The following is a 67,408-nucleotide window of genomic DNA, read 5'->3' on the forward strand; positions in this document are numbered from 1 at the left end:
TTCAGCATTTCCTCCCAATCTGTAACTGGTCTCAGTCTGTCCTTTTAGTAACAAAAGAAGTGGAGTGGCTTCCAAGGGGAGAGCAGGAGGAGCCCACAGAATGTGCATCTCATTGACAGGATTCCCCGTTAATACATCAGGGAGGTGGGGGGGGGACCCCAATTTCAGGGTTGTCTGTTTTCATCCATCTTCGCCTATCACATGGCAAGTTATCTTTACACTCTGCAGTTTGATGCTGCCGCCCCTTGCCGCCGCCTCTTTGGATTTTTATCCCGACCCCTTGTTAACAGAACGTAAATATGTATAAATTTTGAAGGAACTGAGCTAACACACTTGAGTACCTTCTGTGTATATGATTTTAATGAGAAATAAAGCTGATTACTGGCATTAGAACGACGTTTAAGGATATATCGGTCTGTACAGTTCAACCTAATACGTGACCACATTGCCCTGCTTAGTAAAACCGCAATCCACTTATTGTAGGCTTAATTCTGTGGCATTGGTGTTTTGGAGGCTGCCGTTGGGAAGCTGGGTCCCTGCCATGGTGCCAGAGGCATATCCACCCCAATGTAGTAATCTGGCCCTCTTCTGCACCGTGGCCACCTATTGTTGTTTGCTGATACTCCTGGTCTTGTGCAGTTGATGGTGTGTTTTTTCCTTTCCATTCTCTTCTTTTGGTAAGAACTCTGCATCAATCCAGCTTAATTTCCTGCCTTATTGTATAGGAAGGCTGGGCTCTATTGCACATTTTTATGCTTTTTATGAAAGGGTTGTTCTCACCTGGACTGTCATGAGTCTTTTGCTCTTTAGATTTTGAACGACATGGTGGCATTTGACACTACAGTTGAACAGGCTTCACGTGCTCCTGCTAAATTCTTCCTTCCTGCTGTGGTTGCAAGGATCTTTTCTGAAAGAACTAGCGCGAACCCTTTGTTTATATGCAGACCTGACTTTCTACTGTGGTTGGAGCCATGTCATGTAAACAATCTTTACTCTGTACTGTACTCTCCCTGGCAACATGGCCTTTATTTTTATAAAGAGGAAGATCAATGGGTAGTTGAGCATGACTGAGGCGAGATGAGCATGTTTGAACATTTTGACTGCAATGTTTCAAATACAACAGTTTAGAAATCCCTGTAAGACACTAAGCAAGGCTGTGTTCCAATATGTAAACAAAGGGTGATAACCAGCATATTGTACAGTCAATGTTAAATAAAAGCCAAAACTGGAATGTGCAAATGATTAGTGTTTGGGTAACTTGTGCACTGTCCCTTGATGTTTTTCCGGTTTTTTTTTTTAATCTGGTTACGTTCTTGCCCCCTCCCAAGTTTCTTAAAATAGATGAGTATAACATTTTTTTGCTAAAATGAATTACACCAGGTGGGGGATTTTTGCCCAGGGACCATGACCTGTTGATACAACTAAGTTTGGGCAAAGGCAATCACTTCCTGCAGCTTGTTGGTGATGCAATACCCCCCCTTACATTTCCCCAGACGAAACTTACAGTAGGTCTTTGTTTCTGTGACAGGACTTATTTGGGCTGCTGTACTCATTTAATGTAACAATGCTATTATCTAAATATTTGTAAATAAAGTACCTGTATCTAGATAAGTGACAGTAGTCATTCTTTGAAGACTTCTGCTGAAGTGGGTGTGAGCTGTCATTTTGAGGTTGTCACTGAAGTACCTACTAGACTTCAGCTTTGATTGGGATTATGTTTACAAGACTCCCTTCTGGAACTTGACAGCAAGTGTGTACAAAAGCAAAAAAAAAAGTTGGTGAGCAGTTCTGCTCTTTGGTAATGACAAACCAGGGTTTCTTTCACTTTCAATTTGCAGATTGCTTTCTTGGACAGGCAATATTCTGCCGAATAAACAGCTGCTGGATTATGGCTTGAGCTACAGGAGCTCTCTACCTACACAAGTTGGCCAGATGTCAAAAGCGCTAATTGGTATTTATCCATCCATGGCTATTTCGGTCTTTCAGAACACCATCCATGTTACTAACCTACTTGATTTTGTCTTCAGGTTTAATACAGAATTGATAAGCTGTATCTTAAGTTTCTAGAAGGCAAATTTGCATAGTCCTGCAGACCATGTAGAAGAATGACCAAGCTTGGAGCTTCTTGTTTGGCAATTTTTTATTAAGAAAATATGTTATCCAAATATTTTTCCAAACAGTTGTAAAAATATAAAATCCTGAACTTTTACTCAACTGAAAAAGGTACAACTAAGGCTGTAATGTTTTCAAGTGCTTCAGTAGAGTCCTTCAAACTTCCCACTCAAATATCAGGAATTGAAAAAAAAATCCACAATTACATCCTCAATGGAGTATGCATAAGGAAAATGGTATGTGAAAGATGTCCCAAAGGAATGTCCATGCAAGCAAATGAGGTGGCAGTCTTCAGTTATTTTGCGCCCATATCTTAGGCACCAGCCAGTACATCACTGCTTTCCTGCAATTAAAAAAAAATCACACATTGCCACAAACTCTTCCAACTTCACAGCAAAATTAGTGGCAAGTAATAGATCAATTGTATCCGATTTCTTTGCTCCCCGTGCAAATGCTTTTCATTATTCATATCCTTGGCTCTTGGGGGATATATTGGGAGAGGCGGCCCCACGGATATGATGGTCCCAGACCATTTAGGGCTTTAAAGGTAGGTACCGAAACCTTGAACATGATCCAGTACTCAACTCAGAGCCAGTGCAGCTGGTGGAGCACTGGTTGTATATGCGCTCTCTATGGGGTCCCTGTAAGGAACTGTGCCACCACATTCTGGACCAGTTGTAGTTTCCGCACAACCTCAAGGGCAGCACTACATAGAGTGAGTTACAGTAAACAAAAATCCAGAGCCCTTCTTTTTTTGAAACAAGGTCTAAAGAGATTCCACATAATGGGTAAATATTTCATAGGTAAGTATACTTTATCAATTTGAAAGAAAAGGAGGCTCCCATTGCACTAAAAGACTGTTGGGGCTTGCTTACGACAGGAAGAACTGAGTTGTTCAAGTGTCCATCTTTAAGCCTATCTTTGGCTAGATAGCTGCTACTGTACATACAGGGACTGAAAAGCTTAATTCACTAGTGCCCATAGGCCATTAACTTGAGTTTTACTGTGGGATTGTGGCCTTTATGTTAAAGGTAGGGTCTGGATGGCCCAGGCTAGCCTGATCTCGTCAGATCTCAGAAGCTAAGCAGGGTCAGCCCTGGTTAGTATTTGGATGGGAGACCACCATGAAAACCCCAAAAAGGGGTCACCGTAAGTCAGCTGAGACTTGAAGGCACTTTACTCGTGCGCACAGACACGGACTTAGTGTGGCCTCTTCTTCCAGCTACCAGTGGGTGGAGCTGTTTAAATGAGGGCTTTTCAAGTTCTTGTCTCTTGACCAAAGGAAACCTACACTGCCAATACATATGCACCTACCTGCTTTGCTGAGATTAAGCCGTGTACTGACGCCTGTTCGGAGATTGCGCAGAAACAGAAGTTGGAGGCGTAGAAAAGGATCTAGTGGACTAGAGAAGAAGCTGCTTAAGTCAAAAGTAACTTATCTTTCAGGGCTAAGGTGATAGAATTCCTTACACAGTTTTTATTTTATTGGTTAGAGAAGCAGGCTGCGATTTAATAAGTTTTTTTAAAAGGTATTCCAAATCCTTGAGGACAAAATGAATAAGCCAGAGCACTGCTATTGTGAATAAATGTATCACTCAGACAGTGCTTCCCTATCCCCACCCTTTTTCATGCTGAGACTGAGCTCATGCTCCTGATTTTTGAAACAGCCACCAACCAAATTATTAAGATCTCCCTAGAAACAGACTTGGTACATACAATCTCTTATTCTGAGGGATTCAAAGATGCTTTTTGCCCTCTCTCTTTAGGAAGATGTGCTAGAAAGAGTGAAAATAACTGCAGAAAAGGGACCTCATCAGCTGAAGTCTCCCTAAGTGCAATACTGTGTAAAACGGGGGTTCAGCACTACAAATGTCAGACCCTCAAGCAAACTGCAACTTTGCGGATGCAAAGTCTGTGAGCCCTGGAACACAAAAGGATGCATGTTTCCTAAATACAGGGCTCCTCTATACACATTCAAAGTCTCGAGCCTGTGTACCCTTCTCAAGTGCTGCGGCTACCTCCCTGATCTGGCTTGGTTCAGATCTCATTATTCAGGAAGTACTGAATCCTACAGCCATCACTAGGGTGGGTGATGCCTGGGCAGGGAGAACTTGTATAGCAGAACATACTGCATCCTTTGCAGGATCCTTGTCAGTGAGCACCGGATCTCCCTGGCCAGTGGACTTGCCCTGTCCCCCCAGGGAAGGACCACCATGCTGGTGACTCCACCCATTTAGACTAAAGCCTGCTCCAATTTACATAACCCTTTCTCTTTTTCTGGGAAGCAGAAAATCAGAGTTTAAAAACTTACTCTCCTGCAGTTGGGAAGGTTAAAAATGAGATGCACACACACAATCCTCGTGTGAGCCAAAGGTGTGACCTGCCTCGGGTCCCGGGAGACAGGCAAGTATATAAATATTTTACATAAAGCAACCTTGGAGGGGCGGGGAAGCGTCTATGGCTAAGGTCAAATAACTTCAGGTTAAATGCAAAATGGAGATGTTAGTAAAATATGCTTGAGAAGAACCAACACTTGTATCATTCAGTGCTCTGAGAATCTGTTTTATACTTCAGCAAAAAATTATGCCCAGGAGGATTGATGGCAGACTCTTGAGTGCAGGCAAGCAAAAAACTACTGAAAGCATACCTGATTCCTTGGGAGGTTCAGATCTTCATGAAGTGAGGCTGTTAATCCCGAGGAGTTCAAGGACGGAAAAAGAGAGTCTGTCGAACTGCTGCCAACCAGCTCATCCAGTGCATTCACTTGCCTCTTCAGACTATGGAGAGTGCCCTCTGCCTGTTGCTTTCCTTTAATTAACACCGCCACTTGCTTAGACATGCACTGCCAAAGCTGAGCCTTAAGAAAAACAGCGGGTCAATAGTCACATCTGAATTTATTAGAAGACTTTTGGTCGATAGCTGAGGCTGTTTGCAGAGCCTCAGATTTTCTGAGACGAGGAACGACGAAACACATTTCATAGACATGCTTACTTCGCACAAGGCCATTTGTTCCTAATATTCAGGGAATTTCCAAGGACCAGAGGAATGGAAAAGGCCCAAAGATGTGGGCTATTGGGACAGGGGTCCAGCAAGCAAATCCTCTTCCCTGTCTCAAGGTTTGGGGTCATGTGCAACATTTAGCCTAGAAGCATGCCTTTAAAAATTAAAGCATGGAGTTTTAGCTGAATTATGCACCAGACTGTAAGCGTTGAGCTTGAAAGTCACCTTGGGGACAACTCCCAATTTCATAGTTTGATGTGATGGACCCTCTTCCCCCACCGATAACCTCCCTAAAAGGGAATGCCCCTGGATCTCACTGATCTGTACTATCAGGTGGACATGAACCCTGTGGCCTCAGAATGTTCTTCCATCCTGACAGCAGCTTGGCTAGGCTGGTAAGACATTCTGTTAGTACCTTCAGCCGATCTTCGTGGTGCTGCAGTTGTTCCCGGCGTGCTTTTCCTCGCCCCTGTTCATCCTTTAGGGAAAACAAAAACAGACTGTGGTGCAGCTTGTTGGTAGAAGCACTTTACATGTCTCCTTTCCCCCGCCCCCCTCAGTTACAGTAAATGCAGAGAGGATTGGCTGACAACAGACTGAGATGGATCTCCAGGTGGTATCAGTCAGCGTAGAAATGAGTATAAAATATCAGCAGAGCTGTGAATATTCTTTAACTACTCAACTCTAGAACAAAATCCTGCTTTGTAACTTCCAGCATATCCCCGTGGCTCACATTTTTTTAAAATGCAAAATCCCAGACCTCAAGATTTCAGATTAAAAACTAGAACCCTGAGCAGCATAATCATAGAGGTGCTAATGGGAGTTGGGGTTAGATTTCCTTGCACTCAGTGTCAGGAAGCCTTCCTGTATGATCAAGGTTGTGCGTCAGACACTAATAAGATGCACTAATACAGGAAGAGTGACTCTTGCCGGTTGCATTTGCACACAGCATTACTGTCTAAGGCAGCACTGGTTTTTGCATTGATTTCAGTAGGGTTTTATTTACCATGATGTGGACTTTGGACATGTCCAGTCTTTCGTCAAAGCATAGCACTCTTGTCTCGTTAGCTCCAAATGGATAGTTTTCCTTCAGACATTCTAATTCACTCTGCAGTCTCCCCTGTGCATCAAAGGTTGCCTCCAGATCCTCTAACGCCTCTGAAGGGGACTGGCTCAGGTCCTTCAAACCGTTCCTCATTTTGTCCTTCACTTCCTGTTTCAACGTCTTCACTGCCCCCTTGAGCTCTTTTTGCTGTTTCTCCAGCTCCTCTTGGGTTTTCATCTAAGCAACATCACATGGATGCAAGAGAGGCATTTCAGGCAAGATGCACCCACAGCTAATCTGCACAACTAAGATCCAGTCAAGACGCTCGGGCTGCCTCTGGTAGGCTGGACTGGGAGCAGTGGAGAACGTCTCTTGGGATCAGTGTGGGGGGAGGAAGAGGAGGGGAAAAACACACACACTGCACTGTGGCTTTTCCTGGAAGTTTAGGATCAATGTGCCAGATGGCTGAAATGCTAAGGAATGTACCTAAGCACAAACACTGGAAAGGATCTGGGGAGGGGGAGGCTACCCTGTTTTGTACCCCATCCTGCAGCTCCAGGTTGCTACCTGTGACTTGAGCTGCACGTACTCCTCCTGGATCTGGCCAAGGTCACTCATCAGCCGTTTTGCGCGCTGGTGGTTGTCCTGCGCCACTTGCTCGATGGAGGCAACGTCTTTCTGCAAACAGCTGTTCTCGTGTTTTTGCTCCTAAAATCGAGACGGGGGGAGTGGGAAAAACATGAACCGCTTTGCCTTTTGTTTTGATGAACAAACAATGCACCTCTGAAACAATTAGACCCAACATCGTAATTACTCTTCAGGTAATGCTCGGATATAGTTCAGCCCAAGGCAAATGAGGTCAGCCCTTGTGCATGTGGTGGGGAGCTAGGGTAGTGGCTTTGGAGATGGAGTTGCGACCAAGGGACTCCTGAGTTAAAAGACTGAGATCCACTCCCCCTCACTAGCAGTCTTTAAGCAGACTGGAGACGGGACAAGCACTTGTCAGTGATGCTCTAGGCTGATCCTGCATTAAGCTGGGGGTTGGACTAGATGGCCTGTGTGGCCCCTTCCAACTTTATGAGTCTTATGATTTAACTCGCTATGGAATGTCTGATAGACCGGCACCCCTCATCCTCAGGGCCCCCACCCCATGATCGTTATCGCCTAGTGAACTGTGTTACAAAACCTCTTGTCATCACGAGTCACAGGTGGCAAGACATTTTATGAATATAAAACTCCAGGATCAAACGGACCAAATATAAACTCACAGCCTGGAAGTATGAATTCCACCATGATTCAACTGCCCCCTCTTGAATGCATTTGGGGCAGAGCGCTCTTTCCATCAGGAAATACACAGCAACGTACCTGAAGAGCTTTCTCAAGCTGGGCCCGTTGTGTCTTGATGGCTTCCCTCAGGCCTGCTATCTGCTTGTCAGCTTTTCTCCTCTCTGCTTGGATCTGACCTTGGAGCACGACCTGCTCGGCCTTTGAGAGATCCAGCTCCCTTTGGAGGCATAAAACCTCAGCCACCTTTTCTTGCAGCATCAGTTCTTTTTCAGAAAGCTGATGTCCTGGAACCACAAGATTTAAACAGCCTTCATCATTAGCAAAGTCACAGATATATGCCCAATTTCAGTGTATTGCCTATGTTTATTTATTATTTACAGCTTTTGCCAGAACATAGTATAAAACTACAATCTTAAAAAGGATTTGCGTATTGCCTATGTCTGCATTCTGCCCAAGAAGCTCATAGGAGCAATTTGGCTTCAACAGCCCAGTGAGAGAAATTAAGGCCACCTGCTGGGATGCCCAGCTCAGCATAGATTTGGAGCTGGGATTCCCACAGAATACGACGATGAGTTTAGTTAGCTAGTTAGAGAATGGCATTCTAAAAATGGAATTGACTACCCTGAACAGATCTTAGCAAAAATGCCTAAAAACAGATCAACAGCTGCAGCCTTCAAAATAACCTACGGGTTTTTCTGACAGTTTCTTCAAGGGCTGCGCACCAGGACTCTTCCTCTTGAAGCTTCTGGACCCGTTCCTCTGCCTCCTGGACCTTGGCCACTGCTTGCTGCAGCTGGTACTGGTGGTCTGCCAGCTCTTGTTCCAATAGCTGCTTCTGATCCTTCAGTTTAGCTGTGCACTCTTCCAGTTTATTTTCTTCATGCCATGTATCTTCCCTGAGGTTCTGAAGGATCTAGCTCAAGACAACAGGTCAAGAGTTATTTTTGGTTGAGGAAGGCCAACTGAATGGGTGGCAGGATTTGTTTCTATATATTACAAAGGATTCAGGCCTAAAAGATTGTTTTGTCTCATGCTAGAGCTTGATACATTTATACAGAGAATCTTGATTTCAATAGTTGGAGCTAACTTGGGGTTCCCCAAGACCTTGGTATTCTCCTCCTTCACTAGAGTGTGCCATACCTGGAGACAGATGTGGAGTGGGTTTGTCTAGTGGGTTTGTCTAGTAGGTGAAGAAAGCCCTTGTACAGGGAGATGGTGTGGGTAACTTTGCCTCCCATTCAAGGGAGATAGGAAAGAACTTTCCCTCACACCGGTAGTGCTCGTGAATGTGGCAAGAAAGGGTGATTTTCAAATTGTCAAACTGCCATACAAGCTATCTCAAAAGGGGCACTAATAGCAGGTATTTAAAGAAACAGAGTTTAAGGCAACAAAACATTTAACAGGGTGAAAATTCAATGGAAGGGCAGAGATTCTACAGGGTTAAGTTACCAACATCAACCTTATCTATCTCAGGACTGAAAAAGACATTTGCCCAAGAAATACTGGAGCGTTGAGACTTGCTGTCAGACAAGACCAGGAGCAGAACAGTGATCTGATGGAAGATTAAGGTGGCCTCTCGGCCCTCTGTTCTGTCCTTTGGTGGTTCTTTCAAAATATGGACACCTTTACAACAGCAGAGTGGATGATGCTATTGTACCGCTTCTTGTTGGGCCCGTTCCAGCTCTTGCTCTTCAATTTCCTTGCAAAGCTTACGCAGCCGGTTCTCTCTTTCCCCTTGTGCTTCTTGGCATTCCTTGCACTTCCTTGAATATTCCCTGATATTTTCCTCCAGGGCTGCTTGTTCTCGAAGTGCTTCCTCTTTCTGCTTTGCAGTGTTTTTCACCTCCTGCCCATTTCAGAGCAAAGTATACAGAGTTACTTAGGTAGAAGAAACTTCTTTTCTAAACCATAATGCAGTTCTACTTGCTGACTGAAATGCCTAAAGTGATGCTAACGGGCACATTTCAAATATTACATATTCTTCATCGGGACAAACTTTTTATTCGCTAGATTAGGAGTTTCTTCTTGTTTTAAGAGGGAAAGGGAAAGAAATGACCCGTCTAAATAAAAAAGAACCCATATCTTGCCTTTGAAGAAGAGCATTTAATACTCGAAACATGGCAGGCAAGATTATTTGGAGTGCTATGGTAAACAAATGGAACTGCTCTGTTAAGCACCTTTTGGAGAGATGCCTCATTGCTGTCTATAAATGGCGTATTGAAAGAAGTGGTTTTCTCTTGAAAGCAGGCATACATATTCTTTTTAGAGGAGAGGGTTTTTTTTAGTGCTCAACAGTACCAGCTGTGCAGGTTCTCAGCTGAAATGGTGGGACCTGAGTGAGGAAGATTTGCCTGTGGAGGTTGTCACTGGCCAAGCAGCTCTGACATCAAGAACTCCTTCCCTCCCTCCAACCCTAGTGCAGTTTTACAGCTTTCTTTTTAGAAGAATGGTCCCCCCCCCCATTTTATAAAAGACCAATATTGGAGCAAAACTGGGGAGAGGGGCGATCAAGCATCTGACCTCCTATGAATGCTGGGGACACCTGAAGTGGCCTGGGGTGTTAGACGGGCAGAAGAACCCGGTCACAGTTTCTACACGCCCTTTAGCAAAAAATATGCTGCTCGATCCCAGTGGGATTTACGCACAAGCATTTCCGAATGGGATCAGGATGGATTTTAGACAGGCAATAACTCCATCTTTCCTAGAGGCTTCAGTTGTTTCAGTGAAGTCTTTCGATTTCCTGTCAATGATATCTAAAATACAGAACAGATAAACAAACCTTACTTGTTCTAATTGCTGAAAGTGCTGTCTGGAATCATTCAGTTCATTCTTCAGTGTATTCAGTTCCTCCTTTTTTTCTGAAGAAAACACATTTCACAGCTGGTTACAAGACTATCAAGAAGAGTGTGAACATACTAATATGAACTTAGTTTAAAAAGACTACCCTCGTAGACACCCTGACCTGGATGGCCCAGGCTAGCCTGATCTAGTCAGATCTCAGAAGCTAAGCAGGGTCAGCCCTGGTTAGTATTTGGATGGGAGACCACCGAGGAACACCAGGGTTGCTGTGCAGAGGAAGGCACTGGCAAACCACCAGTTGAGTCTCTTGCCATGAAAACCCCCAAAAGGGGTCTCCATAAGTCGGCTGCGACTTGACGGCACTTTACACACACACACATAGACTAGGTATTATATTTGCCGTAGGCTGTAGGCCTAAGCAAACAGACAAAAAACCCAAAAAGACTACGCAGGTATTTGGAAAGCTACTTGGTACCATGAAAATGTTTCTGCAGGTCCGCAATGTCTTCATTTAGGGATTTTTTCTGGTTTTGTAGCTGGTTAATTTCTAGCTGCACTTTTTGGATCTCTGAGTCCATATTCTCTATGCTGGCGAGGGCTGCTTTACTGCTGTCTTCAGTAGCAGCTAAAGATCTGTGAAACAGAACACACATACATTTGTTTTGAATTGTCCTTCGTTTGCCAAGATCAATTAAAAAACAAAACAAAACAATAATTAGAGCTTAAAGCACACTGATCATTCCAGTTGTTAGGCAAGACTTCGTAATCTAATGATGAAAAAATCCTTCTGGGAGCTGCAGTGATAAGCTGTAAAAAGTAAGAACATAAGAAAGGCCATGCTGGATCAGACCAAAGTCCATCAAGTCCAGCCCACAAACAAAGACGACTGCAGCAGCATTACCCTGCCTGTATTCCACAAGAGCCTAATATAACAGGCATGCTCCTCTGATCCTGGAGAGAATAGGCATGCACTATATCATATCATATCAAAATGCACTAAAGCAGGGGACAGCCAACTCTGGTATTCTATCTGCTGCTTAGGGCCACAACTGCCCACTGCCACCAAGGGAAACCTTGCTTGAGCTCAGCCCTACTTGAGTGCCTCAGAGGTGTTCCTTCAGAGCTGGCAAAGTATTACTAACTTACTGGATTGTTCACCTTCCTGCTATATGTGCAAGACACACAAGCAGAATTGTCTGACATTTGTATGAAGTGTCTCACTCCTTTTCTCTGTTTGCAGCAGTGCATACAAAAAACCCCCAAAAGATGTAATACACACCCCACACCCAAGGAGAAATTAAACAGATTACTGCAGATTGTGCTAATCGCTACACGATATGCTCTTGGGCTCCTTGCAACAACCTTCAGGCATCAGAAGACTCCGTGATGGTATACAGCAATTTGATGACTGATAATTCATAGAATCAGAGTTGGAAGGGACCACCAGGGTCATCTAGTCCAACCCCCTGCACAATGCAGGAAATTCACAACTACCTCCCACACACACTCCCAGTGACCCCTACTCCATGCCCAGAAGATGGCCAAGGTGCCCTCCCTCTCATGATCTGCCTAAGATCACAGAATCAGCATTGCTGACAGATGGCCATCTACCCTCTGCTTAAAAACCTCCAGGGAAGGACAGCTCACCACCTCCCGAGGAAGCCTGTTCTGAGGAACCGCTCTGTTAGAAAATTCTTTTTAATGTCTAGATGGAAACTCTTTTGATTTAATTTCAACCCGTTGTTCTGGTCCGACCTTCTGGGGCAACAGAAAACAACTTGGCACCATCTTCTATATGACAGCCCTTCAAGTACTTGAAGAGGTTTATCATATCCCCTCTCAGTCTTCTCTTCAGGCTAAACATACCCAGCTCCTTCAACCTTTCTTCATGTCTTGCACTCTGTAATGTTTCCATTCGGTTAAGACGCTTAGGGCTGTTTAGCTTGGAAAGAAGGCGGCTGAGGGGAGACATGATAGAGGTCTATAAAATTATGCATGGTTTGGAGAGAGTGGACAGGGAGAAGTTTTTCTCCCTTTCCCGTAATACTAGAACACGGGGTCATCTGCTAAAGCTGGAGGGTGAGAGATTCAAAACAGATAAAAGGAAGTATTTTTTCACACAATGCATAGTTAAATTGTGGAACTCCCTGCCCCAGGATGTGGTGATGGCTGCCAGCTTGGAGGGCTTTAAGAGGGGAGTGGACATATTCATGGAAGAGAGGGGTATTCATGGGTGTTAGTTAGAATGGATACTAGTCATGCTGCATACCTATTCTCTCTAGTATCAGAGGAGCATGCCTATTATTTTGGGTGCGGTGGAACACAGGCAGGATGGTGCTGCTGAACTCGTCTTGTTAGTGGCTTCCTGGAGGCACCTGGTTGGCTACTGTGTGAACAGACTGCTGGACTTGATGGGCCTTGGTCTGATCCAGCAGGACCTTTCTTATGTTCTTATGTTCATAGGACTTGGTCTCCAGATCCCTCACCATCTTTGTTGCCCTCCTCTGGACATGTTCCAGCTTGTATACATCCTTCTTAAATTGAGGTGCCCCAAACTGAACACAATACTCTACGTCTAACCAGAGAAGAGTAAAATGTACTCTTATTTTAAATGGACTATAATGGCCCCACAAAACCCCAAAGAGTTTCCTTCTTATAAAAGGCAGCTCCAAAACTCAAAACAGGGCTCTCCAAAAGAGGGTCTCTCCACAGCACTGCGGTGGACTCTCGTGCAGCAAGAGAAACCTCTCTCCGTAACTGACCTTCCTCACCTTTTTGTTTGTGACAACTTCTGCTGCACACCCTGACAGTCGTCTTCTAGCTGCTGTCTCTCGCTGCTCAGTGCCTTGATGCTGCTCTGCAGAGCGTGGCGCTGAGAGTTCAGCTGCTCGGCTTCTCGCTGGGCCCTCTTGAGCAGCTGCCGCTGGTGTTCGGCTTCCCCTCGCTGCTGCTGGGATGCTCGCTGCAGAGTCTCCAGCTCCAGTTTCTCCTGGCATGAAACACAAAGGAAACGAGGTCCCGGGTTTTGCTTCTGTAATGTTTTCATTTTATTTCTGTAATGTTTCCATTTTATTTCTGTAATGTTTCCATTTGACAGGCTTGCCACCTGCCCAGTTATGACAGCTGTACACTTTGGCCTCTTTTACTGAATGGTGTGCCCCTTTGACAATGGCCATAAGCCTGCACTGTATCTCCCACTGGCAGCATGTAGAGGTATTGATGAACGGCCCTTCCTGAGGCTTTTGAATACAGTCCAGGGTTTTTTGAATTTTAAAAGGATTTTAAAAAATAAATACAGCACCACACATTTCCCTCCAAGAACCATTGCACTTTCTAAGCAGCCATTTTGTAATTGAGAAAAACAGTACCTGCCTTCCAGATAGCACATTCATTGCCATTTCAAGGCCATTTCACACACCGCATAGAGGCAAAGCTGAATTTTCCACTGCGACTCAGACAGTTTCAGCCAGTCATGGTTCTCCAACAACTGAACTTGTATGATACTTAGGTATATCCCAACCACATTTTCAGGTATACCCTTAAAACGTCTTCTAAATGCAATATGGTAAGGAATGCAGTTCTACAAATGTGACAGGTACCTACTACAGCAAACTAGTGACTACAGCAACTGGTGTTATTAGATGGCACACCTTGCTGAAATTACATAGATTTGGAAGCTTTTGTCGCAACTGACGCCACCCACAGCAAGAGGCAGATACGCCCAGTCTCCCAGGACAAGACACGCCAGGTTGCCTTTGAACTGTAAAGCGGCCCTGGCTTCAGTGCTTACCTCCAGGACGGCAACTTGCATCTTTTCCAGTTCGTTAATTTTTTGACCATGCTGGAGCTTTACACCCTCCAGTTCTCCATTTTCAAGTTGCAACATTTCCAGAATGTGCTTCAGTTCTAAAAATGGGTAAGCACAAGCAAAGACTCATTAAGTTCCAAGCATGATGATAACATTTATAGCAAGGCTGGGAAAGAATCCCTGCCAAAGCGCACGGAAGTTATTCCGGTAACATTAGACAATGGTCTAACTCCACATGAAGTAGCTTTATTTGCCACTTTCCCATTCTGGACTAAGACAACTTTAGGGATATTACTTTGTATTCAGATTTACATCCTTAACTGCAATGCTTGTGTCAGGCTAATCTGCATTCACTAGAGCCTAGCAGTGAGAAAGATCCTGCCTAGGTCTCCCAGCACCAGTCAGGGGTGGGGCTGGAGGGTGGGATTGATTCTCCTACCAAAACCTTAGCTGTGCGCAACTAGCTAAAGAATGCTAGAGAAGAAATTGCTATAGAATACTCCATTCCCCTGCTCAATCAAATGGAATCTCTCGGTTGGATTCTACTGCTTTTTCCCCAGGTGCAAGAGGGAAGAGGGGAAATCTCACCTGATTCCTTTCCTCCCCCGGCTTTTTGTCATGATCCCTAGAACAGCCTTTTCAGGAGTCAAAGGGACACCTTCCTTCCATATACACCAGTGGGAAAGCTGGCAGATATGACCCTCTCTGGTTAACAATGCCCGAATCACGAGCGCACGTGTCACCCAGGATGTGATCACAACCTTCTCTGAGACTCCATGCATTCTCACGCAAAACTGGTCCCAGGAATCTGTCTATGGCAGTTAGGAATAAAAGACTGGGGGTGGGAGACTGTGTTTATTGTTAAGCTTTAACTGCTACTATTAAGTGAATTGTGGCTTTTAGATATTATATCCTACTGTTATGTTTAGTGTTTTTTGAGAACTGCTTCGCTGTTACAACTACTGACAGGCAGTATATAAATATCGTAGCTAAATAAACAAAGAAGTCATAACAACAGATGGTTAAATAATGATAAGCATATGATAACAATATTGTTGCCCACCAGGTCCGTCTCCCCACCCTCTACAGATATCAACACAATGATTGACTCCATTTACCCATATTTACTCAAAAGGAAGACGATCTTGAAAGTAAGAGGACCCCCTGAAAAATGTTATGCACAATTTTAAAAACTATTATTAGTGTACATAACTAGCTTGAGGGTGAATGTAAGACAACCCCCTTTTTGTGTTTTTTTTGGATGGCACATCTGTGAAGAAACCTAGTCTTGCGCGTTTGAGTAAATACTATGTATATTCCAATGGAAAGCTTCTCCTCCCTTTCTCTCATGCACACGCACTCACAGTAATCAAAGCACATTTAAACAATGTTTATTTTCATTTCCAGGTTACAATCTATCCCTTCTCAAGATCAATATTATTACAAAAAGATGGTTCTAACATCTCATCTGATAGGCAAAGAAGGCTCTGGCTTATGCTACAATAAGTCCATTAGTTTTGAAGTTATTTTGGTCGTGGAAGACTAACAGTCCCCTCCCTCAAAATCCCCTTGGTTGTTACTCATTACTGCAATTACATAATTTATCATCTATTTTTGTGGCCAGTGAGGGTATATTGTGAAGCTCAAACAAAAACAATATTTTTTTCACAGCCAAACCTGTCTTGTGCTTTGTTATCAGTCCCAGGATATCCTGCAGCTTCTCTTCCTCTTTTCGGACATTCTGCGTGACAAGGGACAGCTGGGTTCTTTTCTCACTGAGCTGGGCAGTGAGTTCTCCTTTCTGAACGCTCAGCTCTTCTAAGAGAGATTTCACTTCCTGGACAAAAGAACCAGCATTGCCATGCGTAAAGTAGCATTACTGTCTGTACACAAATAATTAATTACATATATTTTTAAACTGTTGATTTTCCGTCCTCTCACTGTTCACTTCCCCTGCTCCCAATTCCCATTTAAGTTGGGACAGCATCAATTAGGACTTTATGGACAAACTCCTGGCATTAAGGCTATGAGATAATTTAAATTGTAACCCCTGAATCCTTATCAATGCACTCCAAATGCTTCATAAGTAAGCACGTCAAAACATTAGGTGCGCGAGCACACACACAACACGAACAACCACAAATGTTTGGAAAACCTTTATTTGCCACCGCTTTTCAGCCACGTCGGCCTCGCCGTCCCTGAGAGCTTCTGTGAGGTCAGTGTTTTTCTGGGCACTGCTTTCTTGGAGGAGGTGCAGCTCTTCCTTTTTTTGGCCAAGCAGTCTGTCCAAGATCAGCAGCTCTTGATGTTGAGCTGAAGTCTGCAAACATTGGGCAAAAGAAAAGAGAGAGAAAGCCAACTGTATCCACCGTGGCCCTTACACGCCGGGGCAGCCCCTTGCTGCTTGGCCCCCGGGATGACTGGAATGATGGACAGTGAAGGGAGCGATGAGTCTGAACCGGCAATTTCCAGTTCAAAGTCAGCATCAACTACAACATCGGGATCTGCGTTTCAGGGAAGGATGAAGCTGAGTCAGACATTCCTCGAAACAAACTGTGCTTACCTCATCCTTCAACCTCTCCAGCTCACTTTTCTTGCTCTGTAGAATCTTTTCTGCTTCTTTAAGTATCTGAAGATGATGGTCTTCATTGCCTTCTGCAACTTGTATATCTGCCTGCAGCTTCTGAAGACTAGAAAAGCGCAGTAGGATTAAAATAATTTCTGAGAAGGTGCACGCGACACTGTAATCCTGTGCAGCTCAACTAAATAGCTGAGTGAGCCAGTAACATACCCTTAGCTGCCTCACCAGTACAGCGGATTAGAATCTGAACTGGTAGTTGCCAATACGAAGGTGGATTCAGCCATGAACTCTGTAGGGGGGTGTGGCCAGTCCGTTACTGTTTCTGCCACAGACTGTTCTCTGAGATATGGGGATAACACTATATCTCAGAGCCAGCATGGTGTAGTGGTTAAGAGCAGTGGTTTGGAGCGGCGGAGTCTGATCTGGAGAACCAGATTTGATTCCCCACTCCTCCACATGAGCCGCGGAGGCTAATCTGGTGAACTGGGTTGGTTTCCTCACTCCTACACACGAAGCCAGGAGCCCAGTGGCGCAGAGTGTTAAGCTGCAGTACTGCAGTCAAAAGCTCTGCTCACGACCTGAATTCAATCCCGACGGAAGTCGGTTTCAGGTAGCCGGCTCAAGGTTGACTCAGCCTTCCATCCTTCCGAGGTCAGTCAAATGAGTACCCAGCTTGCTGGGGGTTAAGGGAAGATGACTGGGGAAGGCACTGGCAAACCACCCCGCAAACAAAGTCTGCCTAGAAAACGTCGGGATGTGACGTCTCCCCATGGGTCAGGAATGACCCGGTGCTTGCACAGGGGACCTTTACCTTTACACACGAAGCCAGCTGGGTGACCTTGAGCAAGTCATGCTCTCTCAGCCTCACCTACCTCACAGGGTGTCTGTTGCGGGGAGGGGAAGGTGATTGTAAGCCGGCTTGATTCTGTCTTACGTGGTAGAGAAAGTCGGCATATAAAAACCAACTCTTCTTCTTCTTGTCTTGTGGGGCTATTGTAAGGATTCTTAGAGTGCATTCCTGAGGTGGGGCAAAGCCCCATAGATGCTGGTGTGACCCCGCACTGGTGTAAGTGCCCATTTAACCTAGGATAACAGGCACTTATGCCGTCCCGGGTGGAACACCCACCGGTGCCTGGGCGCCCGATGGGGTGTGGGCCTCCACCGCTGTGCTGGGACCTAAATCTTGGAAGAGGAAGGCTGAGCCGGCATCGAGGAGGCCTTCCCAGGGCAATCCAAGGGGCAGAGCCAGTGTGGTGTAGTGGTTAAGAGCAATGGTTTGGAGAAGTGGACTTTGATCTGGAGAACCGGGTTAGTTTCCCCACTCCTAAACATGAAGCCAGCTGGGTGACCTTGGGCTAGTCACAGTTCTATTAAGAGTTCTCTCAGCCCCACCTATCTCACAGAGTGTCTGTTGTGGGGAAGGGAAGGTGTTTGTAAGCCGGTTTGATTCTTCCTTAAGTGGTAGAGAAAGTTGGCATATAAAAACCAACTCTTCTTCTTCGTCAGTTTTAGCCCCTTTTGCCCCAGGAACGACAGCGGGGTACTTTTTTCGGTGGGCCAGCCTCGCTGTTTGCTATGGGGCATTTCCCCCTTTTATAGTTAAAAAAAGGCTTTTCTTTTCTCCGCAGCAGCCGGGAAGCCTCTGAGGGGGCAGGGTGGCTGCGCTGCTCCTGGTCGCCGTGGATCCAAACACCCCTCCCCCCCATGAATGGGCTGCCCATGTATTTGAAAATATTCTAAAAGGGGATCTAAGTAGTATCTTCATCCACTGGGAAGGAAGGGAAGTTTGCATGCTCCTGTGGCTGTCCCCCAACTTGTGCACTGCCTGATCTTCCAGTCATGGATGCTACGCACATATGGCCAGTGGCCGCTGAGATCAGCACAAAAAGAGAGGAAGGGAAGAGGCTAGACAAAATAAGATCTGATGGGGTGCCAGCTGAAGGTTGTATGTAGTTCTTTACTCTGCAACAAGAAACGCTTCTTTATAGCACCAAATATGAATAAGGAGAAGTCAGGGAGAAGTCATCTTGATGGATGCCCCCCAAATGCAGAAACCTTTCAGCAGTAACAGAGGTATTCATTTGTGAGTCCTTAGATATGTCTGCTCAGGCATTGTGCAAATTAGCTCATATCAATCTAAACTGTTTTTCATCCACCAAGACTTCCATCAGCTGCCTTAATTAACTTGCCTTTCAGTCAATATTTCGATCTTCTGGCTCAGCGACTGGAATTCAGAATCCTTTGCTGACACGACTTCGTTGATCTCCTTCAAGATACCTTCTTGTTCCATCTTGTGGTGCTCTAAGTCCTTTGTATCTGCTTGAAGCAACCTGAAAGGAATTCATGAAGGCCTTTTAAGTGCTGCTTGCTTGAAGGAAGGGCCGTGCTGATGTTCTGACTTTCCTTTTTTTTAATAATCTAAGCCTACCACCAGTTGGCTTCACCAGTTGTACCCCTTTCTCTTTCTGGACACAGGTGCAGGTTAGGAGAGGTGAGACAGAGGAAGCAGTCAGAAAACACACACACATGCAAGGCAGAATCTTTTCCTTCACTGCCTTTCTTACAATTCATATCCCACCTCATCCTAGGAGGTCCAATGGTGGGTAAGAACATGTCCCTATTGTAGCCCAAACACGCACTCAGAGCAAATTACTGCACATATAATGAAAAACAAAAACACTACACAAAAGCAATAAACATTGAATAGCAAAACCACCAAGGCAGCAGCACCAATACTATAGCAACTACAGCAAAAACAAACATGCCACCCTTAAAAGACTCACAATAAAAATGGATCACGTAAAGTAACCTGTGGTTGGGGAAAGAAAGGATCAGGAGGGGGCACTGACTTGTAGTAATGTTGATCTCAAACAAAAACGAAAGAAAAAACCACATACACTTAATTCCACCAAGCACAGGAGACGGGGTGCCCCCCTCCCTCTTGACCAAGCAAAAAGCTAGTAGGTCCTCACTATATATGTCCAAACAATGTGATTTAGCACAGCCCTGGCGTACCTTAGTTGCTGATTTGCCTTTACAAGCTTCACTGCCATCTCCTGAGCCCGTCGCTCAAGCTCCTCGGCTTCTTTTTCAGTCCGAGTCAGATGCTGTTTGGCGCGGTTGTATTTCTTAATTGTGTCTTTGGTCTAGAATGTTAAAAATAAATATCTTCCAGCATTCTGATAAGATAGGAATTCCTACCCCTTACACTATTAGAACAGGTGGCTTTTGTCTCTTTATATATAGTTACATAGCACTTGCTTTGTCTCAGATACATTGTTTGCGTGGAGGAGAGAGACAGTTTTGGATGAAGCAGCATTACACAGGAGAAAAATTCATAGAACAAATCCATTTCTGTCACACTTGAACAACTTTGCACTGTCCAGTGTTTAAGGATAATTACCAGCCTTTGCTTCCAGATACAAAGTAGCAATGGGGAGTCATTCCAGTAGCTGGAGATGCATGGAAATATGTTACCGTATATACTCGCGTATAAGCCGAGTTTTTCAGCCCAAAAAAAGGGCTGAAAAAAGCCAACTCGGCTTATACGCGGGTCAATACGGTGGGGTAGGGGAGGGGGGAGGAGGGAAGAGGGAAACTTACCACTGCAGCCATCCTTCGCTGCCGGCCGGCTCGCCTTCCCGTGGCCTGGGAGCGACCAGCGGGGCCTGCCTGGGAGCAGGCAGGCCTCGCGGCCGCCCCCCCACACCCCCCGCCGCCTCCGCTGCCCCCCCCCCGCCGCCGGCCCACTCGCCTGGGAGCGGCCAGCGGGGCCTGCCTGCTCCCAGGCAGGCCTCGCCACCGCCCCCGCCGCCTCCCCGCTCGCCTTCCTGCGGCCTGGGAGCGGCTAGCGGGGCCTGCCTGGGAGCAGGCAGGCCTCGCCGCCGCCCCCCCCCCCCCGCCGCCGGCCCGCTCGCCTGGGAGCGGCCAGCGGGGCCTGCCTGCTCCCAGGCAGGCCTCGCCGCCGCCCCCCCCCGCCCCCGCCCCCACCGGCCCGCTCGCCTGGGAGCGGCCAGCGGGGCCTGCCTGCTCCCAGGCAGGCCTCGCCGCCGCCCCCGCCCCCCCCCCCCGCCGCCGCAGGCCCGCTCGCCTGGGAGCGGCCAGCGGGGCCTGCCTGCTCCCAGGCAGGCCTCGCCACCGCCCCCCCCCCGCCGCCGCCGGCCCGCTCGCCTGGGAGCAGCCTGGGAGCGGCCAGCAGGGCCTACCTGGGAGGCTGCCGGGCCCGTGCCGCTTTCCGCCGCCCGGAGCGGCCTGGGGGCGGCCTCCAGCGGCTGCAGGAAAGCCGCCCCCACCGGGCCCGCCGCCAGGAGCCGGTCAGGTAAGCCTGCGGGGGGGGGGGGGAGTTATAAGCCGACCCTCGGCTTATACGCGGGTGCCTAATTTTTCCCCATTTTTGGGGAGAAATTAGGCACCTCGGCTTATACGCGGGTCGGCTTATACACGGGTATATACGGTATGTGAACAATTCATTCCTGTGTTTTATTTTTATGATCACCTGTTGAACTGCAGCCCTCAAATACAGTAGTCTAATCACAGATATCCACATCTCTACAATCATGGCAATAAAGTTAGGCTGCACTCATAAGATCATGTAGCGCAATCTGATTTTACTTTAGTAACAAAAAATTCCACCAGATAACACCCCCAAAAGGGACCCCACAAAAGGCATTAGGGATCAGCCACAGTGTGGCATTGCGTCAACCAGTGAATCCACATGGGGTGGAGAAGAGCTGTGGAAGTGATGTGTGGATGCTGGAAGCCTTGCTAAAGGGATGGCAAATGTACAGAGTTGGTAGAATGTATGGTATTGAGGAATGTACTGAAAATTAAAAAGAGAACCTTCCCTCTTTAGGCTTGCCAGATCCAATATGGAACAGGGTTCCTGCACCTTGAATGGATGCAACCCAGGAAGGATTTTTTTGGTAGGCACCACTTTTCCTGTAACAAGCTTGCAGTGGAAAATAAGCTGCCCCATCAGAATTCTCTTTGATATGCACCCACTAAAACCACAGGAGTTCTGTCCCACAGTGGACTTATTTACATTATTTATAGTCTGCCTTTCTCACTGAGACTAAAGGTGCATTACACAATATAAGTGTAAGGTGCTTACAGGTTGGAGATTCTACGGGGCCTTCTATGTAACTCTGAGTTTCTAAGATTTTGTTTAAAAAAAAAGAAAGAAAATTACTTTTCCTCGAGTGTTTTCAAGTTCATTTTCTGCTTCAGCAAGAAGTCTGTCTGCCTCCCTAAGTTCAGCCCGCCGCTTTAGAAGAGTTTTTTCTATGCATTCGATTTCATCTGCGATGTCTTCCTGATGCTGGAGAGATTTCTCCAACTCCATCTCTGTAATGAGGCTGTTCACGTGCCCGTCAATGAAGTCCCTGAAAACACAGAATTATAAAAAGTCAATGTAAGAATATATATGGGGTCAAGGAGTAACTAGTAGGCAAGGCAAAAAAAAAAAAAAAAGGTTTCTCTGTGCAGCAAAGGGAGTGGGCCTGGCCAGAGGGTGGCCTTGAAATATTTTCTCCAGAACATTTTTGCATGGGAGAAGGAAAGGGGGGGGGGGGGAGGAGGCAGAAGAACAACCAAAGATCTCCTAGATCCTGAAAGCAATGCAGTAAGGGTGCCATGCAACTGTGAGCTGAGCACATAGAGAGCCATGTGTGAAGCTGGATGATGATGAACTGTACTATTTATTTATGTATTTATTATTCAAATACATTTAAATAATACTAGTAATATAAATTATTTATTTTTAAAAAAATATATATAGCAAAATTCTCAGCTTAACGGCTTCTGAAGTGCCTTTAACAAATAAATACATTCAATCAACAAAAATCACACCCTACTTATTAAAAGAAAACCAGCATTTTTTTATTTTTATTTTTAAAGGGCCATGTGGAACAGATCTCAAAAAGAGAGTTTAATACGGTCCAAGACCAGCATAAAAACATACCGAACAGATCTCAGGAAAATACCTGGGCGAACAAAAAGGTCTTCACCTAGCTCCTAAAACTGGAGAGGCTGGGGGTTAGGAATTCTGGAGGCCAGGTGCCAAATGCAGAAAAGGTCTTTTCACCAGGAACTTTATCTCTAATAGTGGGAGTATGTGAAAAATTGCCTCTGCAGAAAACCTTAACTAATGAGAAGTGCATATGAGAGCTTTATATACCATGGTCCTACATAGTTTAGGTCTTTAAAAGAAAATGGCCTATCATATAAATTATGACAGAAAGTGAACAGGCAGCCAGCATAGCTCTTTCAACATTCACAAGATGCATTCCTTGCCCCTGGATGTTGGACCAACAGAAGTTTATGAACAGTCTGTATTGGATTACTGGCCTCTGATGGCTCTAAGTTTGTATCCACACAATATTTGCCTAAGTACTTGGGGCAAAAAAGAAAAAAAATCTTAAAGAGATTCACTAAGATGTAACAAAACATCCTTACTTGCGTTTACTTCGTTTCTGGGCTGTCCTATGCAGCTCTACTACTTCATGCCTCAGCTCTTCTCGTTCATTCAAGAGGTCTTCAATATCCTGGTACAATTCTTCCCTGTCTTGATTACGGTCACCATCAAGCCTCTGAAACCTTAACTGATCCAGTGTATATTTTAGTCTTGAGATTTCATTCTCCTGCAGCAGATAAACTGTACCATTAGAAAATACTCTTACAAGAACATTTTACAGGATAGATATATTTCAAACATGGTCACCCCCTGTTGCAGTGAAGGGGAATTCTGACATTGAGGCCTGAGCCATACCCAGAATGCTATGCATGAACCAAAGTAGTCAGAAGCAGCAATACACTCTTGAACCTTATAACACATCTTAGTTCTGTAACAACATTCTTGCATGAAAACAACATCTGGATACAGTTAACTTTCCCTCTCTACAGTAATAGTACTGCCCAGAGGTCAACTTGACATGTCTGCCTTTGGCCAACCAATTGTGCCACTGGGGAAATATGGATACTCCTGGTTTCGCTCTGAGGTTTTGTAACAATAGAATGTTGTTTAAGTATGTCTATATAATGCTAAATTGCCTACTACTGAGTTGAGAGAGACTCCAGTGACAACCCCCAGGTCATCACCGCCTCTCTCCCATTTGCAAATGTATTTCCTTCTATCTGCCCTTCTATTGTTTGATATTAAACTTTAAAAAATTAATTCCAAAGTATCTCTGAGTCTATTTCTTAAAATCCAGCTCATTAAACCTGGAGTTCCCCCACAGCAGCAAGCACAAAAACATCTGAAGAGAAGACACATCTAAAAAAATATGGTGGCACACAGCAGACACACACTGGAGCTACACTACTTATTGTGTGTTTACAGATATTTGCCTCATCCGCAGCTGATGCAACATACACTATATGCAATGGGAAAACACTACTTCTAATAATGTACAGAATGCTTTTATATATATGAATTTCCATGTTTCCTAACTGTAAGAGCTCCAAACAGAGATGTTAACTTACTACGTATGTTGTATTTTGTATATTTGGGTTCCTTAGTTTTTGCCTTCAGAGTCCTGGCAAACATACACTGCTAAAATTAGTTAGAATCGAGTCCAGTATCACCTTAGAGGCCAGCAAAAAATTTTGGGTATAAGCTTTTGAGAGTCAAAGCTCCTGGCAGAAAATATTTTCACATTTAAATTTTCCAGCCAAGAACATGCACTGCAGAGTTGTATATATCTAATTTAAATGAGAGCTTGTGACTCCTTAAAGACGTAATGCGGTGCAAGTTTTCCTGGGACAGAGCTACAAAAGCTTCGGCCACAGTAAATCTGATAGTATCTCAAGTGCCATAAAACTCTGTTGGTTCTGTTCCACCACACTAACATGTATACCCCTTTGGAATGTACTAAATTATGACCTTGTTCTCTTCCAGTCCGTACAAGATACATTGATTACTTCTTTGTATGAAAACAAGCAAACATTCACAGGGAGTTTATTTACAACGCTAGGACTAGTTTGTTTGATATATAAACTATGTATTCTTGGATTCACAGGGTCGTCATGAGTTGGAAGCAACTTGATGGCATTTAACACAAACACACATTCTTGGATTTAGACAAAACCCAAATCAATGTATTTGTATTGATAAAAGGGGATTACAATACTTTGTATAAACGATCTCAGCAATCTTTACCAAAACACTGCAAACCTGACCAATATTCTCTCCCAATTACAAAGGAGAGGGCTGAGGTTGGAAAAAAATAAAGAGCAGCTTCCCTTAGGATAGCTCATCATCTTACACCAGATTTGAAACAAGGGACTTCCAAACTCTACTACACGACACCAAGGAATACGGATCGTAATTTTAAAGACTGGATCCAGAAACTTACCAAATTGTGGTGCTCAGGTATGTTGCAGTGAAGGACTCCAACAGGGACAAGAGGCACTGAGCTGTTAGCAGCAAGAGGGCTGTAAACTAGCTGGGCTCCTAATGGAGGTGGTCCATATATAACTGACGAGGGAGCAAGCTGTCCTCCATTGGCTGCTACAGGAGGAGGGCCATACACCACCACTCCTGGCGGTGCAGGGGCCCCATCTGGCAGCAGGGTATAGATGACAGAACCAGGAGGCGGTACAAAGGAAGAGGTGCCGCAAATGGGGTCTTCATGGTTCCCTGGGATGTGGGATATAGTGAATATAATCTGTCAGAAAACCTTCTCAGACATTAAAAAACACACACAGCTTGAAGAAAATCATTTACTGTGAAATAAGTGTTCAATTATAAAATGGCTGTTCTAAATGGTACAGCACTTTTTAAAATCTGATGTGATTGGTTTTTAAATTTAAGTATGTCTGAGGCAGTTCTTTTGTGAGCCGTTTCAAAACCTTCCTTTCAGCTAAGCTGACCATAAATCTTAGAAATAAAATTAAATGATTTTGAAAAAAATCCTCTCTAGCACAACACACAACTGCCTCCCAAACAGTGTAATCAAAGGCTGTCACCAGACAAGCTGTGGGTGAGAGCAGCCACAGAAATGAATGAATATGACAGACAGTTTGCACCTATCTTTAAAGCAAGGGTCAGATATGGGTCAGACATCCTAGAATGTCAAACCGATTGACACCAAAGGGACCTTACTTGCAGGTAAGCGTGCACAGGTGTAAGCAGTTGCATGTTTTTCTACTGGCCTGGCAGCCAACAGGGCTTTTGCTCTTTTAAAAGCTACATGGCAGAAAGAAGTTCTAAATGGGTTGTTTCTCCCTTTGTTGGGGTAGAAAAACTGCCTGTGCCACACAGGTGCTAAAAATTGAACAAACCTGATGAGGATCAAGCTGACTTACCTCCGTGAGAGGGAGATTCAGGCAGGCCACTTCCGACTGGTGTATATGCCCAGCAGGCTCCAGCAATGGGGGAGACAGTGGCTTCTTTCTTGTTTTGCTTACCCAACCCGTGCCCTTTTCTGACTGGGGTGGACATGGGACACTGGAGGCCGACTCCAGAATCTTTGGTACTCTGAGATGCAGGAGTAGATGCCTTAAAAATATTGAAACACACCATTTGACAATCCTTCCATGCAGCAGGTTCCCAGTCAAGAGCATCCATGATGTAATTAATGCAAGTCCTTCTTGTTCTTTGCCTCCAAGGTGAATTGTTGCCGTTTGTTATCAAGGACCAAAGGCCTTCCAGATGCAGGGAAATTTAAACCATTGATACATTTGACCAGCAGAAGAAGCAGAACAGTATGCCACAACCCTCTTCAAATGGGAAAGCCAATATAAGGGGCAGTGTGGTTTGTGGGTCTCAGAACACAGCCCTTCAGCCCGGCTCTGCCCAAGTTAACTCAATCTCCAAGCTAAACACAATATTGATAGAGTTCCTGGCACAATACTGTGCTGCCCAAAACCATATATGCAGCTTGTTTTTAAAGGGGGTCGTGGCAGAGGCCCCTCTTCCCTCGAAAGCTGGTAGTATCCAACCTTATACAGTACACAGCCAGGCATTAATGCACCACAAGAAGAAGAGTTGGTTTTTATATGCCGACTTTCTCTACCACTTAAGGGAGACTCAAACTGCCTTACACCTTCCTCTCCCCACAACAGATACCCTGTGAGGTAGGTGGGGCTGAGAGAGCTCTAACAGAGCTGTGACTTGCCCAAGGTCACCCATCTGGCTTCATGTGTAGGAGTGGGGAAACAAATCCAGTTCACCAGATTAGCCTCTGCCGCTCATGTGGAGGAGTGGGGAATCAAACCCAGTTCTCCAGATTAGAGTCCACCGCTCCAAACCACCGCTCTTAACCACTACACCATGCTGGCTGGAACTCATCTGTATGTGTAGCACTGTCATCGTTATGTAAAGAACTGCCACCATATGCAAGAGGGACAAATGAATAAATTGGGGTTCTCCAATAAGCTCTGTAATGAAAATGTCTCACGAACTCCTGCACACATATGAAAGTAGCCAAGCAGCCCTCCCCTTTATTTTTTGCTTTCTCTCAAGAGGCAGAACTAGGCTTCACACAGCCAAATGACATTCACTTCTGCCTTTCTGCTTGCCTGGAGAGAGAGCCGTTTACACAAGAGAAGTGGCAATTAACTCTTCTTTCACACATGGCTTCCCCCTGCAACTTCTCACTCAGTATTTGGGTTCTGGATGCCTGTTTGCCTTGTTCCCATGCACGGAACCCAGGCTGGGGGAAAAGCAGCTCAGGGAAAGAGTTGCAGGGGGAAAATAGCAGATGGGGAAGAAGTGAGCTGTGACTCACGAAGGCTCACACCCTGCCAAAATTTTTGTTAGTCCTTAAGGTGCTACTTGGACTCTTGTTCTTTTCTACTGCTACAGATGGGGAACAGTTAGCCATCCCACCTCCTAGAGAATTAGCAGATGTCCCTGAATCTGTTTTTCAAAACTCATCTAAGTATTTCTAAAGGTAAGATTTCCTTATCTGATCCCTTCCCACCAAATCATACTTGCGATGATGACGGAAGGTAACACAAATGCCCCTCTTGTTTCCGTGGATCTAGTACGCTAGCAAGGGTGCGATTCTGGTCAGAGATGGCATGCTTGAGTGCTTCAATTTCATGCAGTATGTTGCCAATTTCTTCCTTGCTGCCTGTAGAAGAAATGTTTGCATTTAGTTTTTAAACTGTGCTTCGGTACAGATCGGCATGGATCTAAGGCCTGCCTGAGTCATCTGAAAGGAGGGTCCCCCTCCTGCTGCAGCCCCCTACAGACCTCCTGTAGCATTCCTGAGAGTCCTCCAATCTTCAAAAGCAGACTTTTTCAAGGGGCCTAGAGGCTGCAGCCGGAAGGGAAGGGCAGGCAAGCCATCCTGCAAGCAGCACTTTGTTTGCAATTCTCTGGATGCCAGAGCATTAAAAGAACTCCCTGATCAGGTCTGGTCCAGCCACTAGACCCTTGCCTGAATAAGGAGGCCCTGAATTATTCTGAAAGACTGAGGAAGCTGAGACACAAGCCTCCTTACACCAGCTGCATGGTTTAGTCCTATTCATACAGAGGAACACTGCACACCTGTCTCCTCCTGACCTCTTGAAATTGGGCTTCGGAATTTCCCCAAGTTTTGCTCATGCACATCCTCATAATCAGAAGGATTATGGGCAGCCTGGAAGGTATGCAAGCCCAAGACTATTTTGCACTGCATGTTTTAAAAATCCATATAATGGAGAGTAGACCAATAAAGAGAAATAGTTTGTCACTGGCCCCATCTCAGCAGGTGAGTTTTATTTGCTGAGCAGGTAATTAAGTGTGCAAATAGACCTCAATAATTCCAACTGAGGTTGTGTAATGGGGACAGTGATTTTAAGGACATGGACAACACCATCCTAGGCAGAGTTACATACTACTAAGCCCAATGACTTCAATAGACTTAGAAAGGTATAAATCGGTTTAGGATGATCCTGTTAGAAACAAACAATATAACTGACCCATGGTGCGTTTCAAGAGATTACGTATTTTATAGCCACTCAGATGCTGTGACATTTCAACACTTAAAAGCTTTGGAAGTGAAAAGAAAAAACATGAACCATTTTACTCATGTTGATAGGAACGCCTGGGGTCTTAATTTCTGCCCACCGTAAAGGAAATTAAGTTGTATTACACCAACACTTTATGGGGAGAACAACGTTGACCTCTGAGATATCTCAGACACCAGCAAAAATAGACCAACATCTGTTTTAGGTTCTCTGTTTAGGTTTAAGTGGGTGAGAGTGAAAATCTGTAAGAATCCAGATGGTCACAGCTAATTCAATGCAAGAATTTGTGTGAACATGACAAATGCCAAAGCCCAGATGGTGGCGACGATGTTTTACTCCCTCTCTTTCTTTTGTATGTGAGTAATTCTGAAATTACGAATCCTGGCTGGCTGGCTCTGCAACTGACTCCTCAGACTTTGAAATGGTTTAAGCAGCCCAGAGATCTGAACACAAAGATAGAAATGTAATGCAAAACAGCCTCTAGGGGAAGCCCACCAATCCTTTTCTCTTATGGAATTTGACCAGAGTAATTTCCAGTGATGTGAATGATTTGAGTTGATCCTGGCTTTTGTTGGTTGTTTTACTGAATTTTTAGATACATAATGCACTCACATTTGGAGGGGGGAGAATAAAGAGTTCAGACATGCTGTGTGAAGTTTTTATCTCCTGCCTTAAGTAACTTAATTGTAGTATTTTTTTTAAATAGGGATAGAATATGAGGGAATAAATATGAGTTACTTCAAAACCTGAAGAACAGTGCGAGAAAAAAAACACAGGACAGGAAAAATGTTACCTGCCCGAGCCTGATTTAACAGATTTCGTAGTCGGTCAATTTCTGCTTTCTGCTGTGTCAACAGCTGGTTTAACTTCTCGATCTGGCCTTTCTGAAAATCTGATGTAGCTGTTTGAGCATCAGCCTTTTCCATGTCATGCTGAAACTATTGAAAAGATACATGGACACTTCATATTGCATTGTGAAAGCCACCAACTCAAGAATTATGGCACGACATCTAAGCAGTCACGTAACAGGCCTGGTTAGGTCTGGTTTTCTGAACCATGGCCTACCCTACATAGAATATAACAGATGTAGTGTGTTAGACTAAAACTGGGGAGAGCTGAGTACAAACCCCTGCTCAGCCATCAGGCTCCCTGGGAGACCATGGGCCAACCATTCTCTCTCAGCCTAAACTACCTCGCACGATTGTTGTGAGGATAAAACGGAGGACAGGAAAATCATATATTCTACTGAGCTCCTTAGAGGAAAGTAGAGATTAAAATGCAATTGTCTGAAAGATCACTAGTAATCACTGACCCAAACTGTTCATTCCTCTGTGCCTGAAGCCACTTTGTTCTTGGAATGCAATATCTGACCAGGTCTTGTATTTGAAGAAGTCAGTGGGAGTCAAGTCCCCCACTTGCTCATGTTCAACTCTATATTTCACTCTTGTCCCTTGGCTCAATCGTCCTTAGCAAGATGCACAGCAAGAAAAATGCTAACAAACCTGTTCCTCTTTGTCCTTCAAAAGTTTTTGCAACAATTCTATTTCGTCTTCTGCTCTGGCAAGGTCCTTCAAGGCCTGAGTGGCCTCCTTAGAGGACTTCTCAGCTTCCTGAAGCTCCTAAGATTTAAAACAAAAGGGAACCTTGAACTAGCTGCTTATACTTTGCACTGGTTAAAAACAGAAAGCTTTGCAGGAATGCATTTATGGAACTGCTATTTTCTCATTTGAAGTAAGTCTGTTCTGTTAATTTGTATTGGTACACTTCTAGCCTGGTCTACTGCTATTGCCAGTGTAATACACTGGTACGGCTTGTCTAGTGAAGGACAGTGTTCTGCTGAATCTCCACAGGCACAGTGATAATTTATCCTTTGAAGAAGCAACCAGAGAGTACCCAGGATACAGCTGGTATAGCTCAGAGCCATCACCTTTGACCACCAATGCAAGCAGCTAGGAGGAAAACTGTTGAACTCTGGCCAGAGGGATGGTGTATTTCTTCTCCCAAAATTTCCCTTTTGGTATTGTTCCTGTGACAAGTTTTTCTAAGCTCCAAGTATATAGTCAAATATAGTATCCATCCCGTTATTAATTAAAATCAAGCAAGTTGTTTTCACATCACAATCCAGAACTGAACTTCATGCTTAAATTATAAAAGACGTATTATCAAGAGATTCACATACTGCATGTGGCGTCAAGAGAAATAATTTCCAGAAAGTGTCCAGATTTACTGTTCAGCACCAAAATACCTCAGAACGTTCCTGATTAATTTTGCGAACAGTCCCATGAAGTGACTGGAGCTGATCTTTGGCTGCGCAGAGCTCTGCTGTTGCCTGTTTATCCGAAGCAGATATTGCTTGTTTCAACTCCTCCAGTTCTTTACTGATGCCGAGAAATTGCCTTTGTGTCCTGGCATCGTCTGCAACTTTCTGAAAGAAGCAAAGTATTATTCAATAGACCTGACAAGGTATGAGACCAAATTACTTGGAGGCCTCCATGCACACACATCACCTGGCCTTGAGAACAGATAACAGAGCCTGTTTCATGAACTTGCAGTGTTGGAGGTCAGGCAGGTAGGGGTACAGGATAGGCCTTCTCAGTTGCTGCTCTCCAGACCATCAAGCTATTTGCCTCCTGAGGTTCATTTGGTCCTTTCCTTCCTGGTCATTGTGAAGATTTGCCTACTCTGGAGTGCTTTTGGAACAGCTTTTTGTGCTGATGCTCTGTTATTATTGCCAGTGTGGTTTAGTGCTTAGGAGCAGCGGACTCTAATCTGGAGAACCGGGTTTGATTCTCCACTCCTCCACAGGGAGCAGCAGATTCTCATCTGGTGAACCAGATTGGTTTCCCCACTCCTACTCATGAAGGCTGCTGGGTGACCTTGGGCTAGTCACAGTTCTCTCTGAACTCTCTCAGCTCCACCTACCTCACCAGGTGTCTGTTGTGGGGAGGGGAAGGTGATTGTAAGCTGGTTTGAGACTCCTTAAAGGTAGAGAAAATCGGGGTATAAATACCAATTATTCTTTTTTACTGACTGGGTATTATCTACATGGCTGGTCTGGGGTTTCCTTTATTGTTTTCACTGATGTGTTTTTCATTTTTACATATTGTAACAATTCCACGTTTGAATCCTATGCCTTTTTTCCATTACATTTTCTCCAGTACAGAAAGACACATGAGACATCTTCTGAAGGAGAAAGTCTTAGATTAAGACTTGCCAGAAGGGAATCATAGGACTGAGCCCTCTATCTTTTGTAAGCTACTTTGTGTATTTATCAAAGTGGAAAGGCAGGGTATAAATACTCTGAACAAAATTATTGTATAAGAGATGTAGTTAGTATCAGGAGTTTTCTGGCGTCCCTTTTCTGGCATGCTTTCACATTAAATATACTCAAAACAATTAGGTATTTTTGTAAGGCTTATTCAGAAGGGCATGTTATGCACCTATGCGATTTGTGGTTTCAATAGATGCTGTCCTACCCTGTTCTCCAAGTCTTCCAGTTGAGCAAGAATTCTCTCTTTCTCTTCCTCAGCATCTTGAAGCTGTTGATCTGTGAGGGACTGGATTTCCTCCATGCTCTTCAGCTTTTCGGTTAGTTGCTGGATTTCATTCTCTAGCTGCTGAACTCTGTTTTCATTCTGTCTCTTCTCAGATTTAACCTGGAGTTGAAATGCAAGGAATAAAAGAAAGATGATGTACCCTTTTTCCAACTACCTTGCTGATGCCTGCCACATTCCTAGAAAATGAAGTGAGCAGCATGTAGTACTTTTTGCAAAGACCTCTGCTCTTTTGCCTCCTGTCACAAACCATCAAAAGGGTCATGTTCCAGGACAGCATTTAGAAGATACAGCACATAAATACAGCACAAAATTAACTGCAATATTTTAAAGCTTGTTATTCTTATGATTTATCCAGTGCTATGAGAGTTTGTAGCACTTCAGTTTCATACGCAAAAAAGACAAGGTCCCTGCCCCCCAGGAGCTCACCATCATCTATCCACACACTGAGTTCTTCTGCCAATACCTTGCTCTGTGTTCCCCTGTTGTCAGAGTTTTGTGTTAGATGAATGCATGGGACGGGACATTCCTGGCGGTAATACCAAGACCATGCAGCTGCCTGTCCAGGAAGGCTTACTCAAGTCCATCTCTACTAGCCTTCAGTTGCCTGGTTAAGATGATCTTTTCCACTGGGCATTTGGTGCTACAATTAATTTTAGTTTTCTCATTTTATTGGATGCTTTTGTTTTCTATTCTGCTGAGTCTTGCGATTTGCTTGCTTTATTGTTAATTTGATTATTGATCATTCTAATTTTATTTTATTGTTTAAAACTGTATTTATGTTTTACATTTGTTTGCCACTGTGCGGGGTAATAGGTCAAAATGGGGGGGGGTGTAAAATAAATAATCCACATCCAGCAGACAAGGAAGGATGAATGTGAGAAATGCAATTAACATGATAAATATCTCTGTACCCTGATATCAGGATTTAAAGGGGAAAAAATCAATCTTTTTCAGTCCATCTGGAAATTCTAACAAATATATTATCCAGCTCCATAATTAACATCTGAACCTTTAAGGCATTTAACACTGAACAGCACTGTTCTCATGAGGCTTATTTGAGACAGCAAACCGGCAATCTGCATGACCGTTCCAACTTTCTCACATTCTAGTTCTTCAACAGAGCCACAACACGGTGGTCATACCAAACTTGCTCATATAAATATAACCAAGCATGGATGCAAAATAACCATCAGACTCTGTCAATACTCGCCCCAGAGCTAAACCAAAAATGAAATGTGACCTTCCGTCCCTCCTTTGTGTCATCTGTCATCGTCTTACTTTGGCTTCTGCAGCCTTGTTGCAGGCCAGCCTGTATTTCTCTTGTGCCTCTTCCAGCCTAGCTTGCTGAGAAGCCATCTCCTTCCGCAGCTCCCTTTCTCTGGCCTGGGCTGCCTTGCTTTCCCGCTGTGAATGAGCAAGGATCTCAGCAAACCGCGCCTGCAGATCCGCAAGGCTTTCCCCTAAAATATCCTTTGCGTTATGGCACCTAAAACAATCAGGCAGAAGAAAAAGGAGAGGAAGAGAAAGGGGACAGTTAAGAAGAACTGTTGATTAAGCTTATCATCAATACCTTAAGGCCTGTCCACAGTGGGTAGCCGTGTTAGTCTGTTTGCAGTAGTCAAAAAGGGCAAGAGTCCAGTAGCACCTTAAAGACTAACAAAAATATTTTCTGGTAGGGTATGAGCTTTCGTGAGCCACAGCTCACTTCTTCAGATACAGCTAGAATGTGAATCCATTGGTCTTTAAGTAGAGGAACAGTATGTAAATGTGAATAAGGCCTGTGTCACAGAGATCCTGTGGAAGGACATCCTATAAGGGAGAGGGTGCCGTGTGAAAGAAGTGGCAGGCAGGCAAAACATGCTTAACCCTTCTCTGCCCACTGCTTATGTTTACACTCTCCTTCCTCAACGATTTTTCTCCCTACCACAGTGAACACCTGTTGAAATAGAGGAGTGCAGGGGAGAAACAGCGGTGGCAGAAGGGTCTACACTTTTTACATGTTCAACAGACTTGGACTATCAGATCAAGATCCCTAAACTGCTTCAAGAAAGATTATTTCAATGACACAAAAAGAGAGGGCTCTACAGAGCACACCAAATATAAGCTGTATATATCTGAAGGAGAGATGCTTGCTTCAAAACACAGGGCTCTTCAATTGGCTGGAGCGCCTGAATATGAATTTACCATGTTTGCAGTCAAGAGTCTTCTCTGTATGAACCTATGAAGCAGCTTTATACCAAGTCAGGCCAGAACTGCTTATCTTGCCTGGCAAAATTGCAGAGTTCAATGCATGGCAGACAGGTAGCCATTATGAGGTACTACTGTGCCACTTCCTGTACTGATCTCTCCAGAAATTACAGATTACCACATGTGGTACAGTCCCAGAAAGCACCCCCCCAAGGATCTGCTGCGTAACAGTGCCACACTTTGTACCCATTTCTGCACCTCAACTTTTCTTTTGCAGTATTACTTTCCAGTTAGTATTGAATTGTGCAACCAACAGTGCTTGCAAAGCTGCTTCTGGAAGCAACCTGAGATCTCTGGCAAGGTCACTTCTAAATAATTAGATGACTGTTAATAACTTCAGTGACCTTGAGAGAGAAGACTAGACAATGAAGAGGATATCGTCAAGAAATTAACTTCTGAAGTCCCTTTTCAGTAGCCTGCAAAGCCAGGAAACTCATCTGCTAAGGAAATTTAAATACAGAAATCTGCCCTCATTGCTGCATAAACCCACAACCTGAGAGTTGTCCTGCCAATATATTTTTGGCAGCTGCCCCGCAGGAAAAACACCTCTTGTCCTCTGCATTAAGGAAGATAAAGCCACTGTTTGTCAGACAGAGACATTTCAGTTTAATACAGTAGACTAGCTTCAGGTAAGGGAACATGGAAACTGACTAGTAAATGCCACCACCTTATGAGAGTGCTTGAGGAGAAAAATCAAAAGTAACATAGACTCTCTTTTAGGATGAACAAAGGCAATGTATTTATACAGCACCACCCCAAGTTCCCAAAGACTGCACATACATTATGACTAGAAGGACTTTGAGAATTCAGAGCCCATTTCACGCATTCTCTGAATAACCTTTAGTACAACCCTGTGTGGCCAGTATTATCATTGTGATACTGGGTGAAGCTGGTGCATCGGCCAAGCTCCTTCAACCGGATTTTGCTCACCTGATTTCTGCTCCAGTCTGCAGCTTTCTTTTCAGTTCACTCACACGAGCACAGACTTCTTCAGGATGAATTAAGTTGTTAACAGCATGATTCAGTTGATTTTGAGCATCTTTGACTTGTTGTTTCAGAAAGTTATTGTCTTTCTGCAATGAAGAAGTTTGAGAGCTCTGTTTCTAGTATCACATATTTCCGAAGAAATACAGGGTGTTCTTTTTCCTTCTTGCCATGATTGTATAAAACCGTATCAGTCTGGTACCAAGACAACACGGCTATTTTACTGCACCCTCCCCAGAATAGTTTTCTGGTGGAGCTAGAAGTGCAGTTATTACAGGGGACTGTGTATTTACATATATAAAAGATCATTTCCCTTACTAATTCTGGCTGAACCTGCTTAGATGAGCCCCCCTCCCATTTATTTTTAATACTTAGATTTGTACAAGAGATAATAGGCAGAATAGAAGCATGACTGACCTTCACTGAAGGAAATGGCTAGAGCCCTTGAGAGAGAGTTATATCAAAGTGCCACACATGCTAATCCAGAAACAAAAGAACAAAATGGAAAAAAATACTCCACCTGCAGCTGTTCGAGCTTGTTATTTTCCTGTTCTTTCTCTTCCAACAATTGCACTTTGGCCAGGGCATTTTCCAAGGCTTGTCTTTCTTTGCCGAGTTCATCTTGGACAGCAGAGTGTTCCAGCTTCCCCCCAAAAAGAAAAATATTCCCATTTTTTAAAAGTGACAAGAGTAGCTCTCCTTTCGTCTACAGAAAACTTAGTTTAGAAACAACTGGATATCACATTGCTGTCCAAGAACATTTCCTTCTTCTAAGGAAAACATGAACAGTCTTTGATTAAAGCACTTCACTGGACTTCTACTAGTCCAGTTCTTGGGTATCCACCCTGAATCTCCCAATCACAAATTTGGGAATTTTTGCAGGATGCTGTTTTGCTGGTTCAATTGTTTTGCTGGTTCAATGGCACTGGAAATCAGTGGGTCCTGCCCTTGCACATCACTGTTGCATCAGTGCTTTAACCTCACCTAAATTAACTTCCCTTCCAAACTGGAACTACCATGAAGAGCTCTTCCTCCTTGAACTAAAGAAGTTCATTCAGAAAATTCATTCTGGGCTGTGGCTCAACGGTAGAGCCTCTGCTTGGCATGCAGAAGATCCCAGGTTCAATCCCCGGCATCTCCAGTTAAAGGGACTAGGCAAGTAGGTGATGTGAAAGACCTCTGCCTGAGACCCTGCTGAGCCGTTGCCAGTCTGAGTAGACAATACTGACTTTGATGGACCAAGGGGCTGATTCAGTAGAAGGCAGCTTCATGTGTTCATGTGACAAAGGCTGAAAATCTCCTCATTTTTGGATCATCTATACCAGTAAAAGGAGGCCTAATTAGCAATCACAATGCCATTTTCTATCTAATTTCATAGATGATTTAATTTATACCTCACTTTTCTTCTCAATGGGGACCCAAAACAGCTTATAACATTGTCCTCCCATCCTCCATTTTATCCTGACAACAAGAACACCATGAGATAAGTTAGGCTAAGAGAGTGTGACTGGCCCAGCGTCACCCACCAAACTTCCATGACAGAGTGGCGATTTGAACCTGGTTCTCCCTAGATCCTTGTCCAACTGCTATACCACACTGGCACAAAAGACATACAAAAGACATCACAAAATACATACATGCTCATTTAATTACTACTGCGGCATGTTTCTTATGAAAAATTCTCCAACTGAATGAATTTCAGTTGTGAATATACAGACAACTCCATAGATACTGATTTTTGAAGACTGCCCACTTTCAAGCAACAGTGTGCTTGTATTCTTTTATGGGCGAGTCTGTACCACGTCTTGTGATCCAGTAAGCCGAACTCATCCTACTAAGCAAGTGTCGAGATCTACTTGGGTCTGAAAAAAATCTAAAGGCATAAGAGGAAAGGAGACTTCTGTCTCCATCACATTTTTTTACACACCTGACTAAGCTGTTTTACTCTCTCCAATTCTTCCTTGTGTAGCCTGGCTTCAGCATCACGGGCCTTCAGCTCTGCTTCCAGTTCAGCCTCATAAGCACTTCGCTCCCCCTGGGCCTCCTGCAGGGATTCATTTAGTTCTCGTTGCTCGTGGAGGGCATGTTCAAGGTCTTCAATTTCCTGAAATCAGACATTGAAAAAGCATACCAAAGACATTGATTATGATAGCACATCTTTTTGTGCTCGTTGCGTTTGCTCATCTCAGTTTTTTGGAATAACACCTCCACATGGTTTGCCTGCCTATACCTACTTTTTAACAATTCCTCGCCTCTCTAGAGCCTTCTTTCTAGCTAAATTAAATGCTAACCCTTCAATGGTTATGCAAGGTAGAATTGTGAATTTACCATACTCGGAAAGGACTTGTCCATGCTCTTCTGGCTCCACTGACTCATTAGTTCATGTGCTCTTTGAATGCCGTTTCTATGAGGACCTTAGAGAACAATATATCTCTCCTCTTTTAATATATAAATTCAATGCCTCTGTGTCTGACATAATGCCTTTTTATTAAGTGACAGGGATCCCAAGGCTACATTGGCAGTGGCAAAATTTATCTCAGTCCTTATATCCCCCAAACAATAGATTCAAAACTATGCTGCTCAAGATCAATGGATCAAGGAGCTTCTAAGGGATAAAGGAAAGGAAATCAGATATGCATTTTGTTGTTTCAAGTGTCTTCTAAGTCCTCCATCTGATAAGCAGTAGCCTGGTTTACTAGTGGACTGTGATCCAAAGATCTGGCAATTAGCTTCCCCCCCCCCCCGCTTGATAACACCTATCTACTGCTATCACAATAGACCGACACCATCACCAACCCAACATAACTGCAATCTAGGCTTATAAGACCACTACAACAATCCTGTTTCTGCATTCAATGTGCAAAGCAGTGACAGCACCAGCAAGAAGACAGGTAGTGGCAAGTAGTTAGAAGAAAGGGTGCTCAGTCTTCCTCCACTAACTGCTTTCCCTGGAAGACTGAGAGGAACGTCTGCTGGTCTAATGGGGAAAAGTGGCTACAGAGAAAAATAGAACAGGCAAGGCAAAAGGGTAAGCTGTCCTGCTCGCTACTTCTGCCTTACAAATGCTCCCTCCTTTTCCTCACATGTCAGCGTCCAACTCAGAACTAGGTTTGTGCTGCCATCCAAGGAGAAAATTACAAAGGCAATGGCTTAAATCTAAAACTGGTCTTTAATTGAATGGCCCTGTCCAGAGTTTGAAGGGAAATTTCTGAAGAAGAAAAGTTGGTTTTTATACCTCGCTTTTTCTCTACCTTTAAGGAGTCTCAAAGTGGCTTACAATTGCCTTTCCTTCCTCTCCTTACAACAGGCACCTTGTGAGGTAGGTGGGGCTGAGAGAGTTCTGAGAGAACTGTGACTGGCCCAAGGTCACCCAGCTGGCTTCATGTGGAGAAGTGGGGAAACCAACCAGGTTCACCAGATTAGCGTCCACCGCTCATGTGGAGGAGCGGAGAATCAAATCCAGCTCTCCAGATTAGAGTCTGCAGCTCTTAACCACTACACCACACTGGCTCTCATTGAGAGAAAGCTGCCTTCAGAATTATTAATTCTTTGGCATTGGGAAATACAGCTGTTCTTACATCTTACTTTTCTTAAGTTTTCTGCATCCATGGCAACTATTTCCAGCTGGCTTCTCTCACTCTCCAGCTCTTCCAGCCTTTGCAGCAATGCTTCCTTATCCTTCCGCAACACCTTGCATTCATCACTGGTCTGTTTGGCCTGACCCTTGACACTCTCCAGATATTCCTGTAGCCCAACGATAATTCCTTCCAGGTCTCTCTTCAGTGCATCGTTTGCTGCGATTTGGCCTGCAGGCAACAAAAAGGAGAATGAATCGAGGGAGGGAGGGGAGGAGTACTTCAACTATTAAGTTGGTCAAGGGGCACGAGAAGAATAAGGGAGCTGCTCCATTATTTGAACCACAGCTAATACTACTGAATGGGATCTTAAAACATTTCTAACTGAAGAAACCCCTGATATCAATATCTGATTAAGTATTTTTGCATTAATAAGGAACATGTATACTGTGGTTTTTATATTATGCAAATTATGTACTGTAAAATATGAAAAGTAAGCAACAACACCACAACACATAACCCATATCTCCAATTCAGCATCCACCTTTCTGCTACCAGCAGCGTGGGAAAAAACAATTTCAGCAAATTCAGTGATAGATAAGAACTGGGACAGTATATTTTTTTCTTTTAAAACTTGGTCAGTAACCACCCACAGAAAGTTACTTATCTCTAATTGTTCACAGAGTTTAATTTTTCTTAATCTCTTGGCCAGGTTCTCATCTTTTCTCTTGGTATTATTACTAATTTTGGGGAAATTAAGCTAGACAGGAAGCCTTTGTGCTACAAGCAGAGAATTACACCAGGATACAAAACCCCCCCCCCCCCAAAAACCAATTTGGCTATGCAACAGTGGTAAGCATCACTCAACCCCAGGGGACAAGTGCCAGCTGACTCACTCTGCCATTCCAGTAAATTAAAAAGGTACCCTGGGGTTGCCACGTTTGGTGAAGCATCTGTGGCCTGCCTTGAATCCTCGGGATAGAATAGCCTATAGATATGCAAGGCTTCCTTGAAACCAACTTCAGCAGAGTGAGGTAGCAATCAGACAATTGGTTACGCCACATAAGACTTTGCTACCATTTGCCCCTGCCTCTCATGATGTTCAGAACGGGGCTTTGAGGCTTCCAGAATTTGCCAGTATTACTATGCTTGCAACAGTGATCAAGTGGGATGGAGTAGGGGCTTGGCCGGTTGCTGTATCTAGTTGCCAGCCATTGCTATAAAATATGCTACACCTATCCCCTTCTTGCCGACCTGGATGGCCCAGGCTAGCCCAATCTTGTCAGATCTCGGAAGCTAAGCAGGGTCAGCTCTGGTTACTGTTTGGATGGGAGACCACCAAGGAAGCCCAGGGTCGCTACGCAGAGGCAAGCAAAGGAAAACCAGCTCTGAATGTGTCATGCCTTGAAAACGCCACAGGGATCATCATAAGTCAACTGTGACTTGATGCCACTTCCTACCACCAACCCCTTCTTATTCACAACAAAGAGTGCAATAACCATTAACAATTTTACATCTTAAAGAGCAAACATGGATGCTCCATGTACATTAGTATTATGCAAGCAAATACATAAATAATATACAACACAGTTGCATCTTTCAGCATGCATGCACAATGCACCTGGAAACTGCAACGTGTGGAGTACAATGCTGCTGCATAAGCAGCAAAACTTTTTTTAAAAAAATCTCATCTGTACTCCAAGGAGTTTGCCGTGTCCCTTTTCCCCGCCCAACAACTCTTTGAGGTAGGTGGCGCTCAGGGCCAGAAATGTTACAAGTTACATGAGTTTGCCACAGGATCCAGCAGCCACACTGCAGCTATGAGTTCCCGTGGCAACTTCATTTAGAAGCGCTGCAGGGTCCTGAATGTTGTTTAAGACTAAGGAATGGAAGGAGCCCCTGTGGCACTTCTAAATGGAGTTACCGCTGGGCTCTCATGGCTGCAATGTGGCTGCTAGTCCCCGTGGGGAACTTGTGTCATTTGTAATGTGTGGTTTGGCCCTAAAAGGGAGAGGTTCGGCCTAAGGCTTTGAGCTTCATGTCAGAATGGGAATCTGAATTGGGTCCGCCCAGCTATAGTCACAATCTATGCTGACAAACATTTATTTCATCAAGCGTGGCGTCACCCGAAGTCTCTGAACAAAGAAAACTACTTTAAGAGGTCTATTTTACCATCTGTGAGCTGTTGCTCCAGGTCCCTGATTTCCTCAGTTTCCTTTGCAATCCGAGACAGCATGTCATCCAAGCGACCTTCGAGCTGTTTGTAATGCTTGCTCATCATGTCAAGTTGCTGTTCTTTGCTTGCTTTCTGAGCCTTCATATGAGCCTGTAAATTGCAGTTAGATGGTCATGTTTTTAAATAACTCAAAAAGCAATCCTAAGAACATTTTCTTGGAAATGAGCCCCACTGAATAGACCTGAGTAGATCTCCTTAGGATTGGGTTGTTGCTGTTTTTAAAAATGCAACATGCATTCATTTATATTACAGTTCCTGCAGCATTCCTGCCACGGGTGTGAATTCAGATATACCTAAGGCAAAATTATACCCGAAGTTAACTGTTTTGGGTTGGCTCAGGGGCACTCAAAACGACACAAAACTCCATCTAAATTCCAGGAGCAACATGTTTCAGGGAGGCACAGGAGTGGGGAAGGAAAGAGAGGAAGCTAGCCAGGAAACAGCTGTTAGTCCTTTGGGGAAAGAGATGCTAAACAGCTGATGGTCAACCTCCAACCATGGCCCTTTAGATTTTAAAAGGTTATAATTTGTGCTTCTAGCTCCCTTCTTTATATTTGTCTGGTGCAAGGCTCTGCACTTAGCACAGTAGTAGGATCTAACCCATTATATTTCTTTGAACAAGGGGCAGATATGAGCTTCCTTTCGGGTAAGCAGCTTCCTAGTAACAGGAGAGTTCTATATATTCCATGTTCCCTCAAAAATCAAACAAAGGAAAAATATAATATTTCCCCACTTATTTTTCATATGCTTCCCAACTTCCTGTTCTTGGCCAAAGGTGATAGTATTAAGAGATATAATTCTACTTCTGAAAAAAGCATTACAATGTCAAATTATCTCCCTCTCTCTTCATAAATTGAAGTAAAACTAACTCCAGCTGCTGTAGTTATTATACTGTGTGCTTCCATGCCAGCTGTACCCAGCAATGTAGAGCAAGGGTAGCAATGCCAGGAGATAGGAAAATTATCCTCCATATTACAAAAGGCAGGAGCTCAACAGTGGGAGTACCATTCTCTGCAATAGCCTTGTTTGTCACAACATATCACTCTGCCCTAAGCTCTGGGACGAGACTAACTTCAAAGATCATGAAAGAGAAATTAGCCATTTAAAAAACTAGTTCTTATACGCTAAAATATATAGCCTAATCAGACTGACAGTTTAACAATTTCAGTTTCACACACACACAAAAGCAGTACTGGCCATTCATTTCCCTTAAATCTTACCCTAAGAGCAGATGATTTCAAAGTATTGTATCCAATGTCAACTAAACACTGCTGTGTGCAGCATCTCCTGATAAGAAGGGTTTTCAGGCTGGCAGCACAGTTGAATCAAACCAGAACACTTCTAAACGGCATGTTCTGTTATCAACGCTCAACTTGAACTGAAAGCAACCGCCTGACTTTCAAAAATGTGGGGCTGCGTTCGGACGCAATTTCCCAATGGCAGAATGGAACTTTCCTGACACCCCGCCTCCCACTGCAGCCCACTGATCTCCTTTTAAGGAACCCCGCTGCTCAACAGTGCTTCCTCCAATGCAGCTGCTGAGGCCACAGAGGGTCTTTTGAGTGGGGGAGGGAATGGCACTTACGGGTTTTTCTTTGTCTTTTCTTCTTTTCAGGTCATGTGCTGAAAGCCCTATGCCTAATTTGGCATTCATTGTAAAAGAAAAGCAGTACTAACAAAAGTTGCTTAACCAGCTCATAGCTCCCCGCCCTAATCCGCTATCTTGTCCTGGACATCAGCTTCTCTCTTTGACAGTTGCGCTTTGGCTAGGATGTGGTTTGAAGCATGCGAAGTTCCAGAGGCTGTGAGAGTCTCTTTGTGACGCCTGCACAGTGGTAGCATGCTCTCCAATCCCTACTTGTCTCAGCTAGCTGGACTCTGTCTTGTTTGCTTTAAATCACAACACAGGAAGCAGCACGGGCAGCCAATAGACTTCAGGCCTGCTAACAGGCAGCCCTGCTCTCCGAGAGGAAGCCGTTTCCTCCGATTGAGCATGCCTCCCCGCAATGTATGGAACGCTGTTATTGGAGGGCTGGGTTTCTGGACTGCTGATTTGGCAGTTCTTTTTAGAAAGAAACCCCTGGGGCCACGAAAAACAAAAAGCAATTCTGGCACGAGGCTATTTCAAGCACAGCCACACAATTCAAGAGCATTATGAATCTTTATTTTTTGCAATTATATATAATGTTAGATTTATACTAGTTTGCTAGAATTTGTTTCATAATTACAAAAACTTATTCCAGCTATGTTGATGTAACTATATTCAAGATTCTTGTAGTGGAAGCAGGACTGATGGAACTTAAGTGCACACAGATAACAGCCTTAGTCACAGATAACCGATTTCATCCTGAATAAGAGTTTTCCCCTGATTAAGAACAATGTGCAATTTAGATACAAATCTGCCCACAGACGTTTGCCTATTACTTTGTGGGATCAATGCAGAAACTTTTGCCCATGTTTTCAAAAATGCTGCAAGGCTTCTTTTAAACAAAGGTTGCCAGAAGATTAAGAAACAGGCCTATCCACATCCTTTTACATGGAATGTCAGTGTTCTGCCCCTTAGGGTGTGCTTCCAATAACTGGCTCCCTGCTGGGAGAAGGCAAGATGAGCCATCCCTCCTTCTCTCTCCTTCTGTTAAACATTCTGTTAACCTTGGCTGTATGCGCTGATAACAGCCATTACAAGCAGCAGAAAAATTACTTGTTAATGTTGTGTGGAGATCTGGGGTGCTTATTTTTTGTTTGATCAGCTGGCAGATCAGGCTGCAGGCTTCTGCCTAAACCAAAGCCCATTCTAGGCAGAAGAGTTGCTCCTGAAGAAGTGAAGCAGACATTGCATGGAATGTCACAAGGAAGAGGAACCCACTTCCCCCCCAGTGAAAAGTCTGCAAATGCAGCACTAACAAATGGCTGTACTTGGGATATGGTTCAAACTTCACCTGTTGTTTTGGGGGAGCATGCTTGGTGCAAATACTCTTGTCTAGAATAGCCAGTAACTCACAACCCATTCCTGAGATTGGGCTGAAAGTGTAGTGGAGGCAGTGTGGCCCCGCTGCCAGCGTAAGTGCCCTTGGAATAAGCCAGCATAAGTGCCCACAGAATAAGAGGCACTTCTGTTAGCACCTGTGCGCCAGGGAGCTGCATGGTGCTCATCTGATGCCGCAGCCTCTCTGGGACCTAAATCCTGGAAGAGAAGTGTGGTGCTGGCGCGTGGGGGCATTCCTGGGGTGGAGCTGACTGTAGTCAGCTTTCTAAGCCCCTCTAGCTCAGGAATGCCCCCTCCAGCAACAGCATTGCTACGCCAGGTTTTTCTTGGCGCAAGCATCGCTATTTTCAGTGGGGCTTTTTCCCCCCATTTTTGATTTTTTCGTTTGTTTTAAAGACCTTTTTTAAACCTTGCAGCAGCCGGGAAACCTCTTTGGAGGCGCTGCAGCAGCGCCTTGGCCATGCCGTCCTTGGCCACTGCAAGGCTCAGGAATGGGCTGTCAGATAGCAATCCTTACTTATAGGGGGGAAGGGGTTATATTGAACTCAGTGGAGTGAGTGGGAGAGGCCACAACTCAGTGATGAATCACGTGTTCTGTACGAAAGAGGTTTCAGGTTCAGTTCCTGGAGACTCCAATGATCAGGAGCACAATCAAAAGGAACTCAAACAGGAGGACATCTGCCTGACACCAGTCATAGTAAACAGCAGAAGGCTAGAGGGATCAATGGTCTGCCACTAAAGAGCAGCTTCATATCTTCCTAGATAAAGGCAGGGGCATATTTGCAAGTCGCATCCAGCAGCTGAAATGTCATGTGAGGATAATACAGCCATCTGACTGAGATAACAGCCAAACAACAAAGACGTCTGCAGTGACCGTTGTAATTTAGAGATCCCTCTTTATCACAGAGGATAGGATTTTACACAGGATCCCAGCTGGCTAGGAGCAAGGAGCTGCAGGCACGGGAGAGCATTCAGGGAAACTAGGCTATAACTGTGTTTGTTCGGCAATAAACTATTTCACTTTTACTTTGGTCCCTTATAACCCTAGCATATTACAATGTTCCTTAGATGCACCTGTCATAATTTTTTCTTTGAATGGCAAGTTCTTATGCTATATTGCAAAGGGCTTTTGAAAGCCTCTAAAGCTTCAACAGTAGTTTGACACAAAATCAGATCGCCCCTTATGCATGCGTAATCAACTGTGCATTCTTCTGGAATGTACTCACATGATGTTTGTTTCACGACCGGCAATACTCAAGCAGTGTATTTTAAAAAATAATGTGAGACAATGGCTCCAAGATGACTCAAAATGCTCTTTTTTTTAAACACAAGCAGGGTTATATAAAATTGTACATTTCTTATTCCACTGTTTGTGCCTTAGAATCCCCCCAAATGGTTTTACACAGAAACAAGTGCAGAAGTAGTTTTCTTCAGCTTGAATTAAACAATGTCTAGGCATCCATATGCTCTGACCTAGACAGCCCAGGCTAGCCCAATCTCATTGGATCTTGGAAGCTAAGAAGGGAGACCACCAAAGAAGTCCAGGGTTGCTACACAGAGGCACCTCTGTTTGTTTCTTGCCTTGAAAACCCTTAGGGGGCTGTTACTTGACAGCCCTTTCCACCACCGTGCATCCATGTGGGGCGGGGGAAGAGGAGGGAGACTTACATGTCTTGGGTCTTTAGGATCCAAAGAATCTATAAAACACTGCAAGTCTTCTAACTCCTTCTCTTTTTTGGCCATTTCTTGCCTCTGCTTTTCCATCTGTTTCTCCAGTTCCACAGCTTCTTCTCGCAGCTGATTCAGGAGAAATATCTTGTTGCTCAGCTGTTCTCGGAGACACCCCTTTTCCGCTTCTGACATCTGGATGCAGAAAACACACCTTAACTATGGCTGAGATACACAAAACATTCAAAGCCTTCAAAATATGGGTTTGGCTTCAAATTGGACTTTAGTCATTTTGCAAAGCCCGAATCAGTTTAGATTCGGGTACATGCATTCAGCCCCATGCATCATTAGAAGTTAACACAACAACAGTCTTATAGAGTTCATTCCAACGCCGCACACACAGAATGCATCCTGCACTTACTGTGTTGATCAGCTATAACTTCCTTATAAGGAACAAAGGTGTTATCTATGGAAACACAGGATGAAAAATCAAAACCTTATGTTTCTAAGGAATGGTAAATAAGCACCTCACCTTGACTTACTATTTTATCCCAACACTGATCAAAATTTTCTTTCCTGACGTTTCGCCAGCAGCTGTGGCAGGCATCTTCAGAGGAGTAACACTGAAGGACAGTGTCTCTCAGTGTCAAGTGTGTAGGAAGAGTAATATATAGTCAGAAAGGGGTTAGGTTGAGCTGAATCACTGTCCTGCAAAAAGTATCTTTTTGCAGGACAATGATTCAGCTCAACCCAACCCCTTTCTGACTATATATTACTCTTCCTACACACTTGACGCTGAGACACACTGTTCTTCAGTGTTACTCCTCTGAAGATGCCTGCCACAGCTGCTGGCGAAACGTCAGGAAAGAAAATACCAAGACCACCGTTACACAGCTCGGATAACCCACAAGAACCAATGAACTCTGACCGTGAAAGCCTTCGACAATATACTGATCAAAATCCTTAAGATTTGAAAATTGTGCACAGGAAAACAAGCTCACAACTGTACACCTGTGTCCTTTCAACTGTTTTGCTTTATCTTCAGACTGCTTCGAGTAAATTTATACATACCTTTTTCTGAGCCACAGCATTTTGGACTTGGTTAAGCTCCTCTGTTGCTTTTAAAACACGTTGCTCTGTGCTGGATATTTCACCTTGCAATTCAGCCAGTCTTTCTTGGGCTGAGGAAAGGAAAACAGTGTTTTAAATGCAAAATATGTATAAGGTGCTGCAGTTAGAAACAAAGGAGATAGAAAGTAGTGGCCATGACCCACAGAAGTATACAGGAAGTATACAGGAAGATGCTCCAAGGCTTTTTACACCCTTTGGTAAAGCACAAGCTTGAATAAGCTCCTCTGAAAAAAAACAACAACAACCTGGGTTACCTGCTTGAATCTTCCTCTGTTTTTCCTCTAATTCTACATCAAGTGATTGATGAAGATTAAGTTTAAGCTGCTGGATTTTTTGTTGCTCCTCCTGTTCCAGTCCTCCCACTTGTATTTTTTGGGCCTTATTGGGGATGTAACCTTCCATGGCATACATGTTCCTTTTGTACCTGGCTTTCCCAATGTAAGGGCTTTCACCCGGTACATCATCAAGTTCAACATCCTGAAAACATAACGTAAAGCCAGTCAGATTTTAAATTGATACTAAATGATTTTATGACATATCAACCACAAAATTCAGTATAATTCACAGTGGGTAGCCGTGTTAGTCTGTCTGCAGTAGTAGAAAAGGGCAAGAGTCCAGTAGCACCTTAAAGACTAACAAAAATATTTTCTGGTAGGGTATGAGCTTTCGTGAGCCACAGTTCAGGTATCTGAAGAAGTGAGCTGTGGCTCACGAAAGCTCATACCCTACCAGAAAATATTTTTGTTAGTCTTTAAGGTGCTACAAAATTCAGTATGTTTAAAATGGGTAGTTAAATTGTGGAATGCCCTGCCCTGGGATGTGGTGATGGCTGCCAACCTGGAAGGCTTGAAGAGGGGAATCGATATGTTCATGGAAGATAGGGCTATCCATGACTTCTAGTAAAAATGGATACTAGTCATGATGCATACTTTTCTGCATGGTCTTGTTCCAAGCCCATTTGGGCTCTCCTTTAAAAAAAAAAAAAACACCATTCCCTGCGGCTGCTGTGTGGTTGCGAGGAACATGAGCAAACTAGTTTAAGCACATGAAGAAATACATCAAGTATTTTGCCTCTTTCAGTACAATCCTAAGGAGGTCTACTCAGAATTCTACTAACATCTCTTCAATGGGGCTTACTTGCAGGAAAGTGTTCTTAGGACTGCATTGTTTGCATAGGATTGTATGGTAAATATGCTATTTTGACTGACGTACAGCAATAACAGCACATTCCTAACTTCAGAGTATGAAAGTCCTCAGGAGGCCAGGAAGGTGCTGCGCCGGCGTTGGGGCCCTCCACGCAGGCATCTGGGCTACTTACGCCACCATAAGTGGCCCCAACGTCAGCAGGGAGGCCCAGATGCTGGTTTCTAGGAGCTGCCACCCCGGGACACCAGCTGGGCCTTCTGCCGGCATCCCACCGGCGTAAAGGCCCACGCCGGCGTTCAGGGGGATGTTCCGGCATCCCAGGAAGTGTTCCCAGGGCGTTCCCGGGGGAGGAGCTGCAGGTAGGCAGCTTCCTGTCCCCTTTCGGCCCTGGACGCTGGCACCAAGAATGGCATTGCTGCACGTGCTTTTTAGCAGGCGCAGCCTCGCTATTCTCTATGAGGCGAAAAGCCCCATTTAAAATTTAAAAAGCCGCAAAAAGGCTTTTAAAATGTTTTCGGCATGTGGGCAGCTGTTTAGGAGGCGCCATGGTGGCGCCTCCTCCCCACCGTCCCTGCACGTCGCCAGCTCAGGAATGGGCTTTAATACCCATACAAAACTGCCTTGAGCATTTATTTTTAAATACAAAGGCAGGATATAAGTATACTAATGAATACATAAACACTGCACTTAGGGAAAAGGGAACTCTTCCTCTCTTCTTGTGTGCTTCTGTCATACTATATAAAATGTTTTGGGGAATTTCAGCTTCTCATTTCACCATACACTACTGTAAAAATTATTTTCTAATGAAAAAATCCATAAAATTACCATAAATAGCAAACTGGAAGGAAATAAGAGACCCCTCCCCAAGAAACAAATAAAGAATATCATTTTCAAATAATTACCTCCACTGGATAATAACCTAATGGCTCGAACTTGGCATCAATCTTATAGAAAGCCAGCTCTTGCTCCAACTCATACTGTTTCTGACAGGCTCTGGTTAATTCTACTGTCTTCTGCTTTAGCTAATGCAAAATGCCAGGAACAACATGTTAGTTTTACAAGCAAATTGTGAATGCAGGTAGAATTTCCATGTGATGGGTAAGTGTATGAACAACTTAAGATCACCTAACAGTAAAAACATAGATTTCCTCCCCAGACATGTGACAAATCCCTTAAACGCTGTTTCTGTCCCTAGTAAGAACCAGAGGCTTTCGCATTTGCCAGCTATGGAATACCTTTCACTCATTCTTCTTTTACTATCCACAGTGAAAAACAGGATCCTGCTGCGAACAAGGTTTACTAGATCACACTATTTTACAGTGCAAATTTATACCCCTCTAAGCCCATTGAACTCAATGGATTTAGAAGGAAGTAACTCTGTTTAGGAATACACTGTTACTGTCTAACACAAATCATATGAATATATATAATAATGATAACGCATCATACACACTAATGATAAATTACATACACAGTGGAACACACTAATGTAACAAGTTACTCAATTCATAAGACCTTGAGGAAAAAACCCTAGGCTGCCATCTTCACAAAATTGCCCTAACTGCATTATATTCATTTTTCTCAGTTGAATAAAGGATCCAAGTGCATTTTTATTCTGCTTGGCTCAAATATTTTTAACAGGAGACAACTGAACTAAAATGGTGTTTGTCTCATATTTTTCAAGTCTATCTGTGCATACAAATGTCCAAAGACTGTTGCCAGATAACTATATAATACTTAACCTTAGCTGAAACTAACAATGGTTTATTGTCTTAACCTTAATTAAGATTGCAAATGTAAATAGTGAAGTCACAGTTTACATTGCTGAACTAAGCCCTTCTATGACCTGGTGTGTACTGGCAGATACTAGTCCTGCTTATCACCTTCTAGACAGAGACTGGGAACAGCCCACAATGGTGTCTACACCATAGCTTGGTGCAGATATACCACTTCACTATGGTTAACCCAAACCAGGTTTTCAAACGCACTTTGAACCATGGTTTCACACCCTGGTGTATCACCAATTCTTAACCATGAAATATTTACTATGGTTAAGCGTTATATCTGCATTGGATCTCCACAAATCTATACATTTATTTCCAATGTACTTCCAATATATGTGGAAAACTAAGCACATTAATGAACGTAATCTGCTGGGCCTGCCACTACCCTAGTATTTCTAAGCTGCTAACTAAGAATTATGGGCTCTCTCTCATTCCAAGAGTTTTTCTTGGTGGATACCTGAAGGGCAGCATGCAGCAAGGTTCCAGTAGGTAGCAGAAGAAAGAACTGAGGCAGGAAAAGAGAGACAGAGAGAGGGCAGAAAAAGGAAAGATTGGAATAAGGAAAATAATTAAATTTCTAAATCAAAGTATATGACACCATGCAAAAATTCTGATTCAGAAAAAAAAACACAACAGGAAAGTTTCAAGCAAACAGTTGCAGAACAAGTTCAGTTTTAACTTCACTGGGAGAGTCTGAAACAAGTCCATGCAAACAAATCCTAGAACGAACAATAAACAAAATATATGTAGTCAAGCTGTACACACAAGGACTACCTTTAATGTGGAATAAAGGCTCAGCAGTAAGGAAACTGGGACAAACCGAGCTATTGGCTAAAGGAAAGAGAGGCAAGCAAAATCTGTCATCCAGACGGACAAGAGTGGATAGTGCTGAAAAATACAGGATGCCAGATATTCTGAAAATTAATCTGTTTCGAGAGACATGCTGTTCATTCAGTCATGGTTGAAGCAACAATGGGCACAACCCCCTGAGAAGTCTTCCTGCACAAGCCCCACTGAAATAAGCATGCTCCCATTCACTACAATGGATAATGTGCAAGAGAACTTCTCATAAAGATTGTGCCTCATAATTTCTAGTTCTCTAATTGCTAATCTTTCTTTTAAACCAGCTTTCATTAATCCCAGATGCATAGAATCTTAATTAAGATTCTAAAGCTGAGTCTTAAGCAACGCTGTAATTAACAATTAGACAGCAATTAAGAATTCTAAGCAAATCTTAGCAAGCTAGTTTATAAATGTGGACTTAACTGTCAGAAATGAAAATGATAGGGTTATCTTTAACAACATCTGAAGTAAACCAAAGGTATTTATTTAAAACATAATAGGCTCAACTTTTCACCAAACAACTGGGAGATATGATGCCGTAGGAAACAAAATATACAGCATCTTAAGTTTATGACCAATAAACAACATTTAATCCAACTATCTAAAGGCAACAATGTTAATCAGAATAGGAAGTATAGAAAACATGTATATTTTAAAGTTAATATGCGCTCTCTCTCTCTCACCGAGAGCAGAATGTCATAAAAGAACTACATCCAGATAAATTGCATATTTCAATAAGTAGTCAAATCGACATGAGTGGGATTACAGCAGTTTAAATGTTAACTAAATGATCCCCCAAACAAACTAAACACCAGTCTCTCCCATGTAATGCAACATCGTTTCACTGAGATTTAGCTTTACACCACAAACATTTTAAAATCTCTAATTTTAAAGAAAATACTCAAAATTGCTTTACCAGTTCATTTTTTGTGTCCAGTTCACTTTCCAAATCTTTATAACTATGTTTCTGTTGCGTGTTTCTTTGTTTTAACAATTTGTTCAAGTCATCTTGCTGCTGTAACTGTTCAAGCAGGCTGGTCTGTTTGTTTTTAAGGTCCTCCATCTCTTTCATGTTTTTTTCCAAGTCCTTTTCTAGATTTTCTATCTCTTCTGCAAAATAAAGAAAGCCAGAAAATCATGCAAACTTCCATTGGTGTGTTCCTTTACTAGTGGCAGAGAATCAAGCGAATACAATACTCAGGGCTTTTAATAATTTTAAGTTACTGTCTCCCTCTCACAATATCCATTGTTAAAGGGGGCAACTGGACAGAAACCAATATGAAGTGTCACAGTCCCAATTTACAGAAATATGCCTTGTAGAAAACTAATTTCACTATTCTTCAGAGTGGCTCTTACTGCCATCTGACTAATCGTTAAAATACTCAACAATAAGGGCCAGGAATTCAACACAATACTTAATTTACATGGTTGTATTTTAAAATTAAATAAATAAATGTGATAGTTTCAAGCTTCTGTCTAATCATAGTTTTCAAATGCTTATTAGTTCACTTTTATTTATTAACTATTTCACCGATAGTTATTAAAGAACACTTTTGTTTATTAACAGCTTTTCAATCTCTCTTTAAATAATTGTTTGATTTAAATAAGGGCCTTGGTTATGGGCATAAGTGGCACTATGCCGGCGTCCATCAGTTTGCACAGCACAAGTGGCCTGGACGACGGCATAGGGGTCACGTTGCCTCCTAAGGCGATTCGGCCCCAGGAGTGCACTGAAAGTTACTTAGGAAAGCTGTATTTTGATTTTCCTACTGAAATCGGCATTTTCACCAAGAGTGCTGCAAATGTCAGCAGAGTTTACACCGCATGTACTCGTTTGGGGGACAATCAATTCCAATGTTCTTTTGTATAATGCTCAATGGAATGATTCAGAGCCATGAAAAAACAGTATTATTTATTACCTTTATAGTGTACAAAGAACAATTCAGAGACAGTATATATTAAACGGAAAACATGCTTTTTATAGATATTGTATTCTAAAAGTGAAATAATTTTTTACAATTAATATTGATCAAATCCTACCAATTTATTCCAGTATTTAGAACAATTTCACACATTAGGCAGCAGCAAATCTGAGTTGACCATCAAGCGGGCACTCAAAAGGGTTCCGCATTCAATCAGGACTCTCCAACAAGCATACTCATTTGATAGAGTATGGACAGGTGTAGCTATTAAAGTTAGACTAGAACTGGAAATGCCTGGATCATGCAGCTCACTGGCAATGCAATCCTGGGAATAAGTCTCACTGAGTAGACCTGTTTAGGATTGCTCTCTGAGTGACTTTGGACCAGTCATTCTCTTTCTCAGCCTAGATTAGCTCATAGGATTAAGAGGATAAAACAGAAGAACCGTGTACACTGCTAAAGCTCCCTGGACAAAGGGCAAGATAAAAATGTAACAGGCAGACAAATGTCTGTTGCTTTCTCACTTTACCTGTTTAGGTGTACACTTCAAACTTCTTTTGTCCCTAAAAAAGTGATGTGTGCACTGGCCATTATTGTATGTTACTGCTAGAATACCCTGTTTCTCTACTAAACCCAACGCTTTTGCTCAGTCTGACAAATATAGTACAACTCACTTTAATTACTGAAATGTATGATTATCATGTTTACCTATATTAAACCTCAAAACAGCCTCATCCCTGTCACAATTTGTCACTGGGTGTCCATCAAGTTCTTCCAGTGATCTCAAATGGAAAATTGAGTAAAGACGGTAATGAGGTAGGTTTGCAATGGGATTGTCAGCCAGGAGCAGAGAAGTCAAGTCTTTAAGGGATTTCAATTTAGCTACCTCATGGAGCTGCAAGAAATAATATTACAATAATTAAACAATCCTTCAAACACAAATCATGCTCAGTTTTCTGCTAATAGACACAGTTTCACACTCTATTAGATCACACATTATATGTTAAAATTGAACATGTGGATGTCACCATCAAGATATCATGACTCTGTCATAACACAATGCGCTAAGTAAAATCTTAAAGCCTGTCAAATAATTCTTAATTGAAAAGGAAGTTACATGAATACAACCCAAAGTCAAAAATTACAATAGAGCTATATTTTGATTTTCCTATTGAAATCTACATTTTCACCAAGACTGCTGCATTCCTCAGCGGAGTGCCATATATACTTCCTGAGCAAAATAAATAAATAAACTGAGTGAACATTAGACAATCCACTCAAAAATGGGAGTGTATTTGCTTAACAGAAAAAAGGCAACTAAACTGTTCTAGCTCATCCCAGCAGTGGTGAGAGCTGAATTAGAACCAATGAAACTTGGATTCAAGTCTGCACTCTGCAATTAAGCTTACTGGGTGAACTTGAGCCAATCAGCCTAATCTATCCAACGAGGCTGTTGTGAGGATAAACTGGGCAGGGGAGAATGAAGTATGGCACCCTGAGCTGCTTTGAGGAAAGACAGGATAAAAATAGAGAAAATTTGAGCTAAAATAAAAGTGGGGGCATGGTTTTACCGATTGTACAGAAAGGCTATCCAACTCTTGCTTTTAAAAACTTTCTATGCTTGAGTTTTCCTTTCCACGTCATTCTATGCTCAAGAACTCCTGTGTCTGCTATGAAACCCCAGAGGGTCCTGGAGAAAGTTTTAGGGAAAACTCAGCATATCTGGGGGCACAGGGTACATTTAGCGGATTTCACTGGTGTTCCACTTGCACTGAGAATGTGACCTAAAATTCACCTGAAGAGTCTCTTACAGCTGCACATTACACGGGGAGAATGATGGAAGTGGGCAAACTGTATTTCAGGGACGAGTTCACCATTACTGATGTTCTCATCAATGAATCCCCAGTAAGTTTCCCACAAACCCTGGAGCAATTTGAAATCTACTACTGTAGTTTTTGCCCACACAGTTCTAATCTGCACGTATTGGAAATATGGGGAAACTATATATTTTTTGCTTTATAAAAGATTTGTTCTTACAAACAAGGAAAATGAGAAATAATCAAAACCCCACAAAACAAAAACACTAAGTAAGCATTGCTACTTGTTGAAATCACTTACTGAGGATACTTTATTCTGTCGCAAATTCAAGGTGCGCAAGGATCGGAGTTTCTTCCCTATCCACACTGGGATGTGCTCAATTTCATTCCCAGCAAGGTTCAGTTTCTGCAGGTTGTGTAGGTGTTCGATACCTTCCATTTTACTGGGGGGGGGGGGGGGAAGGGAAACATTTTAAAGAGTCAGTTTCACAGCAAGTGTTGCATCCCCCACAACATGTACCTAGTATGTATTAGCTCCACAATCTTTCCTTCCTAGCAGTGTGCTAGCAGTGTGTCCCAGACAGGGACTATAGGGTAAGTATGCACAGTGCAGAAAGCAGATGCTTAGGAAAAGCATAGGGGGCACATAGAAGGGTGTAACTGTTTAGGATTGCACTGAATCCATTGACTTCAGATTCAAATTGCACTGTTTGCCCCCTACCCTGTTCTTGAGGGTCTGCTTTCTACACTTAGAATGGTGCGGCTGTAGAATTGCACTGAAAATGAAATCTGCAGTGGGAAGAGGAAATCAGCAAACAACACTGCCCTCTTTTCTAAAGACTTAAGTGCTGTTAAAACTTTGGAACGATATATCTGGGTTCAGACCATTGTGGTCAATGATTATTACTCTCAGATCAGAGTGCTTATAATTGCAGCCTGCAGTTCTCTTGTGTGGCAAAAACAACAAACACCATAGGAAAAGTTACAGAACCCCAAGTGTAGCATGTGTAACTTTTGGTTCTCTCAATGAAAGAGAAGCCTATGCCATTGCATTACCTAAGATATTACCTTATGACATGAAAATGTCTGCAACATTTTGCTCTATAATTATTAGCTCCTAATTCCCTCCCCCCTTTACCTTATTTTGTTGTGGGACAGATTGAGGTCCCGTAGCTTTAAAAGTTTGTCCAATTTTTCAACCTTCTCGATCAGATTGTTACTGAGATTAAGGACTTCAAGTTTCTCACACTTCTCCAGATTCTCTATGTACTGAAAATATAACATTAAAATAGTAAATTAGCCTGTGTAAGTGAGTGAGTGAGTGAGAGAGACAGAGAGAGAGAGACAGAGAGACAACAATGTACCTTAAACTTCTTTCCCCCATCTTTTGCAAGGGAAAGATTCAGAGAAGTTATACGCGCCACATTTTCCTGTTTGGACAGTTTCTTGATAAGAGGCTCTGTTATGTATCTAATACCTGGACTGATTCCGTTGCTACCTGAAATCAACAATACAGTGTGTTATTTACAAAGCTACAGTGAAATAATGTAGCAAGAAAATTTGTGGTTCATAATGGACAATGTTATATTTCAAATGTAAAGGCATGCTTAAGAACTCCTTGAAAGGAAAATTTAGGTGTAGTTCAGAAAAATAAACACCCTGAAATTTAATTAAATGAATGCCTTTTAACTAGGTAGCACCACATTGACTTTAAAGCTTTGAGATTTATCAAATACAGATGTCTGCTGGTTCCAAATTTGTAACCAGGTCTGAAGTCAACACTGATGTCTGTATCCCTTGCTATTTCATTTAAGATGTGTAGTAAACCTGGAAGCTCTAATACAATTAATGTGGTTATTTACCAACCTGGATCAGGGTCAAGCATCAGAGAGTACTTTGAATATGCAACAGTGACATGCTCTACCACCTTTATATCCTGACTTCTATTATGGGAATGAATTAAAAGAAAGGGAATGCAAAAAGTAACAATGTTCCATTTTTACTGCTGAGGAGGAAGAGCTGGGGTTAATAATCTAAATCTAATTCTGACTAGAATTAGCACTGTCTGAATCATGCAAGCACAATATTTCACATGACTATTTTAAAGATTACTGAAAGCATATACAGATTATATCTCATAAGAACATAAGAAAACCCATGCAGGATCAGACCAAGGCCCATCAAGTCCAGCAGTCCGTTCACAGTGGCCAACCAGGTGCCTCTAGGAAGTCCACAAACAAAACAGGTGCAGCAACATTATCCTGCCTGTGTTCCACAGCTCCTAATACAATAGGAATGCTCCTCTGCTACTGGAGAGAATAGGTATGCATCATGACTAGTAGCCATGGATAGCCCTAGCAGCCATCATCACATTCTGGGGCAGGGAGTTCCACAATTTAACTATGTGAGTATGAATTGCCATTGGGTTCAATGAAGTCTCCCAAGGTATGCACATCATATTGTGCTGGTGATTACTCAGAACAAGAGGTCAAAGCACTCCCTCTGTTTCCCAGGGCATAAGAAGAAAAATTATATAAACTCTGAACCCAATTCTCTCCTGAAGCCCTGGTTTCAATAGCAGAACAGGAAATGAATGATTGCCTTCTGTTCCAGGAAGTGGCCAATGGACTGTAGCGCATATGTGCCTCTGCATGTCGACCTACTCTGGAGGAGAGGAACCTCCATTAGGCGCCATGGAAATTCCTCCAAGAACTCTCAGCTATGCTTCCTGGGGTAGATTATGCCCTTAGTATTTAAATAGTGCTAAAAATACAATAAAGAAAGTTGACAGGAAGAAAGTTGATTCCTTTGAAATGTGGTGTTGGAGGAGGAGTTTTACGGATACCGTGGAACGCCAAAAACACAAATCAGTGGTTTCTAGATCAAATCAAGCCTGAACTCTTCCTAGAAGCCAAAATGACTAAACTGAGGCTGTCTTACTTTGGTCACATTATAAGAAGACAAGAGTCACTGGAAAAGACAATACTACTAGGAAAAATGGAAGGCAGCAGGAAAAGAGGCATACTCAACATGAGATGGAGTGACTCTATAAAGGAAGCTACAGCCCTCAGTTTGCAAGACCTGTTAATGACAGGACAGTTTGGAGGTAATTAATTCATAGGTTCGCCATGAGTCGAAAGCAACTTGATGGCACTTAACACACAAAAAAAATACTTTCCTTACATAATGTTAATGAACATCCACATTCTACAAAAAAAACCAAAAATGTAGCTATTTAAAGTGTGATCAACTATAATTACAATACCTTGTCCGTCCTGATATTCAAAGGGAATTGCTAAATCACTTTGTTCAACTACATCTCCTGGATACCTTTGTTCTGTAACTAGATAAGTAGCAAGAGTTCCTTGTCTGGTAAGTGGAGATGGTGACCTGCTGCTCAAACTCATTGGACTCTGAGTGCGAGACGGAGACATCTGCTTGTTTCCAAACGATGCTCTTGCTGGTCGTCCTTTCCTCATTGCACAGAATGCTGCATATTACTAGATGAAAAGCTGCAAGCATGTAGACACAAGATTTTCAAAGGCACAAATATTAGTAGCTGCTCACATGTAAAAATAAAAAAATAATTATTTATTTTAACGTGTTTGTTTAAACAAGCTCTCCAACAGAGCATTAGGTCTTTCCTTTCAAATCTTAAAAAAAAAAAAAAACTAGGAAACTTGATGCAATCTATCCAGCCCGTGAGAACGAACTCTGGCTTCGTGCCTTCCATCTTCGCTTACTCTCTGCAGGTCTCCTTAGTTTGCTTTCAGGAAACTGTGGTTTCCCCAAGTGTAGAAATACTTGAGCTGATACTAGCACTTTATTTCCAAAGAACTGAGAGAATCAGTAAGCAAGCTGCTTTAGAGATTTTGATGTCTCTAGCCATTACGAAAAGCAAAGCAAATTGGCTACCGATTGTTCCAAGCAGCTTTGCAGTTATAAACAACACAAAAGTGGCTACCATCAAGGTTACTTCCTCCCCTTTTTATTTCAGCAAAATGGAAGCTATCCCCCTGCTTTTTTTTTGCTTCAGTAAAATGGGAGCTGGCAAAAATTAAGGATAGAACAAAAGCCAAAGACCAAAGAATATCAGAGGGAATTTGTAGACAAGAAGGTGCTTACTCAAAGCATCTGGGACCAGATAGTTATGGGGTTGTTTTGTGCTGCATGTGTATATTAAATGCAAAACCCAAAGCACTTCCTTCCTGACAATGACTAAAAGCAGTTCAGGCTTCTTGGTGAAACATGTGTGTGCGTGCGCATGCAGAGCTCATGATCAGTCATCCCAGATGGATGGTTACAAAAGGCAGAAGTCTGTTTTGGTTCACTGTTTATGGTCTGTGCCTTTTGATGGTTCACATGGTCTTTGCCGTAGGCATTGCTCTTGATGCATACAAAGCAACCAGTCATGTGGCTAAAAGCCAAGTCAAAAGAAAGTAGTGACTTCTTGAGATATCCTTAAAAACAAGTCTGCCATTCTTCTTTTTCAAGATTTATTTCAATTAACCCTTGTTAAAAAGTGATAAGAAACTGTAAAGTAAAAATATCATTATGTATTACATCCCATTGATTCATTATGATACTCTGACAATTCTGCAGAACTCTAAATTAACTTCCTTAATCTCTTTAGCTGATCAATTTAATGCTGCCATCGATATTTCTTTTATTCAGGTACTGGGGATTAACTTTAGTTGTTTATCATTTGAAAAAATCATATTTAAAACTGCTAATGTGTTTATCGTCAGCATCATTAAAGTACAGCTTATTATATATAAACATGTAACAAAATAGGGATTCCTCACCCCTCCACTCTGTTATAGCCTCAAAGTCTGATTCAGAAATTCATACTACTATAATATGGAACTAGCCCTTAGGCATACTTTTACGGAACATCATCAGTGTAATTTCACATAAAATTACATTTTCATATCCATATAATGTTGCCCAACCACAACCACCTACTCCAGTTGTGTGAGCCAGTGTAGTATAGTGGTTAGAATCTTGGATTAGGAGACCTCAGATTAAATCTCCACTCTGCCATGAAACTCACTGGGTGGCCTTGGACCAATCTTTCACTTGCTGTTTCACCTCCCTCACAGAGTTGTTGGGAGAATAAAACTGAAGAAGAGAAAAAGCATTTGAGCTCCTCCAAGGAAGGGAGGACAGCTTTATACAGGAAACAGGGTTAATGTCTATGACATTTTAGGCAGTTTTACTGCCTTGTTCATGGTAGATATACTGTTTTTATTTAACTACCGGTATTTTCTAGTTTTGCAATGTCTAGTTACACCTGCTTAATTACCAACATTTGAAACTTCAGACAAATTAATTATAAAGAACTAATAGAAAAACAACAACCCAGAAGCAGTCCACCATTGCAAGCAAAATTAAAATAAAATGATGAAAAACAGGAAAGTTTAACCAGGAAACAGTTTCAATAAGCTAAGAGGGATTCAATAATCAAATATATACAATCAAATCAGGGCATCACTCAGAATAGGGAACAAACCAGAGTTACGTGCTCTCTCCCTCTAGCATATAATGATAATATATATCTATCTCACATGTGAAGGGGACAACATATATGATTGCATACTAAAGAACACTAAGCAAAGATTAGTTATACCTTATCCCAGCTGACCTGGAACAAAACCAAAGTACCTAAAAAAGTGGATACCCCCCCACAAACACACACACATACAATGCATGCCTGTCAGTGAACCTGGAATTCTGATCAATTTTATTATATTGATAAATTTTATCCTGCTTTTCATCCAAAATAGGCACTGGTGGAGTGGTAGCTGCTTCCTGCCCTCTTTCTGATGGTCTCATTGATGACAGTTGGAAGCTGAAATAAGTAGGACTGTCATCTGGACACCACATACAGTGAAGGGGTCCCCAGTTGCTTTTTGAACTCCAATTTTAGTGCATGTGAAGATAGAACTAATTGCCCATAGTTCTTCTAGATTTATTATCATGCAATACAAAGACTGGCTGATGAAATCACTTCTCCCTCACTCTATTGCTCCCTGCACCATTCCTCCTTTTCCCATTCAGTCATTTCATACATATTTGTATACAAACACATATGCATATTACATTAGAGAATCTATGGGCTGATGGAAGGGAGGCGAATGCAAGATTGATTCCGCCTCCCTGTTTTGAGGCAAATGGGAGGCATCAGCCCCCTTCCCGTCACCAAAACTCCTGACAAGCAGCGCAGTGTGTGTGCAGGTGATGGATTTTGTGGTTTGTTTGTTTTAATTCCAAACTTTCTCTAGGGAGCTCAAAGTGGCAAAGATGCTTCCTTCTCCCATCTCACAACGGATCCTGCGTGTGGAGGAGAGGTAGGCTGAGGGATTTTCACTGGCTACAAGGTTGCCTAGTGGGCTTCCAAGCAAACAGTCCGGGCTCTCCAAGTCAAACCCAGACAAGGGCAGTCCCGCTACAGCCGAACACAGGCCCATCTCGGTGAGCATCATTTTGTCCACAGGGGCCAACAAGGCGCTTCTAGGAAGCCCACAAGCACAGCATGAACAGGTCTCCCCCACTGCTTTTTTTTAATTTTTCTTCATTTAATATATCCATAAAAACAATATAATAATACTAATAAAGATAAAAACAAATAGTATTTCTAATTTAACAATCAAATGACTTCCCCCTCTCCCTCTTCCGTCTAAAATTAAATTGTATAATCTTTTGCTAACGGAACAAATCCCAATATTGTTTTAATTAATCTGTTCTTGTCGTATCCAACATTATGAAATCAATACCTAATATAAAATTTAATACAAAGTATGAATAAGGGATTAGATCAATGAGTATCCTTTAAATGGTCCCGTCAAAAAATAATTTTCGCAGTACATTCTCCAAGCCTCCCATTCCCCCCCAAAGTGTTCATTATCATTCTGATTTATCAAAGCTGTAAGCTTCACCATCTCAGTCAATTCCAGCATCTTTTTTATCCAGTCTTTCTTGTCTGGTATCTCCACTGTCTTCCATTTAGCTGCCTATATCAATCGAGCAGCCGTGGTGGCATAAATCAAAAAAGTTCTATGAATGAAAATGGTATCGGGTATCATACTCAACAGCATCATTTCAGGCGCTTTAGGACTATTTTGGGGCCTCCCCCACTGCTTGACCTCCTCAGCACCTGTCACTCAAAGCTACACTGCCTCCATCCATGGAGGTTCCATCGGATCGTCAAGGGCCAGGATTCCTATCCCAACCCCCGTTGGAGGTGCTGAAGGGAGGCAGCCTCTTTTCTCACTCACCTGAGCCACGACAGTGCCGGAATGGGGAAGGTGGGGAAGGGAAGGCGCCTGAGGCCTGCCCGCGGGGACTCAAGCCTCCACTTTGATTACGCCCGTTGCCCTGGCAACCCCTCGGGGCGCGGACCAGTCGGCCGACCGTCGTAGTCTAGAGCGCGGACGGCGTCAGTCGATTTATCACTCCCCCCTCAGCCTTTTTGGGTAACCCTTCCTCTTTATTGTCCTGTTTACTTCCTCCCCTCCGATAATTCAGCTTTCGGGAGCGAGACGGGGTTACGAGGGGTGGGGGAGAAGCCGGTTCTAGCCATTGTTTCGGGAGAAGAAGACCGGCCCCTTAAGCGCCCGGCGACGCCATCTTGCTCCGCTCGCAGCAACGGCAAGCGAAGGGGCGGGGCCGCCGGCGGGACCACGCCCCCTTTCTCCCTCCCGAACGGCCTCTTCTCTAAGACGGGGAGGGAGCTGGGGGCGCGCGTGCGCAATCGCGCCTTGGGGCTTCTCCCAAGGTCTTACCTGACTTGTCCACGATTCGCGCCCGTTCGAGCGCCTTTGTGTGCTGTGTGTGTTAAGTCGCCTCCGACTCATGGCGACCCTATGAATGAAAGTCCTCCAAAATGTCCCATCTTTGACAGCCGTGCTCAGATCCTGCAAATTGAGGGCTGTGGCTTCCTTTATTGAGTCAACCTTTTTATTTATTTTTTATTTTAAAGGTTTATTTTTATAATTAAGGGGATACAGAAGGGAAAAGAAGGGAAGGGTAAAAACCGTTTGATATACAAAAACACTATAGCAAAATCAATAGAAAAATAAACTTAGCCGAATACAATACCGTATAGCAAGCATGAATATTAATCAAATAAAATCCAGTATAGTAAAATATATGTAACTATGTAATTGTAATATAAAAATCAATCAGATTGTTTAGCTATTACATAATAAAAGTGTATTATACCGTTTGAAAGCCCAGGAGTTACATGACAAATGGTTGGAACATAATGGATAAAACGTTGCCTATAACTCATTCTAGTACTATTCGGTATATATCAATCATTTGTTTGACACTGCTAGACTGTGCCAGTATGGCCGAAATGACTTTTATGTTGAGTCAACCCATCTCTTGTTGGGTCTTCCTCTTTTCCTGCTGCCCTCAACGTTTCCTAGCATGACTGTCTTTTCTAGTGACTCTCGGCTTCTCATAATGTGACCAAAATACGATAGCCGCAGTTTAGTCATTTTAGCTTCTAGGGTCAGTCCAGGCTTGATTTGATCTATAATCCACTGATTTGTTTTTTTGGCGGTCCACGGTATCCGTAACACTCTCCTCCAACACCACATTTCAAAGGAATCTACTTTCTTCCTATCAGCTTTCTTCACTGTCCAGCTTTCACACCCATACATAGTAATAGGGAATACGATGGCATGAATTAACTTAATCTTGGTAGCCTGTGACACATCCTGACACTTCAGAATCTTTTCTAGTTCCTTCATGGCTGCCCTTCCCAGTCTCAAGCGCCTTGTTGCCTATTATTACTGCAAAAGTTCCCTAAGGGGTCTGGACCCCCAAACGTATAGGGCTTGCAACGTATGAAGCTGACCGGTACTGAGTCACGCTGCTCCGTTTGGCTTAACATTGTCTGTTCTTTGAGCCATGGAAGGCTATTTACCCTTGTTACTTGAGGTCCTTCTTGAGTAGAGTGACCTGGGATATTTGTATGCAAAGCTTGTCCTCGACCTAGTATCCATTTTTTAAATAGGTGCTCTGCCACTGAGCACATGAAGCTGCCTTACACTAAAACTGACCATTGGTCCATCAAGGTCGGTATTGTCTGCTCAGACGGGCAGCGGTTCTCCAGGGTCTCAGGTCAAGATCTTCCATGTCACCTTCACCTGAGCCTTTTATCTCGAGATGCCAGGGATTGAACCTCTTGGCACCTTCTGCATGCCAAGCAGGTACCCTACCTCTGAGCTTTGGCCCCTGCTTCAGGTATGTTCATTTTATTAGGGTAACAGAGAAACCAGCCGAATAATTAGAAAGTTCCTGTCAGCCCAACTGGGATTGGTATTAATGAGATTTCTGAACAATAATTCAGGAAAAACCTGCCTATTTTTGCCAGTTGGATTCTCTTGCAATGTTGGTGCATATGGGCAGAATCTGTTGGCTTCTGCAAGTTGAAGTGCATTTATATCTTCTGCTTTTCCATACAGTTCAAAATGACTTACAAATGTAAGTACAGTATGCAAATAATCAATATTAATTTCACAAAAGTAATGAAGCATTAAAGCAGGTGCTGTGAACTAACTTGGTAGTCATAAGCAGAGTATTTTCTCAGCCACAGCCCCCTCTTGCAATATGTGAATCATTACAGAGTTGCAAGATATGTGTGAAGTTGAACATTATGAATTTAACTGAACAAAACCCAAGGTATTTAAATCAAAGATGTAGTTCCATGCACCAGTCATAAAGAAGAGCTGCTAGGAAATTCAAATGGATCACCGGCTCCCAAACAAACACATCTAGGAACAAGGGCCTTTTATGCACGGCTGGTTCCCTCGCAGTCACCCCTCTGATGACTTCAGGTCTTTGTTTTGGTTATGCATGCTGTTTCTGACTGGTCGCCTCGCTCTTCCCCTGCCTTTCCGTATGTTTTACCCAAATTTGTGATAAAACAGGTCCCTGGGCAAAACGTGCGGAAATGCAGAGGGAGAGTGAGGCAACCTCTGATGGTTGGAAACGGCATGTATATTCAAAACAAAGACCCAAAGTCCTTGGAGGGGTGACCGCGAGGGTAACAGCCATGCATAAAAGGCAAAGGTCTAATTTTAGGTCTCAGTGGGTTTCAGCAGCCCCATGAAATTTTTGTAAGAAACAAATCAGTTGACACAAATTAGCTTGACTGGATCACATAGATCACACCTTTCATGAGAGTTAACACTGCTTACTGGTATTAAGAGGGAACTCAGTTGTGATTGCAAGACTGCTTACTGGTATTAAGGAGGAACTTGGTTGTGATGGCAAGGGGGTGGGTGCTGAAACTTAGCTGTTCTGTTGCCACTGCTCATTGGATCTGGCAAAGAAACCGTTTTGGAAAGCCCAGCTTTCTGTAAATAAAAAGGTTGGAATCCAGTTTTCAGGAAATGCAAATCCTGGGTTGAAGAACAAATATCAGAGCTTATTATCAAATAGGCATTGTACCAAAAAAAAGGGGGGGTGGACTGGTTTTAAACCATGACCTCAATCAGCATAAAAAAATAAAAAATACTGACAAAGAATTGGTTTAAGTGGAATTTCTAATTTTGAATTGCAGCATGTAGACATGTGTGCACTAATTTAGTTGATATTAACAATGAAAAGGTTGGTTTGAAACTAGCCTTTACATATTGCAAGTATAATCCACAACCTCAGGCCCTGCAACCTGTATGCCTTTTGTAGTATACCATTATATAAGTTTAGATGAAGGGAGTGCTATGCAGTTAATGGATTTGTTTTCCTCTGCTTCCCACATGGCCTTAATCTGAGTAATGGCTGCACGTTCGATTTACCTTTCAGAGATGGATGCCTGAGCTTCATCAAGTTTTAGACTCAAACTATGCACAAGCCTGGATTTTTATGACTGGAACTAAAGGCATGTTTGATGCTAAAAAGCACCTGCCAGGGGACCGTGATATGGATTGAGACTGTGGTGCTGAGGAAGGAGGTTGTTCTCTTCACCACCACACAGTCTCCCCAACTGAAATGCCCCCTGTGGACTGCTTTTGGCCATTGTAGGAAATAAACTACAGACACAGTAAGGGTACCTATCATTTTCCCCTGCTGGGACTTGAAGGAATAGGAAGGTTTAGGTTTAAAAAAAATTCAGGAGAAATAACCCAGAGTTGAATCTCTGATTTATACTTTAAAATGAGGACTACAATCCAATATAGTCTTCCTTCATCAGAGGTTAATTTATTTTCTCCATGGTCTTTTCTACAGAAAAACAGGCTTTAAGGGGTGTATTCACCAAAAAGTCATGAACTGAGGTTTAACATAGAGCTGTAAGGAACCTCAAGGGTTATCTAGTCCAACCCCCTGCACAAGAACTTCAAATCTATCTCCCCCCACTCCCCCAATGACCCCTGCTCTATGCCCCGAGTAAGGCAAAAAAACTAGAATTTGATGCATTCAGTTTATTTTATATCAGTAGGCTTTTTATAGTGACACCTAATATAACTTAATATAATAAAATTTCTCCACATTGGTGTCCAAAAAATGTTCTTTCCCCATGTGTTTTTGTACAGTCCATAAAACAATGAGAGAATAGTTAACTCTCAGGGGAAGAACTGGCAGGCAGACAGTATGCCCCACAAAAGTGAATGTAACTCCTTTCTCTTGAGAGGGGATGGTCTCCTATTTCCTGGTCAATAGAAAAGAATGACCTATCCTCAGGAGAGAAGGGTATGTGTGATCTATTGAGCAAAGATTTCTTTGCAAGCTGCATTTCTCGTAAATGTTGGCTGCGGTATTTGTTTAAACTTGCAAAATCTTGCATAACTTCTATTTTGCTGTGGATCTGATTGCTAGGGTATTACACATTAGTGAAATAAAGTAACTCAGTCAACTAAACTCATATTTATATAGCCCCAGTTGGACATATCAACAGTTAACTAAATTATACTAAAATATTAAAATACCGAAGGACCTCTGTTTATCTATTTCTGTTTCATGCTTGCATCTAGTGGCCTTGGTCAAGGATGCATGAACCCCATCTTCAAGGACAGACACTTTCAAACATTCAGTGGAGCTAGAGGAGCATTGTGATACAGATTTTGTCTCATATTATTTGTGCACATAGTTGTACTTTGCTGAATCAGGTGAAGAGCTCTGCAGAGCTTCAAAACCCAGTCTAATCTATGATCAGATAGCGGATGACTTAAAAGAAATGCTTATTCTCTATCACTTTTCTAGGACCGACATGGATCCTATACTGTAAAGACAAAAAAGAACTTTGTTACACCTTAACACTAACAGAGTTATCCTGGCATACATTTTTGTATTTCATCATGAATGGGGTGGAAGACTTAAGTATCCTCTTGTTCTGTTCCCAATCTGAATTGGGTGATCATATACCTGGGAATTAAGTTCTGATCTTGGAACTCCTAGAGCATATCTGATCAACAGGACTGTGGCAGACTTATGTAGCTAGCTATCTAGGTCAAGAGGGTAAGAAAGAAAACAGAGGGAGATGGGAAAACTGACCTATTTATAGGGCAATCCGAGGAACGCTTTCCTGGGAGTGAGCCCCATTGAATAGATCTGAGTAGACCTGCTTAGGATTGTTCTGGAGTATGTAACAGTGCCATCCTGATCAGATATCCTTTTAAGTCCATTGATTTTAGTGGTTTTAGAAGGGTATAATTCTATTTAGGATTGCATAGCACAGCTGCAATCCTAAAAACACTTACCTGAGAGTAAGCCCCATTGAGTAAAATGGGACTTGAGTAAACATGCATAGGATTGCTCTGTATCGTCTTTTAGGGAGGAGGATTTCCCATTTATCCCCCCCCCCATCGATTGCTGGTGGGCCCCCAATCTGTGACTTTATAATAGTAATCCTGTTACTTTTGTTCATTGCTTTTCTTTGTATCAATTGTTTACTGAACTGTATTGTAATAAGTTT

At 43.1% G+C, this 67,408-nt stretch overlaps 1 protein-coding gene across 1 annotated transcript; it reads right to left on the minus strand.

Annotated features, from left to right (window-relative positions):
- Window positions 1-2,425: 2,425 nt before the first annotated feature.
- Window positions 2,426-57,988, minus strand: CNTRL (centriolin). Its single transcript, XM_056860142.1, has 43 exons — window positions 57,749-57,988; window positions 55,848-55,981; window positions 55,622-55,752; window positions 54,785-54,926; window positions 53,375-53,561; window positions 51,661-51,854; window positions 50,359-50,406; window positions 49,020-49,139; window positions 47,226-47,448; window positions 46,912-47,021; window positions 45,841-46,035; window positions 41,123-41,276; window positions 38,961-39,181; window positions 37,303-37,479; window positions 35,896-36,018; window positions 35,322-35,464; window positions 33,423-33,630; window positions 32,064-32,243; window positions 30,833-31,012; window positions 30,090-30,206; window positions 29,381-29,525; window positions 27,565-27,707; window positions 25,936-26,128; window positions 24,984-25,267; window positions 23,086-23,270; window positions 21,821-22,013; window positions 19,648-19,778; window positions 18,822-18,962; window positions 16,615-16,741; window positions 16,207-16,371; window positions 15,729-15,888; window positions 14,034-14,149; window positions 13,015-13,232; window positions 10,719-10,876; window positions 10,229-10,302; window positions 9,102-9,290; window positions 8,132-8,357; window positions 7,523-7,728; window positions 6,725-6,865; window positions 6,119-6,394; window positions 5,528-5,590; window positions 4,760-4,969; window positions 2,426-2,455 (listed from the first exon to the last, which is right to left on the minus strand). The coding sequence occupies exons 1-43, from the start codon at window positions 57,960-57,962 to the stop codon at window positions 2,426-2,428; spliced, it is 6,975 nt and encodes a 2,324-aa protein (XP_056716120.1). The 5' UTR covers window positions 57,963-57,988.
- Window positions 57,989-67,408: the final 9,420 nt, after the last annotated feature.

Source organism: Euleptes europaea, chromosome 14, assembly GCF_029931775.1.
Source record: "Euleptes europaea isolate rEulEur1 chromosome 14, rEulEur1.hap1, whole genome shotgun sequence".
In the NCBI taxonomy this organism is placed as follows: domain Eukaryota; kingdom Metazoa; phylum Chordata; class Lepidosauria; order Squamata; family Sphaerodactylidae; genus Euleptes; species Euleptes europaea.

What these genes read in the sequence shown, in the direction of transcription:
- CNTRL (XM_056860142.1), bottom strand. Translation starts at nt 57,962, where the DNA reads ATGAGGAAAGGACGACCAGCAAGAGCATCGTTTGGAAACAAGCAGATG. An exon ending in ATGGGGGAAAGAAGTTTAAG is followed by an intron (nt 55,753 to 55,847) that starts GTACATTGTTGT and finishes TTATATTTTCAG; the next exon opens with TACATAGAGAATCTGGAGAA. An exon ending in GACAGAATAAAGTATCCTCA is followed by an intron (nt 53,562 to 54,784) that starts GTAAGTGATTTC and finishes TATTTCTTGCAG; the next exon opens with CTCCATGAGGTAGCTAAATT.